At 40.9% G+C, this 57,827-nt stretch overlaps 4 protein-coding genes across 6 annotated transcripts; 2 read left to right on the forward strand and 2 right to left on the reverse strand.

Moving 5' to 3' along the window:
* Nucleotides 1–1,233: 1,233 nt before the first annotated feature.
* On the forward strand, nucleotides 1,234–4,664 carry LOC309715900 (claudin-7-A-like). Its single transcript, XM_082549372.1, has 4 exons — nucleotides 1,234–1,729; nucleotides 3,601–3,765; nucleotides 3,861–3,945; nucleotides 4,040–4,664. Exons 1-4 carry the CDS (start codon nucleotides 1,507–1,509, stop codon nucleotides 4,206–4,208), a joined length of 642 nt encoding a protein of 213 aa, XP_082405498.1. The 5' UTR covers nucleotides 1,234–1,506; the 3' UTR covers nucleotides 4,209–4,664.
* A 2,751-nt stretch (nucleotides 4,665–7,415) lies between these two features.
* npm1a (nucleophosmin 1a) lies at nucleotides 7,416–12,326 on the reverse strand. The gene is made up of 11 exons (XM_082549509.1): nucleotides 12,151–12,326; nucleotides 10,968–11,047; nucleotides 10,635–10,754; nucleotides 10,388–10,481; nucleotides 10,151–10,263; nucleotides 9,969–10,045; nucleotides 8,615–8,681; nucleotides 8,415–8,525; nucleotides 8,183–8,293; nucleotides 8,025–8,099; nucleotides 7,416–7,750 (listed from the first exon to the last, which is right to left on the reverse strand). Exons 1-11 carry the CDS (start codon nucleotides 12,194–12,196, stop codon nucleotides 7,706–7,708), a joined length of 939 nt encoding a protein of 312 aa, XP_082405635.1. The 5' UTR covers nucleotides 12,197–12,326; the 3' UTR covers nucleotides 7,416–7,705.
* A 1,501-nt stretch (nucleotides 12,327–13,827) lies between these two features.
* kcnip1b (Kv channel interacting protein 1 b) lies at nucleotides 13,828–50,893 on the reverse strand. 3 transcript variants are annotated; one of them, XM_082548574.1, is made up of 11 exons: nucleotides 50,727–50,893; nucleotides 50,100–50,325; nucleotides 31,641–31,765; nucleotides 30,427–30,496; nucleotides 30,274–30,344; nucleotides 30,074–30,181; nucleotides 29,880–29,984; nucleotides 29,360–29,422; nucleotides 29,155–29,250; nucleotides 26,891–28,615; nucleotides 13,828–14,376 (listed from the first exon to the last, which is right to left on the reverse strand). In XM_082548574.1, exons 2-9 carry the CDS (start codon nucleotides 50,185–50,187, stop codon nucleotides 29,245–29,247), a joined length of 636 nt encoding a protein of 211 aa, XP_082404700.1. In that variant the 5' UTR covers nucleotides 50,188–50,325; nucleotides 50,727–50,893; the 3' UTR covers nucleotides 13,828–14,376; nucleotides 26,891–28,615; nucleotides 29,155–29,244. The 3 variants fall into 3 exon arrangements, with proteins under 3 accessions (XP_082404700.1, XP_082404698.1, XP_082404699.1); XM_082548572.1 differs by lacking the exon at nucleotides 29,155–29,250; XM_082548573.1 differs by lacking the exons at nucleotides 29,155–29,250; nucleotides 50,100–50,325; nucleotides 50,727–50,893 and adding an exon at nucleotides 38,218–38,596.
* LOC309715859 (paraneoplastic antigen Ma2 homolog) lies at nucleotides 17,811–19,530 on the forward strand (the record flags this gene model as incomplete). Its single annotated transcript, XM_082549296.1, has 2 exons — nucleotides 17,811–18,230; nucleotides 18,391–19,530. The coding sequence occupies 2 exons, from the start codon at nucleotides 17,811–17,813 to the stop codon at nucleotides 19,528–19,530; spliced, it is 1,560 nt and encodes a 519-aa protein (XP_082405422.1).
* Nucleotides 50,894–57,827: the final 6,934 nt, after the last annotated feature.

The following is a 57,827-nucleotide window of genomic DNA, read 5'->3' on the forward strand; positions in this document are numbered from 1 at the left end:
CATAGAAATATTGTGCTCAGATTTGAGGTCTTGCGGGACAACCACAACCTGACAAAATACGACTTTCACAGATACCTACAGCTGAGATCACATATTGATCATGAATGCAAATTGTCCGACTTTAATGATGCTGAGTCGCATTTTTTCCTCATCCTGAAAAATGCCACAACCATGAACCCTACTAAATCCATTTCTAAACTATACAAAGCTCTCTCTAGTGCCAGCGAGGATAACACTTTATACACTAAAGATAAATGGAAAAGGGAATCAGGGATTGCTATTTCTATGGGGGAGTGGGAAAATGTTTGGTGCTGCCAGTGGTCCACATCCAGTTCTATGAGCTGGAAGGAACATGGCTGGAAGAATATTATTAGATACTTCAAGACACCATATCAGGAGAGATATAAAGGGGCTCATATGCAATGCTGGAGACAATGCGGCTCGACTGTTGCTAACCATTTTCATGTTATGTTCCCATGTTATTCATATACTGCTGTGCAGATGGATTTTTCTTGTCCATTCCAAATAAAGATATAATAAAAAAACAACAACAAACAAAACAAAAACCGAATGGCCCCGTTATAGAAGGCCGAAGCTGCAGACTCTTTCTGGTCAGAAAAATCTGTCTCCAACAGATGCTGTCTGTACAGCTCAGTGGATAGCAATATTTTAATACTGGTTCACAAAAGTACAACTGAAAATGCTGCAAAATGTTGTGGTTGTTACTGTTGATTGGTTTCGCTTACTCAGCGTCTTCCTGTGGTAAGAATTGCGGCACTGTGTTGTTTATCACATTCTCACTATGTCAAGGTTTCTTAAAAATATCTTAATATATATATATAGGTGAACATAAAATTAAGTTTTTATTATAATTTTATTATGTGTTAATTTATGATTGTTAATTTATTATAAATAATACAAAACTATTTATCCAGAATCTTCATTTTGACTGTCGAAACAGTTCAATTTAAAAGACCTCACTATTTTACAGCAGTAAAACAATTCCCCGTCTGTCTTTCTGTATTTCTTATCACTGTGTCAAAAGCGGGACAGGAAGTTGTAATATACATATATGTAATGTGTACAGTTTGTTATAAACTATTTATGGGCATATGCGTGGCATCGCAGTGGTCTGGTTCAGGAAACACTTACATCATGAAACTTCAGGTGTCTGCTGCTACGGCAGACGAAACTACGTGCGCGTCCCCGCCCACCTGTGAAACCGCCTAAAAAAGCTCGCTCCCGTTATTCCCTCTCCATTCAAGGTGCGGCAGCCAAGCAGGTGCGTGAGGAATCGTCGAGAAATCATATAGCTGTTGTTTGCTAACTTTATTTTTTAAAGCTAAGGAAAACGTGCCTAGATAGCAAAAGACGAGCCAGTTTTTTTTCTCGCAAGGAAGCAGACTTGTTTTTTTAAAGAAGAGAGAAGTCTGTGTCTTGAGGAGTACCTGAACAGGTGAACCGCGTCCTTTGTTGTTTCAAAGTCAAGTCGGAGAAGAAGTAGAAATGGCTAACTCGGGTCTTCAGATTCTGGGATTCGCCCTGGCTCTTCTGGGCGTGATTGGACTCGTAGTTGGTACAATTATGCCCCAGTGGAAGATGTCTGCCTACGTCGGGGACAACATCATCACTGCGATCTCCATGTACGAAGGACTGTGGATGTCCTGTGCGTTCCAGAGCACAGGTCAAATGCAGTGTAAAGTGTACGACTCCATCCTGCAGCTCAACAGTAAGTAACACGGTTGATGGCTTTTAAATAAGTACGAGCGTCCACATAATTTCTCTCTGTAATGGGCCAAATAGTTTAAAAGTTTAACGGCAGGCTCCGGCTTACTGTGAATACTGCGGCAACTTGTTGTACTGTCATTGTTCCTAAGATAGAAGAGGAAATTTTAATGTCTGGTAGGAAGTGACTTGCAGATTGTGCCTACTTTAAATCTTTCTGTTAACTTTTTGGCGCAGTCTGTAGCTTGGTTCTTGGTTTCCTAGAACTGGTCTAACCGGTTTAATCACTCGTTCTTTAATTTTCCTGTTTAAACCACCGAGGAAGGCTACACCTGCGCAGAGCAGCTCAGGTTCATAAAGGCTTTTAACGGGCCAAATGTTTAAACTTATCTTCTATTTTACACAAGGGAATGTCTGTGCACACCTTGGCAATGATTACCTATAAACCATTGTATGATAGAGAACCCCCCCCCCCCCCCCCCCACCCACATGTGGAGCTTACCTTTCCGTGTGGGAGTTTATTTGACACCATTTACTCATCTATGTCTGAAGGCCATATGCAAAACCTTTCTCTATAGAGCAGAGCCACAAATGTTTCTAACAAACACCGAATGGCAGCTCCTTTTCGACTATATTCCAGGGGAAAAGCAAAAAAAGTGTAGTTGGGTGATGGAGCTGTAAAGTCTAGGTCATTCTTGTTGACCAAAGAGTTCTTCCTGTCGTATTCCAACCATCTTTATGGCTCTTATCTCTTATTATAAATCAGTGGCAAAAGTAGGTTAATAGTAGCAGGGCAGCTTTATTTCCCGTGCTTCAAATTTAGCTGATCGAAGCTGTGCCCTGGGGTCAAACTGCCTGAAAGTCACTGTGGGACAGATCACATAACTTGTAGTTGTGAATAGCTAATTCACTTGATGGTTCATAGACCATTTGTTTCAATGAACAAACACAAACCCATCTGTATCAGGGCTTTTTTTTTTTTTTTTTGGGTTATTTGTCAAAACATTTGATTACAATATCTGCGGCAGTGCCGTATCACCTCTTCAAACATGAACCCAATCCAACTCTGATAAGTACTGTGTGATTAAACCTGGTGGTTAGATATGGAGCAAGTGAGTAAATAATGGCCTGTTGTTCAGAAATGGATGCTTGAAATTTCTTTACCAACAATGGATACCAAAACTGGGGAAGGAAAAACACGAATTCAGAAGTGCGAACAAGTCGTTTCTGAGCTCGTTGTCTGATTTTTAGTGAAACCCAGATTCTGTCAGATGGTGTGGGGTTTGTTTTTTTTTGTTTTTTTTTTGTTTTTTAATAAACAAAGTGTGCACCTGCTTTAAAATGTGATCTGTTAGTGCCTAAGGTTGGGAGCGTCTTCCTGAAATGAAACCTGAAACCTGGTTAGACCTGTTTCAGACTCTCATGCATGTACTGCCAGGCTCCCAACCCCCCAACCCCTCCCCCTCGAGCTTTGTTAGACTTCCGGGTAGAGCCAGTTTCTGTGTGTCGTTGTTATAGGGAGTGGCAGTGAGACACAAGAGACAGGTTTCTCTGTTGTGTGTTTGTGTCTGTATTTCCACCACCTTCTTCCACATAGAAAATCTAAACACATAAGTCTGCAAATATAAGTGACAGCTTAGTATAGTTACCAATAAATTGCTGCAGGAAAATGCTGCTGTTTTGCTTACTGTTTTCTTTTTACCTCCTTTTAGATTCACGGTAGTAAATCCTACAGCCTGTCACCACACCCTTGTAATCCATGTAACATATTACAGAGTGCTTCATGTTTGTCACATTAACTGATGGTTTAACCCTGGCCCTTGTGTTTTTTTTTTTTATTTTTTTATTTTTTTTTTTTTATTTTTTTTAAACCAGGTGCTCTTCAGGCAACCCGCGCCCTCATGATTGTGAGCATTATTGTAACGCTGGCTGGTCTGGGTGTAGCTTGCATGGGGATGAAGTGTACCAACTGTGGCGGAGATGACAAAGTGCGCAAGTCCCGCACTGCAATGGGTGGTGGAATTATTATCTTGATTGGAGGTAAAGAGCAATCTGACTTGGTTGTCTTTAATTTTTATTTATTTATTTTTAAAAGGTTAACAGAGTGAATAATGTTGTTGTGTATTCTGCCACAGCTTTGTGTGCCATTGTTGCCTGCTCTTGGTATGCGAATGACATCATCCGGGCCTTCTACAACCCTTTCACCCCTGTCAACACTAAGTATGTACATTACGATCTCAAACTGACCTTTGTGTACTCTGAATATCGAGTCATCTTGGCATAGTTCATCTGTTTGACTAACTTTTTTTTCTAGGTATGAGTTCGGTGCTGCCATCTTCATTGCCTGGGCTGGTGCGTTCCTGACCGTTGTGGGAGGCGGCATTCTGGCAGCAAGCTGTTCAAAAAGCAAAGGGCGTCAAAGTGGACCAAAGTATCCCATCTCCAACCCCAGATCCAGTGGTAGCAACAAGGATTATGTATGAACAGGAACGTTCCTGGTTTGAGGCTGAAGGAACACTTTAACATTTACACTCGTCCAACTAAGAGATTGAAGCATTGCAAAGATGTATCGCAGGAGGTGGAGACCTCACTTTTTATTTTGTATTTTAGTTTCACCAGTACTAACCTGTGATGTTACTCTATTTTATTAATTTCAGTAAAATATTTTAAATGATGGCTGTTTACCTGAGACCAAGATTATTGGCTTTGTTTTGTCTGGATCTGTACCTACTGCTCGCGTGCTTATCTAATGTACACCACACCACCACCCACGTACTATGTCAGTCCTGCCTCATTCTGCCAAAATGCTGTACTGTGACACTGGCAGTAGACCCTTTAGATCAGTTACAGGTTTGGTTCAATGAACCTCTGCAATGCACTTTGGTGTCTGAAGAGCTTTGGGGCGCGCCAGTTGTAAGCAAATCTCTCTCTCTCTCTCCCCCCCCCCCCCCCCCCCCCCAAAAAAAAAAACAACTAAATTCTGGCATGTGGCTGTGTTATCTTGCTGCTGCCATCAGAGTGCCATAACACATGAGGGAGCATAGTGGGTCATCCAAGATGAGAAGCTCTGTGCTACCAATATTTTGTTTCCCCTGTGTAAACACACAAATCATACAACCACAAACCATTATAGTTTGTTTTGTTTTTTTTTTAATCATTTGCAGGAGTGAATTTGGAACTACAAATACGGATTTTTCTAAATTTCTAGTGTTTTGCTGAGAAATGTTGTGACCTTGTCTTTGACTTTCTGTCTTGATTACTGTTGTTTTTTGTTTTGTCACAATATCTGTTGCATACAATAAATTTTCAGTTTTTAAAAAAGATTTTTTTTGTTTTGTTTTTTATTTGTAAATTTGTGTTGTGCATTTAAAAGTGGAAAGAATTTCTGGCTTTTAGATTTGCGCCATCTCAAAATGAAGACAATGAAAATATGGAGTATTGCAGTGCAGACATATCAGACTCCAATTGCAGATAAATTTCTTATTGAGGAGGCTGAAATCATGAAGGCCACACAGTTCTCCTTCTAAAGGAAAGCCATCTTCCTTCCTTCACACATCATTTAGCTGGCTGCTTTGCTTTGCCTTTAATGCCACCTAGTGGTGTGTATCTCTCTCTATATATCTCTATATCTATATCCTCCTCGCCGTTTATGAGGCTGTAGTGTCTTGCTCATAACCTACTTATACTGGTTTTTCTTAAAAGGGTCAAACCTTTAACGCCTCTCTGCCAGTGTCCCTCACCCTCAAAAAAAGAAACATCTATTGTCTTGTCCTGTAAAATTCAATTCAATTGCTTTTGGTTTATTGTCATATATAACAGTGGCGTTCATGTGGAATCCATTTTGTTTTTAAAGTTGAAAAACATTTGTCTAAATTCTGAACACCATACATCCCCTACTCTAATCAGCCAGATAGCACTGCTAATCAGAAACGTACCTCGCTGAATTGAAGGGACTTTTACTATACACGTAATAGAAAGCCACATTGATACAGAATACTTATTAAATAAACAGGGTCTCTTGCACGAGGCTTCAGGTGTTATAGGAACAGTTCACCTCAGAGCTATTTATCCACCTGCATTGTTTGGGCATAGGCATGTGTACCCTTTCTTTAATACATCAGGATCAACCTTGTGGGACTCAAAATGTAAAAAAAATAAATCTATAAACCTTGTTATAAAACAACATTAACTGTACTTCTACTAAACTACATCCACACACCAGAAGAGAGGGAAGCCATCAGTGTTTAAAGCATGACCACAAGCCCATTGTCACACTTCCCTCTGCAGTGTGAGTTGGCAGGTGTGGTTCAGCAAAGAGGTACTTACTGCATGAAACTGCAGTTTTTCCTTAAAAAAAACAAAACAAAACACCACATCCTGTACCAATTATTTCCATTATAATCAAGGGAAGGCAGATGCTTAACATCTCCCATAACAGGCAGCTTATACGAAGAATCTAAATAACCAGTAAAATATGTACACTTAATGTGGGGGTGAAGGTTCCCTTTCAAGCGGCACAATCATTCACATGGTAAGCCATTTGCAGGTTGCTGCAGCACATCTGAATATTTGAGTAAAATGTGCTGACACCGGAGGGGTTCTTTATAGTGGTTTGATCAAACAAAATCAAAAGGATCTTGCTTAGAAACGTGGCCAGTGTACACTAAAGTGGCCTTGGCATTTAACAGCATTACAAAGAGAACTTTATAGCCCATCTGCATTTCTGTAAAATGGTTCCTTTGTCAGATGACAAAACGCCTATAAAAAGTTATGTGTTCAAAGGTCACATGGAAACACTTGATTTTGTTGTTTGCCAGTCTCATCGCTTCTGTCAATGAAACACCAAGAGGAATGTTGTAATAACTCAGAAACCTAATTTTAAACAAACAACAATAACAAAGATACACATTTATTATTTTATTTTATCAATTGAGGGACAGTCTGTTGAAAAGTCGTAAAAACTTGACAGCATGGAATGGTCTTGTGTTTTAACAGGCCTCATGCACTGAGAACAGAATAACCACAGTTGGTCAAACTGCATCTTCAAACTTGATACCAGTAGAAATTTCTATGAAACATTAAACAATTCATTTGCAAATTAACTCACACATACAGTTACTGAGCATGTAACCTTTGGCCGCTGGGCTGTCAGTAGGCATGGCAACACAGAGCAAACGGTTTCACAGAGCTGAAATGTGTTATTACTCCACTTCTAGGTTCGTTGCCCAAACAGATTGGCTGAATCGTTTTCCCCTTGGACGGTAAAAATACATCTCCAACACATTTTGAAGGGAGAGAAATCGCTGTCACAGGATTATGATGCAACAAATCTAAAATTATAATAAAGAAACGACAATGTTCTAGAAAGAGTGACACGTGTTCCTGTTCTTAATTATACTAAACCAAACAAACTTCAGAGTATTTTCAGTATTAGATCCCTGGTGAAGCGTGTATTTGTTTTTAAATTGTGTAATAGGTGTGTTTTAACTGTTTCTTAATAAGAGTATATCAAACTTACTAAAGTGGGGAGAGAAAAAAAAAAAATAAGAAGAAACAACATAACATTCTCCACTATCTGGTGCCAGAAATTATAAGTTTAAAACAATGCAAGGATTTATTTAAAAAAACAAAAAAACAAAAAAAAAAAAAAAAAAAAACAAAACAAAAAAAAACAAAAACAAAAAAAAAAAAAAAAAAAACACACACACACACACACACCACCAACAACCCCAAAAACAAAAAAACCTAAGCCCTGTGCTCTTACAAAAGGGTGATGGAGGTGGACTATGCACCAGTACTGCACAGCTACCGCCCCTCACTACCTCTCCAATCTCTTCATCCAGGAGGGCAAATTGAAGTGGCCTATACGTAAAGAGCGATTTAAGGACAAGTGTGAGGCACTCAGTTTGGCTTCAGAGGGTTTAAGAGGTGCTAAGGGCATAAACAAGTTATAAAAAAATAGATAAAACTGCAACGTCTGTTATTCCTTCAATGCCTGCCTCCACTTCCACAGCTCTGCAATGACCTGAGGAGAAAAAACCCCATATATAAACAGCTGACTTAAATTGTTGTCAAAAACAGAGCAGGTTCATGCAACATGGTCTCTCATTTACTGCAACACAACTTCCTCCTTACTTATGATTGGAATATTTGGACTATGATGCCCCCTAGTGGCATGACAAATAAATGCCAGTACACCGCCTCCATTTAAATCAAATTACGGCCAGTAGCTACATTTTCACAATAATCTAAGAAAGTAAAAATGTTATAATAGCAGGCAATAGAAATTTGTTGTATACCTTGGGCTCTGTGACCTTGTGACCATGTTTCACAAAGTTCTCAAACTTGGGCTGGGCTTTAGGTAACGTTACTCCCTATTAGGAAAAATATAAACAAATGTAATCAATTTGCAATTTTAATCATGCCAAACAGATTCAAAGGACATCCAAGAACAAACCTTTTTCACTGCCTCCATCATCTTGGCTTTGATCTCTGGCACACTCAAAGGTCCTTTAGGAGTTGGTGGGGTTTTGGGAGACTTGTCACCTTTTCCTTTAGGTGTCTTTTCCTACATTGGGCAAAAAAATAAATACAAATAAATTAAAGTCTAGACATTAGAAGTGTTGAATTTAATTTTTTTAATATATTTGCCTTTGCTCGCCATTCTTGCTCATGTAAACGATTGTTACCTGGTTTTTGGCTGGAGTGTTCGGTTTTGAACTCTTGCCATTCTGTGCAGGTGCTTTGGGTTTGGATGGCGTCTGTTTGGATGGTATAGATTTGGCTGGAGCTGCCTTGGCCTGTAACAAATGGGCAGCTGTCAGTTGCAGAGTGAGCATGTGTAAATTAAGCTTCAATTTAAAACTCCGCGATAAGGATATCTGCTTGCCTTAACGGGAGATTCTTCTTCCATGCTCTCCTCGTTGTCCTCGTCGTCATCAGCCTCATCATCATCCCTGAAGAAATGAGAAAGATTAAAGCAATAGCAGTTCAACTTTTTTTTTTTTTCCTCAAATTGACCTCTTGCCTGCAGCAAGGTCAAAGCTTAATTAAAAGCAACAGTGCTCCAAACTGTTGTCCTCACCATCCCAGTAGAGAAATGCAACTTAAAGATGAACACAAGTCATAAGGCACTGTAGCCATTTACTGGAGGGAGGAGTGAGGGAGTGGGCTGTTCGATATAACGATATCGGATGATGATATGAAAACTTCTATATATTCTCTTACATTAAAATAACCACACTATGGACGGACAAGCGACTGCTTTTATGCGTTGTTGTTAGCAACCACGATTGCTCCAACATCCGCTTGTTTCCCCCCCCACATAAACCTTTCACAATGAAGGTGAATATCCTGTTGAGATTTTTCAAAATAAACAGAATCCCGTGAAATAGTATGCAGTGTTTACGGCCGAGAAGCTAAAAAGCTGTCAGTTGCTAAAAAACAAACAAACCTTAGAACAGGCTTTTCCCTGTAGCACAATGTGTAATAAATACTCAAGAAAATTGTGGCCATTTCAACTTATCTAACACTCAACTCCAGGTATATGACACCCAGCTGAAAACATTTCTTGCAAGTCAAGTTGCCCGAGAATCACAGAATTTACAGAAAAAGTAGAATTTTTGTGATATTGTTGTCAGGACGATAAATGTCTTATATCGGGATATGAGATTTTGGTCAGATCACACAGCCTTACGAAGGGCCTCTGTAGCATGGACCAGAAAACTTTTTCCCTAGTTTCAAAATAACAGTAACTACTATGCACACTGTCATGGCTACAAATATAACCAGTTTTTAGATGGTTTCCTACAAGTTTTGCTTTTATCATGTTAGGAAGCAACCTCCATTAAGCATTATTTCCACGCTATTAGCAAGTAACAAATGAGCTCTTATAAAACATGACAGAACAAGTGTTCAAAAGCCATCTGACCTTTGCTATAAATTTTATTTTCACAATTTGAGTTGGTTGGGGAAAAAAAAAAAAAAAAAAAAAGTGTCATTTTCAACAAAAGCCTGCTACACATGCTGGCAGCAAGATGAGCAGAGGTATGTTCTTTTACCAGCAATGCAGTGACGCAAATATGAAATAACGCTTTGCCCAGAGCTGGCCATCTTTAACAACTGATCGCCTACAGTCATCGGCTCTCCAAGAGGCAGGAGAAGGAAAGATGTAAAGCTACCATCTGTTCGCATGAGGACTGCAACTTAAAGACTTCACAGCATTTGTGTGGTCAGACACTCACTCATCCTCCTCATCTTCATCGTCCTCATCGTCATCTTCCTCATCATCTTCCTCCTCCACCTCCATTTTCATCTTTTTCTGTGTATGAGATTAAAAGTCAGTCATGCGTTTTACAGTGACAAGTTTACACTTTATACTAAAACCAATTTAAAAAAACAAAAAACAAAACAAAAACAAACAAACCTGAGACTTTGCAGCAGGGGAAGTGGCAGGCCTTTTCTTTGATGTTATGACATCCTCCTCCTCTTCATCGTCATCCTCATCGTCTTCATCAAAAGACTGATCTGCATCCATCACTGCGGGGGCAATTTACAAGGAATTTATAATAATAAAAAAAAAAAACTACTCCGTCTGCTGTGCTATGAGGAGTCTTGATTGTGTGAGGGTTTTCGCCACATTCTCCGAATTATGAATACTCACTGACAAGGTGCTGTCCACTGATATGGATCGGACCAGAACCTGCCTTCAGGCGAAAAACTGCTGGGGGCGTGATTGTGTAGCCGCCAAGACATGCCTGCAGCAAAACACACAAATAAGCCAGCTGCTGCAAAACTATACAGTGGTTTTTCCTGAGGCAGCACAGAAGCCCCTCAGTGAGGCTAAGGAAGAATAAAGCATAAAATTATTTGGTCGCCAAGGTGTGTTTTCAAGCAGAACGTTTACTTACACTTGGCAAGGTAGAGGGCTTAAGTGAAACCAGAACTGCCTTGACCTTCTGACCCTCTGCGTCCTGCCCTTCTACCTCCACCATATGAAGTTCATCTTTTGTGCTGGGGTCCACACACACCTAAAGACACAACAGAACATTTGATGTTTTGGTGGTGGAAAATTTCAAACTGAAAATGTTAACCAACGATTTGGTATTCACTGTACCACTTGGCTGCATCCTTCTCACACAACCACAAGCAATGTGCTCAGTGTGTGACAATGACATTTTGTACACTGTGTCGTAACAGCTTCAAGTATACAGGGATGAACAAACTGCATGAAAGACACTCACCATCCTCAGATCCAACTGATGCTCCAAGTCATCGTCGTCAGGATTGAAGACAACTTCCTTTCCAGCTTCCAGCACACACCCTGATGAAGAGATTAAAATAAAATTAATTTTAAAAGAATACAAAAGTAGAAAATGAGTAGAACCAATCACTTAGGTGTAAAGCGCTACATATAAGGTGCACACAAGAGGGAGCCCTACAGAACAAGGGGTGAACATTGCCACATGGCAACAGCAGGAATTCCCCTCAAATGAAGAAGGGGAAGAAGTGAAAATCACGTCATCAAAACTTATGCTAAAGTTCTGAAACACCTAGCAAAAGACACGTGCCATGTTAATATTCCAATATGCATCCTCTACAGGTATGACATGTCAATTAACCTTGGTTAAAAGCCAATTGCAGAGCTTTGGATAAGCATCACCAAACTGGAGACAGTCTATTATCAAATTAGAACGATTTGGCTTAGTTTCTGTGTGTGAAAAAGATATTTAGCTCTTGCTCTTTTAGAACCACCTCAGAATTTGCAACATTAAAACAGTACACTGTGACCGTATCTGCTGTTTAAACGATGTCTGAAGTATCCACCCTAAAAGAAGAGGTTAAATTTTAGTAAGGGGAGCAGAACGACAGATGAAGAATAGAAACACTCTTTAAGATCTGGGGTGGCTTAAAATGCAGTCGCAGGAGGAGCGGTGGGGAGGTCAACGCGGTCCGCGTGTGTTTGAAGCCACGTTGAGACCAATTTCCCCGGCCAGCAGAAAACTGTCAGCTCTAAGAGCTTCAAATGGACAGTTCATCTAAAAAAAAAAAAAAAAAAAAGGAAGCAGGTGCTTCAGTAGAACAGCAGCGCTAACTCTTTGTTTAAAGAAACTGATCAGATATCAACTCCGTTAATAAATCACTGGGGCCGCCATGTTGATAACCAAGCACGTGTGTGGCAGAGTGGTCTGAAGCACAGCAGCTCAGCAAGACTCATTCAACCTCCTGCCACGACTCATAACAACCAACACCACAAGACATTTTAAATGTTTTAAATGCAAACAGGTCCACTGTCTTCGTCTGGAACAAGGCACGTGTAGCTAAGCATGCTACGTGTCATTTTTTCTGTTGCTAATGCCAAAAAACACGAGAACACAGAATATAAAACAACCTCAAGTCACACATAAAACAAAGTTGTGCTCTCACCGTAAAGGAACGTTTGTGGCGCCATTGGTTCATCTAGCCCGTTCATGTTTGAGACGAGGACGCTGACAAACTCCTTATATGCTGTAGAAGAATAACCAAATGGTACCAGCAGCCACTAACTAACGTGCTACAGCGCTCCCGCTCTTCTTCTTTTCTCAATGAGGCACGGAGCGAAAAAATCAGCCCACACCGCCACCTACAGGACCGCTGCACAGAGCGTCTTAAAGCTAGCTCCATTGTTTGTGTTGGAAAAGTGTAAACGCGCATTGACTGTTAGGAATTACGGTCATTTTGAAATACGTCTCAACACTATAGTCCTTCATTTATTTCCCCATGCATACTACAGTCATTTAAGATGTTTTCTTTACATAAACCTTTAATTTTACGATACCATCAAACCTATTATGTTCTTCTGTCACTGAAAATCTGTCTGTAGGTGTCAGCAGTGTGAAAAAGTCTCGAGCTCTTCCTTATTTCTTTACAGTTTACTTCCAAGTAGCCAGCCTTTCTTGTATTGTTGTCAATTTTATTTATGTAATGCCAAATCACAGCAACAACAAGGTGTTTTATACTGTAATGGAAAGACACTACAATAATAAAGTATTAAAAAGTATTTTTTTATTTGTTAAGCCACTCAACACTGATCTATCAGTCATTCAAGAATGATTGAATTAGGACGCATAACTCAAAGGATGAACCTTGAACCAATTTAAAGAACCAATTTTAAATTGTCTCTTTAAGCAGTTTACTAGTAGCCCGTCAAAAAATCACATCACTTGTTTCCCTTTTCTGAGTCAATCTATGAGAAATACCAAAGATAACACAGTTTGAAAGGCATAAAACAATATTTTTGCATCACAAGGTAATCCCTAAAGAGCTTTAGCCAAAAACTTGGCATATTGTGGTATGGTGTGCAGTGTGTCCTTAAAGACATAAAGTGAAGGACAAAATAAGTGGCAGGTCTAGAAAAATAATCTCCTGCACATCGACACTATTTGAAAGTAAAAAGTAGAAAAAGAAATCCAACAAAGGCCTGACACAGGACCTGAGCGATGCATCTAACCGTTCAGTTGATGCTTCATCACTCAGGGAAGTGAAACGGGGATAGCAGTCTCAGGTGTGCCAAGTTACAGAAGAACTGGACTGAAAATCTGTGGCAACAGGTCTTACGGAATGATTGATACAAACCTGAAATTTCACGTGTGGAGACCCAACAGTGACTCTCTACAGCCACATGTAAAACATGATGACGGCTTTGTCATGTTTTGGGCTCGATGCTGGGATCTTGTCAAAATTGATGAAATTAGGAATGCAGAAAAGTACTGTAAGAATCTGATCACCATGAAGAAAGATTAACTCAAATTTTGCGCAGAACTGTACTCATAATATAAATGCCAAGAAGTTGATAGATGGGCAATTTCTTCACCAAAAATCTTTTTTTCTGATTTTCCCCCACAGTTTGAATAGTTGAGCTAAATGAATACAGATGGGTAAGAAGAGAAAAAAAAAGCTAATTAACATGACCCAAAGAGCTTCAACTCTGAGGACTTGCAAATGTCATGGCATATGATTCACACAGTTTTCATACTTGTTACGTCCCCACGATGAAGGTCTAGGGGTGTGTGTGGACTGGTAACAAATGGGTCCAGAACAGAATGAAAGGAGAACAGACAGAGGTGCTTAGTAAATAAAATAGTTTTTATTATAGATAAAATTAACATAAGGAGCCGGCAACGCTGTTTTACCAATAACACTAGAAAAAGAAAAAGGTTGCAACAACAAAGAACACAACAACCAAACAAACTCCACACCACGAGGAGGCACTTCCAGGGGCCCACAAGCTCACCCTGTCACTAGCAGCAGCTAGCTTTACTGCTGCCGAGGCCCACAAGCCCACACTACTCATGTGAAGCAGCTACACTGCAAACTGCTTCCACAACTCCACACTATAGGATCTCTCCCAACACCTTCGACACACAATGTGGGAACACCAGAGAAAAAACACTCTCTCATATCCAGTTCATCCCCAGCTTATATGACCTAGGAGAGGTGATTGCTAACTGGGCCCAGGTGGTAAATGAGGCCAATGAACAGCAGCTGTGTCCTGGGGAGAGAGAAGAGCAAGAGAGAGACAGAGGGGTGGAGCAAGAGAGGAAGAGGCGGAGAGAAAACACCACACCCACACAAGGGCAATTTTAGGAGGCCCAGCTAGGGCCGTAACACCCCCTCCCATAAATACAAACCAGTGGTTTGCCACAGGATGTCCTACACAAATCTTAAATCTATCACCTACCGTGCACCATAATAATGGTTAGGCATACCCTGCCAAATCTGCCAAGACCTTTTTGATGGGTTGAAAACACTGAATTGGGTTGGCTCAAGTCCCTCAACATAGTGTCCCAAGTGACAGCCAGATTTTTTTTTGAGCCATCACATATGGAGAACCCAGCGAATAGCTAGAAGGCCTTTCTGAAACACAAAGACACTTCTTCGCTAGCTCATGGCAACAGGCATGCTGGCTAGCCAGAGGTGCAGGTTGGAATGGTTGTGTCACACACAATCTGTCACACTGTAGGTCATCTGGAAGATGGTCAACAGGTGGCAGCTCAGAATTAGTCGACCTCTGACAGTGACCAAAAGACACCACTGAGCAATTATGCTCCAACTGTCGTCTCGGACTGGCAACTTTGTCCGTTTGTGAACTACGATTGACTCCTTTCAAAGCAGAGCCTTTTTGCTTTGAGTGGGCTTTCAAACAGTTAGCAACCAGGTGGCCAGGTTTGTGGCAGAAGAAACAGAGCTTTGTTTTGGCTCTTGAAATCACGTCTGTATCAGCTTTGCTAGCTGGCACACTCCTAGCTCTCGAGACCAACTGTTTCTGTTTGTAGGCCTCACAATTTGCTATCAAATGGCCAGACCTGAAACAGAAGAAAAACTTTCTTTTCACCTTGGGACGGGACACAGGTACCTCGCTCTTTGGGTACGGCACAGCTGGCACATTGCTAACCTTCACTGAGGCATCGCGTCGGTAATGCTTAATGACACTGGTTTTATGGATGAGGGCAAACTCATCAGCCAGTGTTGCAGCCTGCTGTAATGAGGAAACCCTTTGTCCGCTAAGGTGTACTGCGATGCGCTCGGAGACGCAGTTCTTAAATTCCTCTATCAGCATTAATTCACGCATCGACGCCAGGTCTGTAGCTTTGCTGGTGTGAGTACAAGAAAATAATTAGTGTAATATGTGTTAAATTTGTTTAGATCAGAGGAATAGGGAAGGATTTGTTTGTCTGTGTTTTAGTTTGGCTTAGTTGTAGGCCTGAGAGTGTGTAATTGTTTAGAGAGAAATGAATTTATGGATACTGGGGGTCTGCCTGCCATAAAAGGAGACAGGAAGCTACAGTTGGGGGTTGCTGATGCTTATACCTTTAATAAAACTCTTAAGTGTTATACACTTAGAAGTAGGTTTGCAGGAGATTCTCCACATGATCTGTAAATGTAAGACAGCAAGAGGCCAATGGCCCAGTGGATGCAGAGTGGGGGTCTCAGTGTTTGTAATATGTTAACTCTGTTTTCTATGTTGTGTAGAGGAATTGTGTGTAGCTTGGGTGAGATTACTTTTATGACCCCCAGGAAGTCACGTACACAGAGACACACAGTGCTTTGACTGTTATGACGCACCCACACCTACATGCACAGTCACTCACGTGCACTCACATAGACACACGGGTATGCGCACACACAGGCACTCACATGCTCGTGCAGACACACACAGACAGAGTTTCCAGCACACACTGGGGGGTTTTACGATGGGGTCACTTCTACAAAACTGTTTCACAGACAAAGCAGTGAAGGTCTGCAGAGGGACACCGGCCTTGCACGTCTTCCCTTCTAGAAGATGCATGCTTAGATGAAGATGAATAAAGGTTTTGTGAAATGACTACTGAGTTCCGGTGCCGTCTCTGGATGCCTGAGGGAAAAAAAAAAAAAAAAAAAAAAAAAGAACCGGGGTGAAACTGATTTCTTAACACTGGACACCACCGATCAAAAAGCACACTTTTCTTCCTCGCGAAGTCTCAGTAGGATTGACCTTGTCCCCTTTTTAATCCCCGGAAACGCTGCCTATAAGCTTCTGGGACTAGCTCCTAAGCTAGAAGAATGGCACTTTTTAGCTTGTCATAATTCAGACTGTCCTCAGCGGACAATAAGGAACAAACTTCCTGAGCTTCACCTACCAGCTTACATTGTAACAAAATGCCCCACGAATCCCGTGGCCAGTGCAAGGCTGTGGCTATACGCTCAAATGACTCGAAGTAACTGTCGCGGAACACCGGAACCAGACGACTGCTTTTCCCTACATCTGCCTACCGAATGGAGGCAGTTGGAGGAAGGGAAGCCGGCTGGAGTTCCAACTGTTGCAACTTGACAGCTGTCTCCACCTCCACCTCCTTCAATTCAACCTCCCTGGCCCTTGCAAGCTCTGCCTCTAAACGCCTAAGTTACAACTCCTTTAACTGGAACTCCCTTTCACGATCCTCCTTTTCCAACTTAAGACGAGCCAGGCGTACACAGAGCCTAGTGTAACCCTGGTAAGATTTACAGCAATCAGAAGTACAGGGTTCTTTGAATGCATCGTAGTCCTTGTCTGATAGTTTAATTTCCGGGCTTGCCCTGAAGGCACCATCTGCGGCTCCGTGCACGTGAAGGTGTGGTGTAGAGGAAAAAGGACGGCAAGGAAAAACTCCATGCTGCCGCGGAGCACGGTTTTTTCCAGTTGAAAGAGAGGAAAGAGGTTTAATTAACATTTGTGAGAGAGCTGTCGTTAGCGGTGAACCACAGACGGGTACCTACCTGAAAGGAGTCGGAGTATTTCTTTGAACTTTTTGAACTATTCTGACTGGTTTTTTTTTTTTTTGAGGTACAGTTCCATGGGTGCCAAGTGAGGAGCTGGTATCGTGGGTCTAAGACACTGTTGCTGCTGTGGAGGCCTTCTCTGTGTCAGGACGCCGACACGTTGATGCCTGCCGTACCAGGAGGGCGGTAGGGAAAAAAACAAAAGGAAGCCCACCTGAGAGATACCTTATCATTTTCTTTTGCTACTTTTTCTCCGCCTGAGATTCAGGTCGTTTTCAGTTCTTAACCCAGGACAGTGGGTAACTGAATAAACTGACACCATAAGGAACTGGACACTCACGTGCTATTTTCTTTTCTTTTTCCTTTTCTTTGGGGTGTTGAAATATTGTGTTTCTTGTCTTACATCTATTTTGATTGTTTCAATTATTTTTGTGATGCATTTGAGATGGTTACTGCATTTGAAGGTATCCCTACATTGAGGATGAGCAAAGGGAACTGATCCAAAAGGAAATATATAAAGCAAACTTTGTTTCATAAACCTGTGGTCGTGCGTGTTATGTGGGTTGGAAGTCTCATTGCTCTTACAGAGTTGCTACCGCCAATCTCCTTCCCAAACCTAGATTCGGATATTGTAGACATTGCACTTGGGCGAGCAGTATAGATCATCTCTTTATAGATAGAGGGACACACGTCCAGGTTACATAAAAAGTGGCGAGCCAGCCAGGAGATTGGTTAATAGTAGCTTTCTGATCTTCCACCCCACACTACGCACGTTTGAGATTTTTGACATTTGTTCCACCGAGTCAGGTATGGATATTTGCAACCGTTTTGAGGTTAATGGTCAAAACTCCCTGTATGTAACAGGTATAGGACCAGAATACACAGATGAGGAAATAACTGCTGTGTTCAAAGTTAATGGAGATATTTCTAAATTAGTGAGGATCCCTGACGAATCAGGACAACCAGAGGGTAGAGCCCTGGTCCAGTATGCATCTGACAGGTCTATCTCTAGAATCGACCCCATTACTTTGGGTACCGTACCAAGTCCAAAGGACCCAGCTGTGATGTGGTTTGCGAGGACCATTAGAGATGTTTGTCAGGAAGTGGTGGGGAGGGAGATAGCTTGCAGATACCTGGACGAACTAAAGTCTGTCGCAGGCAGTGGCAGGAAAGGTTTCTTGAATGTGCTTCAGGAGGAACTGCATGGGAACCAGGGCACATCACATGACGTACACAGTAATGCTACACAGCCCTATGCAGCTCAAAATGCTAACACACCTAATAATGATCAAAATGAGCCTGCAGAGCCCACACATGTTTATAGTGCATCTGCTAGTTTACCAACGAGCCCAGTCCACATCAGTGAGGATGTTTTTAACCCCCCCCCAGATCCAGAGAGTGATTGTGGAGCATGTCATCCGAAGTGAGTCCACCACTTCACCATCCCCACAAATAAGGTTGCGCACCTTCTCTGGGCGGATGCCAAGGCCAAACGGTGAGGTGGACTACGAAACATGGCACACCCAAGTTGATCTTCTCCTTAACGATCCTTCCTTGAATGATGCTCACAAGGTGAGAAGGATTCTTGAGAGCTTGCTGAGTCCAGCAGCTGATGTTGTGAAGCCTCTTGGCATCTCTTCACCACCAAGTGTCTACATCACTCAACTTGACTCTGCTTTTGGTGTTGTGGAGGATGGAGAGGAGTTGTTTGCGGCATTTCTCGGCTCTAACCAAGATAGTGGAGAGAAGCCATCAACATACTTGAACAGGCTCCATAGCCTCCTCACAAGAGCAATTTCTAGAGGGGGAGCCTCAGCTGGAAATTCCAATGATCATTTGCTCAGACAGTTTTGTAGGGGCTGTTGGGATCAGAGCATCATCATCGGCTTACAGTTAGAGTGCAAAAAGGGAAATCCACCAACATTTCCTGAATTCCTCCTCATGCTGAGGACTGAGGAAGACCGCCGTTCCACAAAGCTAGATAGGATGAAAAAGCATTTAGGTGCTTCGAAAGCTAACATGTATGCCCACCATGTTTTTGATATGCCCTCTTATGACTGTGAGCCTGTCCCACTGCCTAACTCAAAGCCGAATGAGACATCAAAGCTTGAAAAGAAAGTAAATGAGCTAACTAAACAGTTGGAAAAGCTAAACAAAAAGCCACCGAGCCTCACTCATGATAGTAATCCTCCCCTAGTGGTAAAAGCAAAGCGAGATGAAACCTCTGATATTGAGAACAAGATAGCTGAACTGACAAAGCAAGTTGAAAAACTAGCACAAAATCAGAGAGAGAGTACTGAAAAGACCGACTGCTTTGCAATCAGTAGTAGTAACATGAAGAGGGGCCTTAAGGTGCCTGGAATGCCGAGGCCGTGGTTTTGTTTTAAGTGTGGGGAAGACAACCACATTGCTGCTCATTGCTCGAATGAACCCAACCCCGCACTGGTTCGCAAGAAAAATGCAGAACTCCGGGAGAGGCAGGATAAGTTTTTAGCTCAGCAGGCTGCTTCCCCATTCACTTTAAACTAGTAGCAGCTCCTGTAGTGGGACGTCCAGGAGCTGCAGTTGATGATAACCCCTGTCCCAACAGATCAGTTGATGGTGCTGGAACACAGAAGAAAGTCATAACCCACACAATGACTGAAACCTACCGTTGCACAGAGCGATCTATACCTGCAGGGCTTGTAGGTCCTCGTTGTGCGGCTTCTGTCTTTCTTGAGGGTGTGCAGTGTGAGTCCATAATGGACACCGGCTCACAAGTTACAACAGTGTCCGAGTGTTTCCATAAGAACCATCTGTCTCACTTACCTATACATCCAATTCATGCCCTTCTTGAAATCGAAGTAGCAGGTGGACAGCAGGTCCCCTATCTTGGTTACATAGAAGCGCGTGTCACTTTCCCGCTGTCTGTTCCTGGCAGGAAAGAGGAGCTAGTCGTGTTAGCACTTGTGGTGCCAGAGTGTCAGTTCAACAGCAGGACCCCCCTGTTGATTGGTACCAATGTGTTATTACGACTTTATGAACAAGTACTTGAACAGGATGGTCCAGAGGTTGTTTGCAAACTCTTCTCTAGAGATTTTGCAGTGATCTTCCAGCATATTGCCCAGATCCATGACCTCAACAACCATGCTCATCCTGTCAGGTTACATGGTGGAAACCCCATCACCATCCCTGCAAAACAAAAGTGCTGCATCACAGGTGATGTCAGGTTGAAAAGGAACAGTCAGACCACATTTGTGCTTGAACCCAATGAACATCACAGGTTGCCAGGTGGCGTGTTCCTTGAAGCTGCTCTGATGGACATTCCATTTAAGTCTAGCTGCAAGGTCCCGGTCGTCCTGCGCAATCTTAGTGACCATGATGTTACGCTGCAGCCAAAATGCATCATTGCTCAAATATGTGCAGCTCAGCAGGTCACATCACTTGGACCAGTGAAAGGTGACTCTCATCACAATAAGCCTGACAGTGACAACCTCGAGTTCAATCTTGATGATTCACCAATATCTGAACAATGGAAAGATCGTATCATCACCAAGCTTAGATCTATTCCAGAAGTCTTTGCTGTGGATGACCTGTCATATGGTCACACCACTGCAGTGAAACATCACATCAGGCTACATGACGAGACTCCTTTTAAGGAGAGGCCAAGGCCTATTCATCCCAGTGACAGGGAGGCAGTCAAGGAGCATCTTAAAGAACTGCTTGATGCAGGAATCATTAAAGAGTCACAGAGCCCTTTTGCATCCCCAGTGGTCTTGGTCCGGAAAAAGAATGGTTCTATCAGGTTATGCATCGACTACAGGAAGCTAAATGCTCGAACCATCAGAGATGCATACGCTCTTCCGAACATTGAGGAGACCTTTGCTGCCCTTAGCGGTGCTAAATGGTTCTCCGTCATGGACCTTAAATCTGGTTATTACCAGGTTGAGATGGCCGAAGAAGACAAGCCTAAAACCGCTTTCACGTGTCCCCTCGGCTTCTTTGAATTCAATCGCATGCCTCAGGGTGTCACGAACGCACCAAGCACTTTTCAGCGCCTTATGGAAAGGTGTGTCGGTGACTTGCATCTCAATGAGGTATTGGTGTTTCTGGACGACTTGATTGTCTTTTCAGACACATTGGAAGAACATGAAGCACGACTCATGAAGGTGCTGAACCGTCTTAAAGATTTCGGTCTAAAGCTTTCTCCGGAGAAATGTCACTTCTTTAAGACGTCAGTAAAGTATCTTGGTCATGTCGTGGATGCACGAGGAGTTCATACTGACCCTGACAAGATATCCGCCTTGAGAGACTGGCCTCGTCCTTCAAATAGGAAAGAGCTTAAATGTTTCTTAGGCTTCGCTGGGTATTATCGGCGGTTTGTCGAAGGATATTCCCAGATAGCCAAACCTCTTAATAGCCTGACAGCAGGCTACTATCCACCAAAGAAAAGGGGCAAAGTGTACAAGAGGGAACGCTTCACGACTCTTGTGAGCCCTAATGCACCGCTCGGTGAGGAGTGGACTTCGGAGTGTGAGAGTGCATTCAGAACCCTGATCAAGAAACTGACGTCTGCGCCCATCCTTGCTTTTGCGAATCCACAACTACCATATGTTGTACATACTGACGCTTGTCGCGATGGATTGGGGGCAGCGCTCTATCAAGAGCAGGAGGGGAAGCTCAGAGTTGTCGCGTATGCCAGTCGAGGTCTTTCCAAGAGCGAGAGAAACTACCCTACGCACAAACTCGAATTCTTGGCCTTAAAGTGGGCCGTTTGTGAAAAGTTCAGTGATTTCCTTTATGGGTCAAGTTTCACTGTGCTTACCGACAACAACCCCCTCACATACGTCTTGACATCTGCGAAGTTAGATGCTGCTGGTCATCGCTGGTTAGCCGCTCTTTCTACTTACCAGTTTACCATCAAGTACAGAGCAGGGCAGGCCAACCGCGATGCAGATGGGTTATCCCGGCGGCCTCAAGGTCCGCCTCTTGAGGATGAAGCTTTCACTAAAGAAAGAGAGAGAATAGAGGACATGAAAAAACGGTTCATGGAAGCAGGAGATGACATGGATCATGAGGTGTTCTCTGCATTATGTCAACGTCATCTTGTGATGGTTAAAGATGAACGTCACCCTCATTCAGAGCAGCCTGTCATTGCGGAGTCTCTTGTTGTCGACCCTTCTGTAGTGCCTGATGTTTTCGATGAGGACACTTTACCATCCATGGCTAACTCTGACTGGTGTAATGCTCAAAATAATGATCCGTCTCTCTCACGTGTCATCACCTTTGTGAGGAGAGCTGTAAAACCCAGTTTCAGAGAGACAAACCTTGAACATCCCGATGTCAAACTTCTTTTTAGGGAGTGGAAAAAACTTGAACTCAGGGATGGTGTCCTGTACAGGAAGTGGTCTGAGCGAGGCGAACTGGTGTATCAGTTGGTCTTACCCGAACAGTTCAGAGAGAGGGCACTGCAAGGAGTGCATGATGATGTTGGCCATCTCGGTTCTGAGCGTGCACTTCAGCTTGCTCGTGCCAGGTTCTACTGGCCGAGAATGGCCAGAGACATCGAGGAGAAGTGCAAAAAGTGCGAACGCTGTTTCAGGCGGAAGGCTGTGCCTCAGAGGGCTGCGCCTTTGGAAAACATTTCTGCTACTTATCCACTTGAACTTCTTTGTATGGATTATCTATCCCTTGAGCCGGATGATAGAGACACGAGAAACATTTTAGTCATCACCGACCACTTTACAAAATTTGCTGTGGCGGTGCCGACTAGGGATCAGAAAGCCAGAACTGTTGCGAAGGCTTTATGGGAGAACTTTATTGTTCACTACGGGTTCCCCAGTCGTCTGCTCAGCGACCAGGGCAGGGACTTTGAGTCTAAGACGATCAGAGAACTCTGCACACTGATTGGAGCAGACAAAGTTCGTACCACCCCGTACCATCCCCGGGGAAACCCAGTGGAACGATTTAACCGGACCCTCCTTGGTATGCTAGGGACCCTGGAAGAAAGAGACAAATATCATTGGAGAGATTTTGTCAAACCTCTGGTCCACGCATACAATTGCACGAGAAACAGTACAACAGGCTATTCGCCTTACGAACTAATGTTTGGTAGGCAGCCCAGACTGCCGATTGATCTTGTCCTGGGAATCCAACCTGATATGGCAAGTCACAAGACCCACTCAGAGTATGTCAAGGGCCTTCGTCAACGCCTACAGGAGAGCTACTCATTAGCTGCTAAAAATGCCAAGAAGATGGGAGAGAAGAACAAGGCTAGGTTTGACAGGGAGGTCAGGGCAGCTGAACTCTTAGAAGGGGATAGGGTCTTAGTGAGAAATGTGAATATCAGGGGGAAACACAAACTGGCAGATTGGTGGGAACAGAAAATCCATGTTGTTGTCAGACGGATTAGCGACAGTCCTGTTTATGTAGTCAAACCTGAGACAGGGGAGGGGCCACACCATACGTTGCATAGAGACCTTCTTTTGCCGTGCGGGTTCCTACCTGTAACTGAGATCAGAGAGCAAAGTTCTTCCACTGACGCATCGAGAAAAATGAGACTGAGGGGCAAAACAACAAAAGGCGTGCAAGGGGACACTGATTGTCAGGAGGACGAGTCGTACAGTGATGAAGATGAACTGTATCCTAATACATGGATGCCAGAAATCATCACGAAGGGTCCTTTCCTGCAGAGGGAAGGAGGCTTCAATGAGCCTCAGCCAGTTTCCAGGGTATTAAACCCAGACACCCCTTCTTTTGTGCCCCAAAGTTCCGCACACTTACCTGAAAGACCTACTCATGAGCTTCAACCAGGAACTCCTTATGTTAGCTCTGAGAATAGTGGTTCAGTTACACATCCTACTTCACACTGTAGGACTCCGGACCATATTGTCATTGATATTCCTGAACCTGATGTGACACAAATCTCACCTGATGAAGAGAACACAGATCTCATCACCACAGACCCTGTAGTTGCAGACACTGACAATGTAGTATCTGAGAGTCAAGAGTCCGAGAACGCAAGTGTCCGGCGTTCTACTAGGGAGAGACGTCCGCCTCGGAAACTCACCTACGATGAGCTGGGGGAGCCTTTAACCTTGGCCATTAGTTCATTCTTTCAGGCTTTAGGGGCTGCTATTTCACATGTGTCTGTACCGGTAGGGGCAGGTATGCATGCTGGGACTCATGCAGTCTAGAGGGGGAGAATGTAACCCTGGTAAGATTTACAGCAATCAGAAGTACAGGGTTCTTTGAATGCATCGTAGTCCTTGTCTGATAGTTTAATTTCTGGGCTTGCCCTGAAGGCACCATCTGCGGCTCCGTGCACGTGAAGGTGTGGTGTAGAGGAAAAAGGACGGGTACCTACCTGAAAGGAGTCGGAGTATTTCTTTGAACTTTTTGAACTATTCTGACTGTTTTTTTTTTTTTTTGAGGTACAGTTCCATGGGTGCCAAGTGAGGAGCTGGTATCGTGGGTCTAAGACACTGTTGCTGCTGTGGAGGCCTTCTCTGTGTCAGGACGCCGACACGTTGATGCCTGCCGTACCAGGAAGGCGGTAGGGAAAAAAACAAAAGGAAGCCCACCTGAGAGATACCTTATCATTTTCTTTTGCTACTTTTTCTCCGCCTGAGATTCAGGTCGTTTTCAGTTCTTAACCCAGGACAGTGGGTAACTGAATAAACTGACACCATAAGGAACTGGACACTCACGTGCTATTTTCTTTTCTTTTTCCTTTTCTTTGGGGTGTTGAAATATTGTGTTTCTTGTCTTACATCTATTTTGATTGTTTCAATTATTTTTGTGATGCATTTGAGATGGTTACTGCATTTGAAGGTATCCCTACATTGAGGATGAGCAAAGGGAACTGATCCAAAAGGAAATATATAAAGCAAACTTTGTTTCATAAACCTGTGGTCGTGCGTGTTATGTGGGTTGGAAGTCTCATTGCTCTTACAGAGTTGCTACCGCCAATCTCCTTCCCAAACCTAGATTCGGATATTGTAGACATTGCACTTGGGCGAGCAGTATAGATCATCTCTTTATAGATAGAGGGACACACGTCCAGGTTACACTAGCATCCTGCTTAGAGCCTACTGATGATTCAATGGAGAGAGGTTCGAAGTGAGGCAGTGTCATCTACTTGTCCTCAGGCAACCCCTGAGCAACAGGCGTAAACACTGATGGAGCTACAGCTTGAGCTGGCACCTGCGGAACAGGCTGAGATGCTACACCATGCTCAGGTGGACTGGCAGACACCGGCAAGGCCACCATCCCTTTCTCCACCAATCCAGACATAAGAGCAGCTTTCAGCTCAGCCTTACGCAGAGCTATGGAGACACAAATGCCATAAATTGCTGCCACCTCATGCAAATCCCTCTTCCTACAGGCGTCCAGCTGGACAAGCGAAGGGTTTGCCTTAAACATGGCAACATCAAAGGTAGCCATTCAAAACTACCTGAGGCTAACAATAACAACAAAGAAGCACCACCTCCAACACACAAATCAAAAACAGGTGGGAAATATGTGTGACCACAGGTTAACCAATAAATAAAAATACCACCGACCCTGGCAGCACGGTGGCACGGTGGTTAGCACTGTTGCCGCACAGCAAGAAGGTCCTGAGTTCAATTCCAACATCAGGCCAGGGTCTTTCTGTGTGGAGTTTGCATGTTCTCCCCGTGTTTGCGTGGGTTCCCTCCGGGTACTCCGGCTTCCTCCCACCGTCCAAAGACATGCAGCTTGTGGGGATAGGTTAATTGGATAATACAAATTGTCACTAAGTGTGAATGTGAGTGTGAATGGTTGTCTGTTCCTGTGTGTTGGCCCTGCGACAGACTGGCGACCTGTCCAGGGTGTACCCCGCCTTTCGCCCTATGACAGCTGGGATAGGCTCCAGCGCCCCCCGCGACCCTGAAAAGGATAAGCGGAAGCGAATGGATGGATGGACCATCGACCCTCTCCCCAGACCTACCTACTAAAATCTTAGCCTAGTTAGCTTCTGGAGCTTCTGAACTTTAAAGGTTAAGCATCAAGTGCACAAAGCACCGACAAGCCTACCCCCGACAGGGAACTAATCCCCACTTGGGATTACTCCGAAAATAAAAAAGGCAAAATAAAAAAATGAGTGCCTGAAGGAGGAGCTTACGCTCAGCTAGACACCCCCCTGTGCTAACTGGAGAGAGTATAGCAGATACAACACAACTACACAAGCCACCGGCAAACAACACACTACAACCTAACCGCTGTTCCTTCCAGTCATATCCCGGACGAGCCCCCACATTGTTACGTCCCCACGATGAAGGTCTAGGGGTGTGTGTGGACTGGTAACAAATGGGTCCAGAACAGAATGAAAGGAGAACAGACAGAGGTGCTTAGTAAATAAAATAGTTTTTATTATAGATAAAATTAACATAAGGAGCCGGCAATGCTGTTTTACCAATAACACTAGAAAAAGAAAAAGGTTGCAACAACAAAGAACACAACAACCAAACAAACTCCACACCACGAGGAGGCACTTCCAGGGGCCCACTAGCTCACCCTGTCACTAGCAGCAGCTAGCTTTACTGCTGCCGAGGCCCACAAGCCCACACTACTCATGTGAAGCAGCTACACTGCAAACTGCTTCCACAACTCCACACTATAGGATCTCTCCCAACACCTTCGACACACAATGTGGGAACACCAGAGAAAAAACACTCTCTCATACCCAGTTCATCCCCAGCTTATATGACCTAGGAGAGGTGATTGCTAACTGGGCCCAGGTGGTAAATGAGGCCAATGAACAGCAGCTGTGTCCTGGGGAGAGAGAAGAGCAAGAGAGAGACAGAGGGGTGGAGCAAGAGAGGAAGAGGCGGAGAGAAAACACACACAAGGGCAGTTTCAGGAGGCCCAGCTAGGGCCGTAACAATACTCATTAAATTTTTCAGTGACTCCTTAGAGCCTGCCCTGTGTTTTTGTGCTCTTCACTCATCTGTTTAGGTTTCTGCTCTAATAATTATTACATTTTTTAATAGCATACAAAAATATAGGCACACCAGTATAAAGTAGCACACCACTCAAATTTAAGAATGGACACATTTATTCATATGGCTTAGAATGAACCTGTTGGTGAGATTTAATAATCTAATTCCAAAATAAGATCTCCAAGACCTGAGGCTGCGATGTCACACGGTCGCACGGTGCAGAAAAAAGAGCCTCTCTAATGACTGCGAAAAAGAACAGCAATTAATATTTTAGTGCCTAAACTACGATAGTCTTGTGAGTTTTCTATTATGGTGGCGCATTTAAATACACCACGAGTCACAGGAAACCTTCAGTGGGCTACTGCTATAGAAAAAAACCCTATTTTCGGTGTACCATGTACGTCAGTGTGACATCACTGTCCTCGTTTAAATGGAGGACACAGTGCCAAATGTTCATTATTACAAATGGAGCTGTCCTCAGTGTCATATCACATTCCAAAGCTGACATTCAGCGGTTTTCCCTGCAAGATTATCAGAAGCTTTCTCAGTTCTTTGCTGGAATGGACCAGCAGCAAAATCTTGCTTTTTCTGACACAGTGATGTCTTTTGGACAAAACTTCTTCTGTGGCATCGCTGTCTCCATTTGAGAGTAACATCCCGATTACTTGTCATCTGTGCAAATGAACATCTAATAAGCCTCTTCGTCAACATCTTTGATTTGCGGGCATTTCATAATTCTGTTTAAAATTTATTCCTGTTCGTTTTTCAATCTTTTTAAAAAAAACATTTTTGACAATACACCAATTTGACCACAAGCCGAAAAGCAGCAGATGAAAACATGAAAAAAAGAATGAATTGGTTTCTTTTTCACTAAAAAAAGAAAAGAAAAGATAAGCACACACACACCATGTAAGACCCAGGAAATGTGCTGCTTTAAAATTATTTGACTTGTACTGTAAGTTTTGGACAGACGAGCATAACACAGACTCAGCACACAAGCGACATCCAGGCCAGCACAAATTTACAAGGGTCACCGCATCAGTGAAACCAACGTACAACATTTGCGGTATCTCATATCTGTCAACCGCAAGATGGATGGGACACAAGTATAGATTTACTTATGGTCAAATCTGTCAAAAAAATTGGAAATAAAACAAGCATGCAATCATACTTTGGCAAAAAAACAATAAAAAAAAAAAAGCAAAAAAATAAACAAACCCCAACTGCTTCTTGGCAAAAAAGAAAATAAAACGATCAGCTTCTTGAGCACATTGCCCTTCGCTGGTCAGGAGCAGCCTCATAATGGATGAGCAGCTTTATCTTTAACAGGCCAATCTTCATGTCTTCATGACAGAACAGAGACGAATGTGTTAAAATCCATGTCTGTCACATCAGTCACTTTGTGTTGTGTGTCGAAACTCGTCAGGAGCACTAAAGAGCATCCCAGTCCAGTCCCTTCATACAAGTCATTGTGGGGGATTCAGCCTATATCCTGACCACAGCTGGATAAAACAGGAGGAGGAGGAGGAGAGACTGGATGTACTGCACATATGCATCCACACACACGCACTCACATTCAGCCCTCTCATTTTTCCATGTGGTTGTCTCCACCCTCTCCGCTTGTTCTACATCACGTTTTCAAACAGCTGCATGGATCTCATCATAGTTTCATCCTGTTGAGAAATAAGACAAATGGTGTATGGAATTATTTTGAATACCTGTGTCTGTGAAATGAAATCATCTGATGGATTGTGGTTTTTCTTATGCTTGACTTTTGACATAAAAAAATTTAAGTAATGGTGAAATTATGTAGGCCTATTTACACTATTAACACTGCATGTATTCAGGCTAATATACACCACTGAGTCCTTCTCTAAAAAAGGGCCAGATTTAACAATGTCTGTGAATCTGGATTAAAAAAAAGTGTTTAAAGTTTTTATAACATGTATAGTGCCATCTTGCACCAGTACATAACATGATGTCAGTGCGTTAGTTGGTTGCTGCTGATCGCTAATATAATTTAATGTAAGTCTAACTACTAAAAGAACCAATAACTCAATAGAAAACAAAGAAACAAAATCTAAAAAGCAATCTAAAAGAGTCACTTTAGTTTTATGTTTAAATAACAGAGGATATACTGTTCACATTCACTCTTTCAAACAGTAAGTGGCTTTTAATTGTTAGCTAGCTGCAATGAAATGGGAAAATCCACCTGTTAGCCGTAATGTTAGCGTTCGTAGACCACTTTATGAATGAGGACTGTGTGGAGGAGAGGCTGTTTGAGTCAGGTGTAGTGGTGGTTTCACGACTAGAATAACAAGCTTAAGTAAGAAACTAGTTGCTTTTTTATGCATATTATATTTTAATTCTTTAAAATATAATTCATTTGACAAAAACACATGAAGAAGAATACTGACCTCTTGGCAGGCTACAATGAACTCCTCCAAAGTCACCACGCCATCTTTGTTCTTATCCATTTTCTGTAGAGAAAAAGTTATTTTTATTTTGTTGATTCTGTTCTGGTGGCATTGCCTTGCATCCTAACCCTAATGAAACAATCTAATAATGACTACAAAGCTGCTATAAACCAACAAAGGTTTCTTGGGAAGTTACGGGGTTATGACAAGAGACATTAAAAGTCTGCTTTCCTTTCATAATGTGTAAACACTAGGGTTTATAAACCTTACGAGACTGAAAAATGTAGTTAAGTTGAAAGTGTGAAAAAAACTCCATAAAGGGAATTGATCCAATTTAAACAAATAGTATGGCTTGTTGTCTGTAATTTTGTAGTAATCTGTAAATCTGTAAATTTTATTGTCAATTCTTACTGTCATTTAATGGTCGGGCATTGCACAGCAATAAGCATTTCACCAAACATCATACTGTGTATGGTTGTGTGTGTGACAAATAAAATTTGAATTTGAATTTGAAATGAACCTGAAAAAAGGCATCCACATGCTGCTGTGGAACGTCTCCCTTCAGTGCAGGGTAGGTGTACTTGCCCATCATGTCATATATGGCCCTCACAATCTCAGTCATTTCCTGCAAGAACAGGAGATTCATGTCATGCTTAGACAAAGATTTGAGATAACAAATAATATCCAGTTAAAACTGTAACAACACAGTCTCACCTCTCTGTTTATGTATCCATCTCTGTTGATGTCATACAGGTGAAACGTCCACTCCAGCTTTTCCCTTAGTGTTCCCCTCAGCAGAATAGATAGTCCCATTACAAAATCCTGTCCAAAATAGATCAGGGAAGTGGGAAAGCATAAATTAAAAAAAGAGCAGAAAATTAAAGAAATAACTAACATTTTGTCCATTTTTGTACCTTAAACTTTATGGAACCATTGTTTGCAGTGTCAAAAGCGTTGAACAGATAATGCGCATACATGCTTGCATCTGTAACACACATGGAAGAAAAGTGTAAAAAAAAGAAAAGCTTCATAGTGCAATAAAAAAGATTAAAAACTGTGTACTTTACCTCCATGAGGAAAGAACTGTGCATAAATGTGTTTAAAAGTCTCCTCATTCACAACTCCACTTGGACATTCCTGTGGAAGAAATGAGACTCTACAGTTATTCTACTCAATGAAAATTTGGTTGTCTGATGATGTGATGCACACATATACTATATTGCCAAAAGTATTCACTTGTCTGCCTTCACATGCATATGTACATAACTGACATCTCATTTTTAATCCATGGCATTTAATATTATGTAGCAATAGCAACTTAAACTCTTCTGGAAGGGTTTTCAACAAGACTTAGGAGTGTGTTTATGGGAAGGTTTGACCATTCTTTCCAGAAGTGCAATTGTGAGGTCAGACACTGATGTTGGATGAGGAGGCCTGGCTTGAATTCTTTGCTCTAATTCATCCCAAAGGTGTTCTGGCAGGTTGAGATTAGGCTGAGATACAGACCAGTCAAGTTCTTCTACAACAAACTTGCTCAGTCTTGTCTTTATGGACTTTGCTTTGCGCACTGGTGCGCAGTCATGTTGAAACAGAAAAGGTCATCCCCAAACTGTTCCCACAACACTGAGTTTCTTTCACTGAAACAAAAAGGATGAGCCCCACTCCTGAAACCCCCTCCCCCGCAAACTTTACACCTGGCACAATGCAGTCAGACAAGTACTGCTCTCCTGGCAACCGCCAAACCCAGTATTATCCATTGGATTGGAGAAGCACGATTTCTCAGTCCAAAGAACATGAAGCGCTTTGTGTGCTTTACTTGAGCAAAGGCCACATGAAGCACATGTGCAGTTGATTCCACAGAAAATTAGCGACCTCTGCTCAATATGCACCTCAGTCTTGCTGACCCCACTCTCTAATTTTATGCGGCTTACCACTTAATGAGTTGCTGTCATTCCCAATCTCTTCCATTTTGTCATAGTACCACTAGCAGTTAACTGTGAAATATTTAGTAGTGAGGAAATTTCACAACTGGACATTTTGCACAGTACCAGAGCTCCTGAGAGCAACTCATTCTTTCACAAATATTTTTAGAAGCCGTCTGCATGCCTATGTGCTTGATGCTATACACCTGTGGCCATGGAAGTGATTGAAACACTTCAATGCCTCAGTGATTTAGAGAGGTGTAACAATACTTAGAATGGAATAGAACAGAGTTTTGGCAATATAGTGCATTTTAGTATGACTGCATTTTTTAAAATAACAATATCTGGTGTGTGCTTACATTTTTAAAACCACGATAGAGGATCTGCAGTTCCTGCTTGGTGAAGTTTGTTTGGGCTTCGAGTTGCTCAAGTCCTTCTGGTCTGTGGCACACCATCGTCATCTCAAGCTCATCATCTGTTTTATCTACAGGGAAGGGTAAGAGAGAGGCAGTTTAAAAAAAGAAGATGTATGTGAGCCTCAACATTTACACGCTGTCTGTTTAACAGTATGTCCCACTCAGGATTTAGAAATATGATGGCTTTTAAATACAGGAAAGAGATGACTCAGCGAAGCTTGAAAATGTTAAGTCTGCAACGAATGTTGTGGGATCAAAGAGAATAAAAAAGTGCTTCTCGGAGTGAAGCAGAAGAAAAATAAGGGAGGATGAGGGAAAAAGAGAACAAAGGAAGGATTTGTGGAGAACTTCATCTACTTGACAAATTAGGTTTCCCCTTAGGAGCTGAAGCATTTTATTAATGGCAACATGGTGCTCAGTGCCCAGTCCTGTGGAGATGGATGGTGGTTAATGATCTGAAGAGATGCTGCTGTGGGCAAGTGTTTGTCACTGTGACTATCTCATGCTACAGGGCAGCGGCTTTACAAACATGGACAAATATCCAGAAGAAAACTCCCAGTGGCTGTTGTGGGCCCCGGTGAAGAAAAATCTGAAGTCCGACGCTTTGTGTGAGGTATAGAGATGGCCTATTTACAAAGGGTGGTCTGTGGCTTGAAATGCATTGTTGAGACTGCAGGTATTATTAGATGATATGTCCTTGAATGAATTGTTTTGACACAAAAGTGTGGACAAAGCACACTATCAATTCCCAGAATTTCTCAATCACCTATGTTATTAACTTGAAAAACACACACGTGAGAACAAATAAGCTTCCTAATGGATTCAGACTCAGTTCAGATGATTAGACACGAAGAAAAGGAGATTAACATGACTACATTGTTCTTCTTCTTTTTTTTGGATGGTAGTGATGACTCATTCATTTCAGCCCATTCATGAGTGGTGTCAGGATTAATCCTCAACAATGAAACTGTATCAAGTAGCATACATCATTATGCCAGAGGCCATTGTGATTTAAATTTTAAACAGGAAACAGGAGAAGAGGCACAGCTATAGAACTGCCTGCAGCCACATTCTCGGTCGTAACAGGTGCAATCTTCATTTAAGTCTCACCTACACCAGGGGGGAAAGCAATTACCGGCTCTTCATTGACTTTTGAGTGGGAGAGACGATCCTTGTCAATTCTGTCTGCTAGTGAAAAATAGAAAACTTACTTAAACGTTCTGTGTGAAATGGACTGCAGACTGATTACAGAACCCAGAATAGGTTTTTATGAATTTCTAAACTGAAAAACTGTGACTTTAAGGAGAAATAAACTTCTAGGAAAATCCCGTGACTAGGAAATGTAGTGAAACTGTGGGATCCTAACAGTCATATACGGAATATGTCAAATAAGTCGATAATGCCAAAATTCCAGCTTATGTCCATACCATAAGCTAAGCAGGGTCAGGCCTGGTTAGTAGTTGGATATGCAATGTGTTAGTTAGTGCTGTTGCCTCATAGGAAAAAGGTTCTGGTTCAAATCCACCATTTAGCCAGGGCCTTTCTGTGTGCTGATTGCATTTTATCCCTTTGTTTGTCTGGGTTCTCTCTGGCTTCTCCCACAATCCAAAGACATCCAGTTAGTGGGGTCAGGTTAATTGGTGCTTCTAAATTTCCCATAGGTGTTAGTGAGAATATTGTCTTTCTGTCTGTGTTAGTTCGGTGACAGACTGAGAACCTGACCATGGTGCACCCTGCCTTTTGCCCTTGGATGGCTAGGATAGGCTCCAAGCTCCCTCACAACCCTGAATTAAATAAATGAAAAGATGGATGGATGTCAGTTTTAGTCCACTACATTTCTGCAAAATGAGGTAACAAACTTTCAGAACGCTGTAACATTACTATGCATGTAAGTGCTTTAGCTAACAACAGTGGCTTGCTACTGTTGTTAGCTAAAAGTTTTTATTTAGTTTTTATCTTTTTTATTCTCTAGTGTCAGAAAGGAGAATTATTCATGGTATGTTCATTGGTAGAGGAAGATTGAAAAGCTGTTGGCCAATCAGTGTGCACTTTCACAGTGAGATCCCACCCTTGCTTGTCACTTCCAGTTTCAAACAACATGATGGTGAGACCAAAAATGCTCATCTCAAGGCTTAAAAATGGATGTCTCCGAAGGTACACCCATCTGCTACGCTGTTTAGTATTTCTAATAGATAGCTAACATTAATTTTATAATAGCTATGTAGATACAAGGTGCTAAAAAAGTCCTAGATTAAGAAGCTAAATCTAACATTTTAGTCAGCTAGTTGCACTTGTATGGGCAAGCCAGAGGGCGATGGCACGATATGGCAGCCTGGCTTCTGTCAGTCTTCCCCAGGGCAGCTGTGGCTACAACTGTAGCTGCCTCCACCAGTGTATGAATGTGAGAGTGAATGAATAGTGGTATTGTAAAGCGCTTTGGGTGCCTTGAAAAGCGCTATATAAATCCAATCCATTATTATTATTATTATTGTATAAGCATGCCAGCTTTCTTTTTATTATTGTGATGCTAACTTTATTCTCCTGTATTTTCTCCTTTGTTTCATTTAGTAAAAACATGCACTAAAGGTTTAAATACTGCTTACATCTGGACAGGATGGTTGACACAGCTATAAAAACCGTTAGGGAGTAGTCATTTCAATGAGATTTTCCACATGCTTGGGAAACTATAGCAATAAAATGTTCACTAGAGACACACATGTTGCCTCTTACCCCAATCTGCCACTTTTACATGGCCTATTTGTCAGTGGTGAGATAGCATGGTGTCCATTACCATGCAAACATATAATGCGTTACTTTCTCTCAATCTCCCTTCCATCTTCCCCTGAGCTCCAGTTCCAACCCACTGACTCATGTTGTCATGGAGATAGATAGCCATAATAAATGTGAGCAGTGGTGGTTTCTGATGACTCTGCGGTGGTTGGATGCATCAGCAGGGATGATGAGACAGAGTACCGGGCTGTGGTCGACTCCTTTGTCACGTGGTGTGAGCAGAATCATCTGCAGCTCAACGTGGCAAAGACCAAGGAACTGATCGTGGACTTCAGGAAGACCAGGAAACACTTGACCCCTGTTTCAATCCAGGGGGTCAGTGTTGACATTGTGGAGGACTATAAATACCTTGGAGTACACATTGACAATAAACTGGACTGGGCTAAAAACACCACAGCACTTTACAGGAAGGGCCAGAGTCGTCTCTATTTTTTGAGGCGACTGAGGTCCTTCAACATCTGCCAGAAAATGCTGAGGATTTTCTATGAGTCTGTGGTGGCCAGTGCGATCCTCTATGCTGTTGCATGCTGGGGGAGCAGGCTGAGGGTCGCAGATGCCAACAGACTTAATAAACTGATCCGTAAGGCCAGCAATGTTGTGGGGATGGAGCTGGACTCCCTCAAGGTGGTGTCGGAGAGGCGGATGCTGTCCAAGATAAAGACAATGTTGGATAACACCTCCCACCCACTCCATGACATGTTGGTCAGTCACAGGAGCTCGTTCAGTGAGAGACTGAGATTACCGAAAAGCACCACTGAACGACACAGGAAATCATTCCTGCCTGTGGCCATCTCCCTGTACAACGCATCCACTTAACACACTGTTTGCTGCTACAACTACACATGTTTCTTTTCCAAATATTTATTTATAAGTGACTTATGTATGTATGTATGTATATATATATGTATATATTGTACTATTCTTAGTTAGCGTATTGTCTGTCTTGTCTTAATGTTGGTTTAAAATGGAGCACTGTAACAAAAAATAATTTCCCCCAGGGATCAATAAAGTATTCTGATTCTGATTCTGATTCTGATATACTGGATCAACCATTTTTTAAAGGTGTCAAACACAATTTGTACATATATTTTCCCTGTGACTAAAAGTCTCTCGGTTACATGAAAACAGAAAGACAAAGGTGCTGTTAAGACTCCACCTATGTGGACTAATCTTTCCTGTGGGCTGATTTCTCTTTCCTGTTAATGTGACAGTGTGATTAGAAACAGATGAAATGGAATGAGGGTGATGAAAAGGCAGAGGTGTTGATTAGAGAAAGCTGAGACAGGACTGGGAGGAGAGGAAGGAAGAGGTGGCAGAGCGTGAAGAAAAACAAGAGACAAGAAGGAGAACAGCAAAGGGCAAAATGGGAAAACACAGAATAACACCGAGAAGAAACGAGAGCTGAACTGGGCTCAGAAGCACAGTCAGCAAAAGAATATGTTGCCTGAGGGTTTCAAAAACCTGTTGAATATATCATATCATATAACAGAATTATTTGATCGCAGAGTAAGACTCAGACAAAGAAATGCTGCAGACTTTTGCAGTGAGTCTTGTTATAAATGGTGCAACAACTGCTCTGCATGTGATCACTTATTAGCATGTAATGGAAGAAGGTGGGAGACGCTGAAATGGTGCTGATAATTGAAAGTGCGTGTACATGCTTTCTTACGCAGTCAGTGGCAAACACTGCAGCACTAATGAAAATGAAGGTCATGTAGAAGTCTATGGGAAAATTACTCTTGGTTTTCCTTATAAATTTATGGTCTTAATCACTAGTTTCAAGTCATAGTTGAATCTAACATTATCTATCACATCATCTTGTAAAGTATGTCCTATAGGCTGATGTTATATTTTGATTAGGAAGTTACTACCATATGAGTGTGCAGTGTCCCTCAGATCTGCCTCCTTCTCATCACATCTGGTTTTGGAAACACCAAGATCAAGGCAGACACTTTTTACAGTTCTGCATGCTTTGACTTTGGCATGATCTTGCTTTCTTCTTCCCTTTTTTCTTCTTTCGTCCTCTTAACTTCACGGAAGCAGCCGACTGCCCAAACAGCTAGCCTTGTTCCAAATATAATCATCCTACCAGTTTATCTAAAGCCTGCTACTTATGAGATTATATCTGGTTTCTTTAATCCAGCAGCCTTCTGGTATCTGTAGCCATGAGGACAAAAGTTGAAGAAGTCACTGAGCCGGGTCAAAATCATAGTCCCCTACGTGATTCCTCACAAAACCCACAGCAGGCTGTTTGGTTTTGCTTTGTACAAAAGCTGACTGGGCTTTGGAAGTGCTGAATGCTGCAGGAAGAGTGAGGAGAACTGTTTCCCCTACCGTATTGTGTGGACAAGCCCCCCCAATCCTAAGAACACATTTTGACCTGAATGTTTTTCTTGATTTGCGACCGCAATCTCTCTGCGTGTTTCAAAGTTTTGTTGAAAGTTTATACAGGACCTTTTTCAAGACAAACCAGGTATAGCACAGATTGGCTATACTGGTCAAATATATACCAGTTATATTAGGGCATTAGAGAGATAAAAACAACAAGCCCTCTTCCTCTTAAAATAAGTTATATGATTTTGTGTATATATATATATATATATATATATATATAGCATTTATGCATACTCAGTGATGAGCAGTATTGCTAGAACAAGCTATATTTTGTATCCTACTTGTAGCTTACCTCTGAGTCTCATTTCTTGTGTGGCTGTGGTCCCTGTTTATCCCCTACAGGATCAGACTTTATCTGTCCTATCTTACATACCTCCTCACAGCTGGCACCACAACGCATTTTTTAACAGACCACTTACTTAGAGCTAAAAACAATCCCTAGATGACCTGCTTTGCTGAAAGGTCATTTAAAGGCTCTTATCAAAACACAGACAAGCGGTTTCATCCTATCTGCATTTAAAGCATTACCCTCATACCGTGGGGCATTTCATCAATGTCTTTTTAAAAAGTCATTATTTTGCTGCCTTTTCATGGTTCTAATCTCGATCTCCCGCTGCCATAAATTCATCATTCAACCTGGTGGAGTATGCGCTCACACTCTCCCTTTATGCCCCTACAACCCAGTCTCCATGACAACAGGCTTTTCAAGCATAAGGCCAGGGAGAGGTATGATATGTGAGCTGCGTGTTAATTCAAGTGCCCAAAACCTCGCTCCCTCCGTGTTTCTGTTTCGCTCACTCACTGGCGCGTTCGATGGGCATGCACCAAACACACACAGGCATAATTACAGAGACAGAGCAGTGATTTTGCTCTGTTATTTTCAAGGACATCTTTCTTCCATCCTGTTGTCTCTAAATCATTATCTCCGCACAAGTGCTGTACCTCGTCACTGAACGTGAGTAAGAGATGCTTCACCCTCCACAATACTGCTGCCACTTCTAGAAGTAAACATTGTAGATTTCTGTTTGAGAAAACAGAATCAGCACTACTGGCTTTTCATTAAACCTATGTAACATTTCCACGATTCATTATCCACTTTTTTTTCCCCTTTAACTTCATAGTTCAATTAATTAAATCACTTGGCAAAAACAGGGTGAAAGCATAAAGTCTCTTTGCATTGGATAAGCAAAGAAAATAACTAAAACAAAGACATATCATGATTGGCAGCTGGTGTACAAACACTACGATCTTAGTGTTACTGTCAGTTTGGTCTAGCTTTCTGTTGCTCTTTTTGTCTCATCTCCATCTCTTCTCTTTGTGACTAACATCGACGTACCTCTAGATGGTCTCCGCTGTTTGGTTTGCATGGTCAAAGTGCCCACCACTGCACCCATGTTGTCACTGTGGAAGCCAGGCCGGCCAAAACAACCCAGAGAGTAATAGTCCCTCTATTTACTTCACGATTTTGTCAGCCTGTCGTCCCGTCGCTGCCTCCCTCCACGGCTCTGTACCTTACAGGATTTTTTTTTTGCCCCTGTCAAGTCCTTTCACTGGGTCCAGATCTGTCACGGGGGGACGCTTCTCCTCTTTGAGCTGACTCTCTTGAATTTCTGATCCCTGTCTCCAAAGACACACACACACACTCACACGCACAAGCTGCTCCTGCCTCTTTGCGCCACTCCCTCTGTTCTGTGCCTCACTCTACTCATCTGTCAGCCTTTACCCCCCCACTCTTTCGAGCTCCCTGCCTCCTCATGCCCTTGTGGTATTGTAGAGTGGTGTAGTCACTAATAACGCTTACTGACATGTGAAGTGTGTGCATTTAAAGCACACACGTGTATTTTCTCAACCCAGTGGTTACTACTCCAAATGAGCAATTTGCTCCCTGAAGTGTGTACCATAATGAGGATGTAGCTATATGTAAGACTGCCCACTTGGGATGGCATTTGTGCATGCCTATGTTAACTCACCACAGGATAAAGGAGCACATCTTTTTCTCTATCTAGAAAGAATTAAAGTTAATTGTGAGATTTTGAAGAAATATTTTTAGAAAAAAAAACAAATCAAATGTGCTACAAACAAGAACATTTGTATTAAACGGTGCCAACGAATCTTCACAGAGTGGACTGCGTGTAACGTGGGATGGAAAGCTGTGGGGGTGAGTGATGCTTGTTTTCCTTCAAACTCAGAAAATAAAGCAGGGTTGCTGGATTGCAGCACAAACAACACAAGCAACAAAAAATAGCTAATCAGTAAAGCGTAAAATTTAGATTTCACTGTGGATTTCTGCAGGAGAATTCAAATGGTCTAAGTTTATGGAAGCTACTTGAAGGGCAGTTAGCTCAGTCTTTGTAAGCTGCTTGTAAAAACATTGAGATACACACAGAAAAAATGTGAATGATATTGCATCCAATCAAATATTCTACTGGCGGCCGACCAAAAAATGTATTGCCTTTGTCTCGCTCCTTGTTTGTGTATGTGTGTGTCTGTGTTTGTGCACGCGAGGTTCAGAAAACCCTCTCACACTTTAAAAAATTCATTGAGGGCCATTTTTTCAGTGCTGTTTCAGCTTTCTTGTTTCTTGAAAGTTGACGTCTATATGTTCTGTTCTGAGTATTTAAAAACAAGATCCATGAGCAAAAATGATAATAATGATGATCAAATCCACACTGTATGGGAGTACAGATTATTTTTTACAACCTAACTCTGGAGCCTGACCCTAGATCAGCTGTGCAGTTCAGTTTCTTTGTGTGGGTAGTGCTGAGAAAAAGAACTTAACATGGACTAAATAATTAAACATGAAGTCATGCATAATTCTAAAATAATTTAAACTTCTCTCAACTTAGATATTATCTGATGTAGCCGCTGGATCTGAAAAGTGAAGCAAATTTAAGGATTTTTTCTTAAGGTTAGAAAAGGTCAACTATTTTGGCTCCAAAAATAAGTCTGATTGCATGCCGGTCAATGAGAAAACGACCCTACTGCTTACTTTACAACCCCAGTAACCAGATTAGTAGCCCCAGCTTTTAGAGAATCCACAGTGATGTATGTTTTGTAAACTGTGATCTAATTTTGAGTAAAATAGATGATCATCATTGTATAGTCAATAAGATAAGTGACTGTATAGTGAATGGGGGTTATCAAGATCTACTGCTTACTTGGTGTCTGAAATCAAAAAAGCCAAGATGGTGAGAGCTGAGCGAGGGGCATTCTGCAAAACATTAAGGACCATCATGTTTTATATCAAGTGTCTGTCCTAAATTTTTCTTGTATCCCAGTTTCATCCATTCAAATATAGTCCCTCTGTATAGTGACTTTCATGTAATGATTTCTCTGCCTTCTTCAATGCAGTAGTATTTATTTTTCCTTCTTGGATAATTCAGGAAGCATAAAGAATTCGTAAACTGTGTCACAGATGTTTCTAACTCGTTTATAATCTTCACCAAAAATAACCTGCTTGACATACAGACAGTCACACTCACACACTTGCGATGGGAAATTAAGTATTCCGATTACTAAATAACCCGGTGTAATCCCTGTGACAGATGTTTGCCATCTGGAACAGTCTTAGTGCACCATATCACCCTGCACTATGACAGACATTCAAGGACGCTGCATTGCAGTCTGGCTTCATAATCTCTTCAAAATCTTTTCTCTAATTCACATACAACCCCTTCTACAAACAGTGGGAAGGACACACTTGGACCTTGTACACTAATCAGCCATTATTTATGATTTTATCAGTCATGTTGTTTTCCATTGCTACTTTGGTTAGTGTTTTTTTTTAAATAAAAATATGAGATGAGAGAGGTGTTATCTTTGGTTCTGAAACACAGCTGACACAACTGTTTGCTCTTTCTTGCATAGTCAGTATGCCCTGAGCAAAGCAAGAGGCACATTTGTGCACTGCCTATACTGTGTGTTTAGATTTAGTTGCTCCTGGTTCCAGTAAAAAAATCCCTTTATGCTTTTGGAAAATTACACGATTCCCTTATGAAAAACCCAACATACAGGCAGCAAAACCAAGAGATAAGTATACACACCCCTGCATCTGGTCTCTAAGATTGGAATAGAGTCCAGCCTGACATCCAGAACTAACCTGGGCATTGAGTTGCATCCCACTATATCTAGCCAGTACTTCTCAACTGCAAGAGCTCAAGCTCCTAACTCTACGGTGAGGTAATATTCCATGCCCCAACAACCACTTTCAACAGCTGGGGTTTGACCTGCCAGGGGCTCTGCCCTTGACCGCCACACAGCATACACACATTGCAGCCCAACATGGGCCAGTCCTCTTGTGGATTCATCAGATATCAGACATGCTGTAGGGATTTGGTGCATTGTGTGCTCGGTGGCTGGTTAAAATAACACATTCACAAGAAATCCTGTAATTTGAATGCAAATAATGATAGTGCACATGAAAGACTGTTCTTTTCACTGCCACATGTCCTTTTATTTCCCAAAGTGTTTCATTGCTCCATCTGCTTTTGGTATTCTGTATGAATGCATGCTCATGCACGCATTAAAGGCAGCTCATCGTTATCATTAAACTCCTCTTACTACTTCCTCTAACAGTTATTTCAACCTGCAATTGCCATGTAAATCAAGTGAACCAAATGATGATTGGACAGGAATCACTTTCCCTCCAGTGGGCTGAGACAGCAGTTTCAGACCTCATGTGGCTTTCTAGTCTGACTATGCAAGAACTTGCATCTTTAAATTATGTCGTCTCGTCTTCTTTCTTTAACCTGACATTCAGTTGTGTCCTTTTTAGAGCTACTACTGAGATGGGAATTATTACACAACAGCTTTTGAAGCTAGTATAGCAGCTTTCTGGAAAAAATGGGGACATTCCTGGAGTTTGTGGTGCTTTTCACTGTCAAGTAAATTTGTGTATATTAATTACTTTTGTTTCTTATGAAATACAAAATCAAATAAACTAAACATAAATGGGTAATATATATTTTACTGTTAATACAACTACATACTACTTATTATTAATGCCATTATTAATATAATAAGCTGAATTACAATGATTCTTTAGGATTCCATAAGGAACGTTTTAATAGAATAATCTCAGGAAGCCATCTCATATGATTTCAAAGTAAGTATGTTTATTTTTTTATATATGATAATACAAATGTTTAAAAGGAGATACTTTTAAAATTAAATCCTATCTTCAAAATGTACGACTCTTATGAAAATTAAGAATTAGAAATGCATTTGTTGTAAAGTAAAATTAAATGGATGGATGGACCTGTACACCTGCAGTACCTTCATGGCCCACCAGATGCCATCAGCTTACACCTTGGGAATCACTGATTTAATGCGTCATATAAAGATTAATTGGATGGTATCATTTTCAAGGTTTGACTGATGATTAAAGCTTGTTTTTATTGTAATAACTATTTATTAATATAAGAATACAAATTTAAGCTTTAACTTTTAAAGATTTAAGAAAAACTAAGCCTGAAGACTGTGTCTTATTAGAAAGCTGTGGCTCAACCTTTGTGTGTATCTGTGACAATATGATGCTAATTGTAATCCAAACACTGAGACTGGAGTCACTTATCTGTAATGAATGCTATATAACAAATCTCAGTAACATTTGAAAATTGTTAACAAATTCACAGTATGGTGAATAAAATGTTAAGCATCTAGATTTAAGTGTCATTGTTTGTTGTCAGATGTGATAACAAAGATCAGATTGGAAATAATAAACTAAAATACATGATACAATTATTATTGATGAAGACTATTTATCATATGTACTAAATTTGAAAGCGTTTTTATTAATTGTGGTTATTATTATGCATTCACCATTAATGAAGCTGCTTTGGCTTTCATCACATCTTTTTGATTTACCTGTATTTGATGACTTTTGAATCTTTAGGCAAATACCCACAGCTCCCCTTTTTGCCACTTTGAAATGTGTATTAAGTTATCTGTGAGTGCAAAATGATGCTTTATTTCAGGAGGCTAGATAATAATAATAATAATACTAAAAAAAACCCCCGAAAATGCATCAAGCATCTTGAAAACAGACTGTCACAAATTTAGTGTGAATGTTCTTACAAAGTGTTTTTAACCCTGCAAGACAAAACCCATCAAAAATAGCCAGAAAATTCAGATTTTTTGGAACTGAGATGTTTAATAACCCCATAACAAAATCCACAAAAATCATTTTGCTATATCATGTTGTGTGAAATTATTATATATTTATTATATATTTTTTATATCACATTTGATACATTGGAGATTTTTGGCACCTTTTTGTTACCAACAATGTTAATTTTAGACAAAAAAAGAATTTTGTCCATAACGTTTTGAATTTATGGCAAGTATTGATCATGATACAAAGTGCATTAGAGGGTTAGGTTTTCTCAGCAGAGAACTCTAACACATGAGCTCAAGTTTCTAATGCTGTGGAGTTACTTGTTAAACGACAGATGGCAGCAGAGCGTAACAGTTCCTGATGCAAGCAGCAGCTCATGTCACCATTCAAAACAAGTTTTGCTCCCGATTTAATGCATCACATGCAAAAATCCTCAGGGAACTACTAAATATGAACATGAAAGAGGAATTCCACAGAAATGTGGCTGAGCAAACATAACCATACTGTTCGCTGGATCGAATAGCCATCTAACCATAGGAGATTCTGCATATAAATACCAAGTAGTAAAACAACGTGGCTGGACAGGAGTAATGGTGGGGCGAAACACGTACACACCCACGGAGGAGGAAAGAGCAAGAGATAAAAATAAATCTAGAAGAAGACGGTTACATAAAAGTATGTAGTGAGGTGATGTAAAAAATTAAAAGCAGAGACACACACTGTCAGCTCCAATCCACTGATTCTACAGTCACAAAAAAAGGGAAAGAATCAGAGGAGAAAGATTTTTTTTTTTAAGGAAGATGGTTGTAAAACCGGAGCTTAATGCCAGATAACTCTTATGCGGGTTTTGAACAAAATAGATGCTACGTTAGAAGAGCTTGAGCCATAGATTTGAATCTAACTCTGCAGTGTGTGGTGACAGAACCACTGCTGCAAGGTTATGCTCTTAGAGGACACATGTGACTTGTAATAGTGAGAGACAGGTGCAGCATGAGGTCGGGTAGGAAAGGTTTCTGTCTTTACCTGCACTCTTCGTGTTTTCAGGACCTGGGTCTACACAAAAGACAGTATAAATCTATTGTGTTTGTTGAACCATGCATTTTTTTATGTGCTTCCCCAGATGTGTCTCGTTTCCCATATCTAAACAAAGATGATTGTCAGTTTGCATGATTGCATGATGTGAACTAAATTTTAAAAGTAGATGTTGAAGTTGTGATAAAGATAATCTTTACCTCATGAGTTTGAATATAATGGCAAATTTAATTTTATGGGTATAGTTTTCTAGGTCCATAGTAAGCTGTGGCTATAGTAAACTATAAACTCTGTAGTTTATTGTGTGAGTGTTGGCAAACAATTACAACAACAGACCTCATTGAAAACATGCTTACAGGGAAGAAGCTGCTTGCAAATGATCCATCCATCCTTCCATCTATCCATCCATTTCAGCTCCTACCTAGGGCCGTGGAATGGGTGGAGTCTATTCCATCTTTAAAAAAAAGACATGCAACCACAAACCCACCTACAGCCTACATCTACACGCTAACTGAATTTCAGGAAACGTGATAGAGATGGATCATGAGCAAAGGATGGAAGTTTTAATTCTTCCAAGCAATCTAAAGGTGATTGTTTCGTAGGTACAAAACTTTGCTTGTTTACAAAAACAGCAGGGACATTTCAGACGCCTGCTTTAAGCAACAATGCCACAATTTTTATCTCGAAATAGAGGATATATATTTTCATGCAAATTGATGGGGTAGTGTTGAATCTATTTTTTTTTACCATTCAGATCTGGGAGTGGTCTTGTGGTATTTAAGAAATGATATTGTTTTAATTGTGAAATTCTTTTAAATACATTCAACGTTAAAAACACAGACATTTTTTTCCTAAAGCTAAACTGTATGTCTGCTGTTGTGGTTAAACAACACATCAAAAAAAAGTTTGAAATAGTATTTGTTAAAAGTTGTCCTTAATAAAATTAAATCTGTGTGCTGTTCCAGTTTCCTTGTCAGTCATTCTGTCAAAGTCCCGTCAGTTCAAAAAGAGGTTTTTCTTTACTTTGTCAGGTAATGCACAGCATCAGATTTCCCATTAGGTTTGACATTCAGATTCCCTGGATGTTGCACTACAACATCAGTACGTCACAGCAAAATATATATAACTCACTCAAAATATACCTCACAAGTCCCTCCCTTTGTCTGAGGCCTTTTAGCTGGTTTCTCACGTGCTGTAAAATTCGAAAAAGTTGCCTCTAGCTGAATGTTTGAGGCTGCACTCTGCCATCTTGCTTTTAAAATGTGCTGTGAGAGGTCACTGTCTCTTTTTATAACAACAGGGAGGACAGCCATTTTTAAATGTGCACTAACATGAATGCAAGGTCAGAGCAACTGTCAAAACACTGAAGCTACTAGTGCTACTCCTTTGTATCTTTACATGGAAACTATTTTTTTTTATTTTACAAGGAAAGCACTATGTAAAGAGCATAAAGTACAATGTAATGTTAGAAACAGGAATAACAGTAAGTCAGCTGCAGCCCCGAGGCATATCATAACTACTGTATCCTCACTTGGTTTGCAATGTTTAAAGGTCTGAGGATGAATATGCATGCTGCTGAACTTAATAAGACTTAAGGCATAAGACTAAAGATAAGACAGTTCATTTTTGTCTATAGTGTATGCAAGGAAAAATGCAAAAAACAACATAGAATATAGCTGTTAAAATAGCTCTAAATAGCTTGCTTGTGTGTTAATGTTTATGAGAACATATGTGCATGTTTTCATGTCTTCATCCGTGCATACTTTAGCATGCGGTCTTCCTCTGCCGCAATCTGGAAGCAAGTGCTTGTGAAATCTGATTATAATTAAACTGTGCAGAGGAAGGGCTCAAAGCTAAACAAGACATTGTTACTTCATGCTGTAACTGCACATTACAAGATCAACCCCCTCCATGTAAGCACCAAAATCAAATTAATACCTATGATGTTTAAAACTTTGAATAATGTTTGTTATCATTCCTCCTGTGACCCTGAATTGGATACGTGGAAGAAATATTATGTTTGCCTGTGTTTTTGCATGGATGGATAGTTGTGCCTGTTCATCTTGAGCTATGGCAATGAGAAACTAACATTGTATAAATGTAAAAATTCCAAAGGTTTAAAACCCCCACTGTGGCATAAAATCATAGATTTATTAAATCCCCGTTTAGACCACTTAAATGTATTTTGACCAGTGGCTCTTAATTAACTCTGTGACATTTAATTATGAAGCTAAATGAAGACTCGGCCCTTATGCTGCCCAATGCGCACGCATCTTAACTTTAAGTCAGTAAAGGTCAGCGAAGCACAATAGAACATTTTGGACAGAAGCAACAAATGTCCAGATGCACAGTATCAAGCAAGTGGATGCTCAACATAATTTACATTACATTTGATCAGTTATGCATCCTTTAAGAATGCAAAGAAAAATATAACTAACGTCTACAAATAATGAGAGAACCAGATATCATCTTGATAACCAAGTCTGCTATAAACTGTAATCCTTCGTTCCTTTGGTAAAGGATTAGCTCCTAACCATAAAAAAGTAGGTTTGGGATTGTTTCAGTCAAATAGCTACGTTATGCGATTGTGTTGCATGACCTAGATAGTCAGCCTACTCACTGCCATGAGTTGGTTGGATAATTTTTAGAATAGCTCAGCGGCTGACTAAAACACCAGTTTATATCACATAGGTTCATGCTACAAAGGATTTACATACTATTTTTTCTTCTTTTTTTTTTAACATTGCAGATGAAAAAACACTGGACAAACACTGCACATGTAACAGAGTAAGTAAGATTTTGGTTAGTTCATTATTATAAACCTAAGCCTGGCTGGATTCCTGCTTAATTCAATGAAAAACATTGAGCTTGTTGCTCCTGTAAATGCATATTTGCATTTGTAACACAAACTGTGGGAAATGTGTCAACAGATTCATCCTTCATTATGCATGATAGTAGCTGTTTATGTGTAAAAACGTACAATTCAGGCATCATGCTGTCATTGTCAGTTTGTTGACAGTATCTGATGTGTTTCTCAGTTTGCAAGTTTCTTTCTTTGCCCTGTGAAAAATCAATTTCTCAGAGTGCTTATGGCTGCAAATAATTTAGAGGTAGATAGTAAGAGTATCCAAATGCTTCTAGATGGAAAAGTAAAGAAGTGGTAAAAATACATAAATTTGGAATTTGTGGCCCACAGCGAGTGTTAAAATGAAGCGCTGCCTGCACCTGCACAAATATTTTATGCTCCATACATGTGCGTAGGGTGAATTTTAAATTTATATCAGACCACAGGTTCTTCTGAAAGTGAGAGCAGTACTGTGTTTGTGTGTGTTTTTTTAGTCGTGACATACTCGCAGCTGCACTCTGACATCGTGACTCAGCGTTTCATTTTTGCAGCTTAGGTGAAAAGTAACTTTTTAACTATAACTGAGAAAGGGGCAGAAAAAGCAAACAAGCACTAAAGCATGATGAATAGAAGAAGTTTAGAGTACACCACAGCCTCAGCCTGTGAGCTATGTGCAGATGAGAGTTAAATGACCTCATCATTTAACTCAAAGCCACTCAAAGCATGCATGTCATACAAGAAGGAGAATTTCCTGGCGTTTGTTTTACTTGTGTTTTTCTGCACATGTGAGTCTCTATAGCAAAGCTTACTAGATGTAGATGAAAATTAAAAGTATACAGATATGTCCAAATGAAATATTGACATATCTGAAATATCTTATTAGCTAAAGATAAGTCACATAATTTATGGAAGGTCAATTTTTTTTTGTAGGTGGTCCTCAATAATAACCAAAAATGTAATCATTTTTGGTTATTATCTCAAAATTTTGGGTTTGCAATCTCAAAATTTCAACTTTTTCCCTCAAATTCAAAAGGTTGATATACCTAACCCAACACCAACTGTTAACACATGTAGTACTGTAGTGACGTTTATGCTTCAGCACAGTAAGCTAACACAGTAAAAAACAGCATTTTTATGCAACCTATAAGAAACGCTAAATTAGTATCATTCAGGTTTTTTTGCAAGACACTTTACAAAAATGTAATTTAGCAACACATCATACATAGATCAAAGATTGAAGAATGATTTAAAAACAATGAAGAAATATATGACATGTAGGGCTTGAATGTGTAAGTTACATTTCTAGTGTATCAGTTCCCATGTTCCAGACAGTTACATAAAGCTGTGTGAATAAATAGCAACATTCAAAATGTTTGCATTATTTCCTTAACTTGGTTTGGTTTATCTGCTTTTACAGCTTTTATGCTTAGGTCATATTAATGCAGAAATTTAAACACAAAAAAAGTACAAGGGATTCATAAACTCTTTCCTGCAACTGTAGCAAAGCAAATGCTCTGTAATTTTTAAAGACACGATGACAGAACATGTGCCTCTTGCTTAATAGACCACACAATGGCTCAATCGTGGAATTCAAATTAAATCTATGTCAGAAAAACAATCCTATTACAGTCTTAATATGAACTTTCAGCGGAATGAATGATGGGATCATAATTTGACAGATTTCTGCTGCTAGGCTTGGACTAACAGGCACCCCTTTCTTTTCCTGTTTTTCACTCGGTGTGGATTTATGCCATCATTGCATTTCAATTCTGTGTTTTCTCTCCACCGCATTTTCTCTTTGTACCTTTCTACAAGTATCTCTGGCTTCTTGGCTGTAAGTTTTGGATCTGCAGCTACTAGCCTCACCGACCTGTCCAGTATTGATTGCTTGTTGTTTCTCACTGCTCTTCTTTTCTCCTATAGGCCTTCTTATTCCAACACTTGAGCCTACAACCACTTTCACATACGCACTGCAGGCCTGAACCTTGTTAGGACTATGGCACCACATTTGGGTAGGTATTTGGCTATGCAGTGTGAAAGATTTAGGAAACCTGTGGTTGTATGCAACAAAACAAAACAAAACAAACCCCCCCACCAGGCTTAGCCAAATGGCTCAAACATCGCTTTTGCAGATTCTACGGGAAAGAATTGCAGACTTTCAGCTACATGCTGTAGCTGTTTTCTGTCACCAGGGGACAGTGTCACAAATAACTGATCTGTGGGCTACACACAGCGTCATCCGAGTTGTGCTGTCTCCTGAGCAGTCTATTCGGGCGGCTTCTTCACAACCCACACAAAGTATTTCCAGTAGTACGAAGCGAGCTATTTCCTGTTGTGTTTTGCATGTGGCTACTGAATTATGTTTCGTAGGTACGCTATAACCATAATCCTTTCTGAAACCCTGCACTATAACCTACAGCGTAACCTACTCTGTAAGCTGATGTGTCCCTCCTCAGGAATGTTGCGACATATTGCATCGACTACACCTGCAATGTGATCTGTACTGTCACTTTGTCCCGCTCATTTCTGGATAATTCTTCTTCTGCCACCATTTTTGAAATAGACTGGAGCGAATGGATCAACACCATCGTCAGCTGATGTTTTGGTGGTGAAATTGCAGTGCAAATGGGGCTCACCGCGGCAACAGTATCTGTCGCTTTCATAAGCTATGTTAAAGGCTCTACGTTAAGTTTAACACAGACGTATAAATTATGCTTGAGAAAGGTAGAGGCAGTGGCAGATGGGTAGGCTTTCTTCAATATATCTTTAGGAATCTTTGAGCTTCTTTAATTAAAGCAAAACTGAGTGCTATTAGAAGGCAGCTGAAATCTGTCACTGATATAAAGTACAACAAACAGGATATCAGAAAACAGGGACACTTACTAGCAAATTATTTTAGATCAACTGCAGGAAGACAACATTAAGCTGATCAAAGCATTGCTTTGTAGGGGGCGAGAGAGAGAGTGGTGGTGGAAAATGTCCAACATCCATCCACTTTTTGCCAAGTGCTTGGTGACAGGGAATACTCATTTTTCTATATCAAGTAAAGTTTGGCCTAACTGTTCAAAGGCAATAATAAACTATCTTGTGATGTGTTGCCACATAAAGAAAAAGGAACTGAACTGAATTCACATGCATACACAGGAGTACCCATAAGACCTCACTGTATCTAAGTTAGCTAACACTCAAGAGGCTCAGAATACGTGAGTGCATCAGTACAAAGTACCTTTTGTGAGGGTTCCTGAGACCAATCTCTGCAGGGACTGGATTAATTTGAGCACCCCCTGTCTGCAGCGGCTGGTACAGCCAGCCATCCTGAGGTAGATGCAGTGGCAGATGGGTAGACTTTCTTCAATGTATCTCAAGGAATGTTTGAACTTAATGTTTCCCGTGATTGTTATCACAAAAACGAATCTGCTTCATGTGACATCATGAGGTCCTTCAAGCAGCTCCTTGTGAAGAAAAGGGATACGATTAAGCCTTTGCTCCACAGCTTATGTGCAAGACAATTTTACTTACAATATGCTTCCAAGCTGTCACACATTAGTACCTAAAGCACTCAGGCGTGTTCCACTCTCTCATTCAGAAAGGCATGCAGAAACACTCAAAAGAAAAATATACAAATATACACAAGCAGTACCCAAACAACTAGAAAATGTTCAACATTTCCTGTTCTCTGGCTTCAGACCTTTACGTTAAACTTTTTAAAAAGCAAAGTTGCTTTTCACAGACCAAAATAAGTGAGAAGATAAATAATTAAAAGGACTCTAAAAGTAGAACACAAAGCGCTTCGCCCCCCTGGAAGTTCTGTCGGTCCAAGAAAGAGCAGAAAACCTCATGCAGTGCTTCTTACCTCCTCTGTCAGTTTGTCTCATCACTTCTTTTCTTGTCCTCCACTTTCCTTTACCTTCTGTCCTGTTAGTTGTTCTGACTGTTGTCCCCTTGTATAATATTTTGGTGTAAGGTTTCCCTCTAAACTGCAGTGGGAACCCTGCGGCTGTGATCTGTCGAGGAGCTCTGCTCTGGTGCTCTCAGCAGATCTGTACTGCAGAGAGCGCCAGCAGCCACCACTATACCCACCCTGCCTCCTCGATGCTCCCTCCTCCTGTCTCACATTCTGCTCTTAGTCTGGTTGATGTGCTTTATCTTACCTTTTTCTTGATCCTGTATATTTGCACGATACACCAACTGGGCTGAATCAATCAAAAGAAACAAATAAAGGTTAAGCATGGTGGATTATAACTGGAGCACTAATTCAATGTATAAAAGGTTCCATACGGAGTTTCCAGATCCTCTCCATGTTGCAATAACAGAGCGCTTTATATTAAAGTGGGCACTCTTGGTCCTCTGCAGTTACACTCAGTGTATTAAAATGTAACCTTTTCCTAATAAAACATCAGGAATGTGTTTTAAAGCACACGTGTGCTTCATGAAGCCAAGACTTAAGCCTGGAATTTTAATTGTATGTGAAATACTATTATTTTGACCTTGCAAACAGCTGATTTATTTAATTCAGTTATTTGCATTGAGATTTTTGAATTATTAAAAAAGTGATGTTTTTTATTTAGCATAATAAAGTGTTTAAATATTATTATTATCATAAACCTTGTCGTACCCATTAAAGATTATTTTTTGGTGTAAACAGGTAGGAAGATGAGAAGATGATACTGTGCATTCGTGTGTTATAAGGTTTCCCAGAATGTATTCAATTAAATACCATGCAACCACATGAAACAAATGGAATAAAACTAAATTAGGAAATGACATTAAAATGTATAATGAAACAGCAGCTATACCAGAACACTATTACCTGATCACCTTCATCGTGTTCATCATTAACCAATATGGAGAGTAACATGCACAGACTGCATGCACATTTTTGTCACTTTCTTAATCAAACTTCTATCAGAAATGAGACTAAATCCTTGCTGAGACAGAACCACGCTCTGTGCCAAATTCACTTTCAAGCAAGCAACACACAGTAGTCTACTCTATCTCCAAATGACTCCAAAACAGGTTATGTAAGCCTGGGAGTTTGCTTTTGGAGACAGAGCTTTATGTTTCTCACTCCAGTGACCTGGGGAAATGCTCAGGGAGAGCATGACGCAGTACTTCCTCTGTCTGTGTTTCTCCCCCCCCATCCTGTCTCGTCTTTATTTAATGTTTACAGATTCTATTTATCTTCCAAGGTCAGTGGAATATTGTTGTGAGTCTCTGTCTGATACTATCTTCATCCTAAATGTCATCATCAATAGATTCGTACAATAAAGAAAATAAATAAATAAATAAAATAAAGGAAGCTTAAGTAAGACCATAGCTTTCGTGACTTGAGGTGGTTGTTCGCACAATTCTGCTTTGATCCCATGGGAGGTGCACTTTACTCAAAGAGTGGCATGGTAAAAATAGAAGCACAGAGCTGGCCACATTGCCAAAAAGAATATGTGGAGGATATCGGCAATCAAAATTCAATTAGAAAATATGAAAAGGCACTTTTTGCAGTATCATAATGCGTTATTATAACAAGAACACACATAACAGGAAAACAACAAAATGCTTGGACACTGCTAGCACTGGGCGCCCACAGAAACGCAAAGCAGGAGATGAAGCATAGCTGAATATGTTTCCAAACCAACTTCATTCTAAGCCAAAGACTAGAAAATATGGTGAAGCATATCTTCCCTTTGGTTTCACCTGCACAAGTGCAAAGGTAGGTCTCCCCTGCAGAATTGGTTTTCCCTTCGTCAGGAGCACCGCTGGGCTCTTCAAATCATGGACAAACAGTATCCCACATTCTTGATTTTTAGTTCACAAACACTTGTTGTAATGACTAACTACTCCTGGAGATGTTAGCTCTTTATACAGTAAAGTTACAGTGGGATACAAATAACATCAGGCTGATCCTGCCACGATTTGTTCCCTCGGTTCAAATCACGGACAAACAGTATCTCACAGCTGTTTATGTTTTTAAACCCATTTTGCACAGAGAGGCATTTTTAAAAAAAATGTATTGACAGCAATGTTGAATATTATTACACAGGAAAAAAACAACTACACGTAAAATAATCACACTGTGAGGCCTCTGCCTTTGTAAATGGAGGGACAGTAACTGCATGTAAAACCTGAAGACAGTCAGATTAACAGTATTTCGTCTCTATCTGCCATTCTGCAATCTATCTCATGTAAACAATAACAAAAGGCACACACCTTTGACGTTGCGTGACGAACTCTGTATTCCTCGTCCACACATAAAAGCAAAAAAGGAGTTTTAAAAAATCTCCGTTTTCGGTGACGAAACAGCTGCGTTTTCAAAAACACCCCTGTAGGTGTGGACGTAGCGTAAAAGAGTTAGTAGTTTATTTTATTACTACCTGCAGATTACTTGTATTTGCTTAATTGTTTACTAAATGTTTGAGGTGTGAAATAAACCGCAATGGAGCAGAATATGGGTGTGTGTGGTTGGAGGATGTGTAAGTGCGTGTGTGTGTGCACGCGGGGGGGCCCAGCAAAAAAAGTTTGGGAACCACTGGATTAAGGTGACCCAAAAATGTCACATTTATTAAAAAATGTCAGATTTATTAATTCTTGGTTATACTATCTTTCACAATGGAGGATTATCCATGGCCATTGGCTAGCAACTTGAGGTTGACAAGTCTTCAGGAATGAGAAAAAGTTTCACACACTGCTGGTCCAAGATGGAAGTGGTGAAAATGCTAATCCAGCATCTAAGATTTGATGTATCCTCCCCATTATTTCTGTGTACGCTTTTCTTGCTTTAGTTCTAAAGGAGTTATTAAAAGCTGCTTATGGTACACTTCAGCTCTTCTTCAGTGTCTTCAGATTTATGATTAGCAAGAGACAACTCATCAGTTAAATCACAGGGTGACTTGCAACTTTCCTTTCTACCATGTTTTGTGCCGTCTGGAGATTGTAACTGTTTCAGAAACCTGCTTCTTTCCCTTCAGTCATTCAGACTGCAGCCTTATCTGTATGTGCAAACAACAACTGCTCCTCCACAAGTTCCAGCCTTTGTTTCATGGACACTTCTGTGAAAATTACAGAAAGGATATGGAGTATTTAATGGATGGCACTCAAGCTAGCTGTCAGACAGAGTAGCAACAAAATTGCAGTAATTTACAAGCTGAAAAGAGAAGTCAGCGTAAAAGTGCTTTAAACCTGCCATTCTTTTTAATGGGTAGACAGGGACAACTCAGCTGGTTGCAGAAACACTTCTGATTGTATGGGAGTCTATAGGGAAACAGCCCTCATCTTCATTAATCATCAGAGTTCAGTCAACACAGTGGCTTATGTCATGGTGGCTATTTCCATGTCTTATATACAGTCTATGAAGCCAGCAAGAAATAAAAGATATGTTAAGTTCACGAATTTCTGTTATGAGATTTCTTTACAGGTTGCTTTATCATTAGATGTGCTTTCCAACAAAGCTGCAAAGCACCTTGCGAATCCAGAAAGTCACCCATTGGCATTCTCGTCTGCTGCTTCATCCACATACTCATTGTAATCATGTCTGCCCCGCAGAGACCATTAGTAGCCATGGCAATGTCAACACACATAGAACTTGGATAATTCACTGGTCTAATTTCTGCACCACTTCTAGAGAGTGTGCTCTGTGGCATAGTTATTAGTACAGCCCTTCATCAACGTCATAACCCAAACCAATTATTTGATCTATCATTGTGTACCAGGCAAAAGTGACATTAGTCATAAAAAAATGTTGGCAGCAATATTCTACAAAGATCACTAAAAAGAAGCCAAAGGAAGTTGAAGAGAGAAGAACTGGTTTGGTCATAGTATCCATGGTGATGAATCTGAATAAATGAACTGATGAAATACTTTGTCACATATTGGCAGAAAATATTGTTGCCATAGTGAAGCACATTCCTCAAGCACAAAGAAGGCTTTTTCAAATAGTGCATATTTTGAATCAAATTGCTTGAAAGTCGAACCCCCGGTGCTCTTTCCTGCACTCATTCTGATGATCCTGGCGAGGGAAGCTACAGATTTTTTGCCATTTCCTCGGGGTTATCTGTTCAGTGCTGTCAGTATGAAAACAACTGCTGTTGGGTGCAGGCATCCGCACAGCTGACCCCTGCAGCAGCAGTGTGCTGCCTCCCACACTCAGATGTTAAGTCTTCCAAGCCCCCGCACTGAGCATGCTCAGACAAACCAGCTCCTGGATCTCTACAGGAGTTTAGCTTAGCAGTCATCTGCGCATGGAACGATGCGAAGTGACAAGAACAGTGGGAAGCCATGGAGCTGAGATAAGAAGCAGAGCCAAAAGCTAGACCGGCATACAAAAATACACACAGACCCACGATGGCAAATGGAGTATACATAGAAAAATTTATTTATTTATTTATTTTTTGCTCTGTCAACGCACAAGTCCGTCAGAAACCAGACAGAAACATAAAGAAAGACGATCTTGTGTAAGCTGAGTAAGAAAAGAATGTTGATATAGCGTAAGAAAACACAACTTTATTAATAACATGCCTTTATCCCATTTTCAGTACTTCTAAACCTAAAAGCAAAACCTGTAAAGTTGTACAGTTATTCCGGCTCTCCCACAGAGCTGCAAATCTGTGCACTTCCTCTGCTGCAGCTGACACTAATGTAGGTAGAACAGAAGTGCTGACTCCACAAAGAAAGCCTGTACTGCATCAGAGAGGAAGGCACAGCACAAACACGTGTTACAACCTTTTCAGTGCAAACGCAAAATAGCTCCAGATTAGGCTCCAGACGCAGAGTGCGGTTGTTATCGGAAGCGTATAGCGTAGAGTAGTTCTTTCACTTTTATGTGTTAATTCTAAAACAATTGTAAAACCTCCGTCAACTCCCAGTGCAGCCTGCGGAAGAAATTTGTTTAATTATCCATGGCAGCTGCTGTCCTGTTTGGGTCTACTGGGGACAATTAGGACGTGCGACTTAACAAACACCAGCCAACAGCCTCCAATCACATGCAAAGGCAGTATTAGCAAGCGTATGCAGACTTTCATGATGGCACTGAAACCAGAAAAGGAATCTTATTTTAAGTTATTTTTTTCTTCACCTCACCACCCACCTTCTCCTCCTACTCCGTTGCATAATGCATGAGGATATTTAAATGCTCTTATCACAATCCCAAGACAATAAACAGATAGATACCAAATAAATGAACAAATGGCAGCGACTGGGCACAGACTATGTGAAAATTAGAGAACGCTTTTGAATTTTTAGACTCACATAAAAACAAAACAAAACAAAAAACTGTATTTATGAGCTGATATCATTTCTATTAGTTCTCTTTTCTTATCTTTGACCTAAGGAGAGTCAATTCGGATCTTAATTAAATAATAATAATCATAATAATAAAAAAACTCACTTTGTCTCTTTCTAATCCCAAAGCTGCACATTGGGTACATTCCAGAAGGGTTCTGATCTTAATGACTCGAGTGGTCTCTAATGAATCCTAAAGACCTGCTAAACTCTGCCTCTGACTGCTGTTCCTCGTCCAATGCATTATGCTGTCAGAGCGCTCTTTTTAATATGTTGATATTAGTTATTGCAGAGATATAACCACAATCAGCAGACTGTACCTTGATTTACTGTTATTTTAATAATCCATAATTGTTGATTTCTGCATGTTTGCTTTGTGCCACATGGAGAAAGACTAAGGCCTTGAAAAGCAAATACGCTTCAGATGTTAAACAAGTCATCAGAGAGAAAGCTGGCTAACACTGCCACCTGCTGGAAATATATGGTTTGTTCACTGACATTTTCACTGATATATGGGCATCTAGAAGAAAACACAAACAAACAAACAAAAAAAAAAAAACAGTTGATCTTGGTGAATCATCTCTGAAAACTATTCCCATGCCTGCTCAGCCACTCAGGGTGAAGCTATGAAATATACTCCTATGAAAAGAATTAATCCACTATATAGGATTATTTTGGCCCAACTAATCCTATAGTGGATTAATTAGAGACTGATCCTTTGGCAATGTAATGTAATATCAGGTCATTCAGAAGCTTGTGTTGTGTCATTTTTGACACATGGTTCCACCTCTGTAAATGATGGGTTCAAAAAACTACATCTTGCTTTGTTTTTTTTTTGAATTTGGCTAAATTCAAGTTTGTGTAGCTCCAAATCACAATAGCAGTCACCTCAAGGCGCTTTATTCTGTAAGGTAAATGCCCTACAGTATTACAGAGAATAAATTCCCAACAATAAGATCATCCCCTGTGAGCAAGCAGTAGGGAAAAACTCACTTTCAACAGGAAGAAATCTAAAACTAACAGTTAACTCAAGTTTCCACTTCAAGCCAGAATCACAGCATATTAAATTGTTTACTTTAGTTATAGACTTTTGTTTTGAAAGATCATTACCAAAAAAATAACTGCAATTAACAACAACTCAATCTTATTAAAGAATTTCATAGTTTCATATGATGGTTTTTGCATAGTTTCAGACAAATGAGATTTAACATTTTGTGCCAAAGTGAAACTGACATGACACACATTTTTTTCTTTCTTTTCTTTTCTTTTCTTTCTTTTTTTTTTTTTTACTGTGTGCCCTTAACCCAGCAGTTCATCTTAAACACTGGTAAAAGAGAATTTTATTTACAAAGATAACTGATGCTGAAATGGCAATCCTCAACAGCAGACCTGCTGTTACGCGTATGTGATGTGACATGTATGTGCGGTGTTACATAAACGTGGACAAATAACCGTTCGCACAGAGACACACTCCAAAGCTATAATAATCCAGCTATTGACAGTTAGATAAAAGTGCTGCTCTTTGGACATTTAATTTTATTTATCCTCGGCCCTAGAGGTGTAATGCTGGAACTGACGATACACAGGTAAACAGAGATAAAGGACTGCACATCTGAGACTATAAAAGGTTTCAAATGTATCAGGCCTTAAATAAATAGTGAGGCAAGTAAAAATTTTGGATTAG

The sequence above is a fragment of the Aulonocara stuartgranti genome, assembly GCF_965226115.1.
Source record: "Aulonocara stuartgranti genome assembly, chromosome: 10".
Taxonomy (NCBI): domain Eukaryota; kingdom Metazoa; phylum Chordata; class Actinopteri; order Cichliformes; family Cichlidae; genus Aulonocara; species Aulonocara stuartgranti.

Bases quoted from the DNA above. Each gene is read 5' to 3' on its own strand.
- LOC309715900 (XM_082549372.1), top strand. From the start codon at position 1,507: ATGGCTAACTCGGGTCTTCAGATTCTGGGATTCGCCCTGGCTCTTCTG. The intron at 1,730-3,600 runs GTAAGTAACACG...TTTTTAAACCAG, and splicing joins CTCCATCCTGCAGCTCAACA to GTGCTCTTCAGGCAACCCGC. The intron at 3,766-3,860 runs GTAAAGAGCAAT...ATTCTGCCACAG, and splicing joins AATTATTATCTTGATTGGAG to CTTTGTGTGCCATTGTTGCC.
- npm1a (XM_082549509.1), bottom strand. From the start codon at position 12,196: ATGAACGGGCTAGATGAACCAATGGCGCCACAAACGTTCCTTTACG. The intron at 11,048-12,150 runs GTGAGAGCACAA...TCTCTTCATCAG, and splicing joins GCCACAAACGTTCCTTTACG to GGTGTGTGCTGGAAGCTGGA. The intron at 8,100-8,182 runs GTTTGTTCTTGG...TTTTCCTAATAG, and splicing joins TGATGGAGGCAGTGAAAAAG to GGAGTAACGTTACCTAAAGC.
- kcnip1b (XM_082548572.1), bottom strand. From the start codon at position 50,187: ATGGCTGGCTGTACCAGCCGCTGCAGACAGGGGGTGCTCAAATTAATC. The intron at 31,766-50,099 runs GTACTTTGTACT...CCTTCCCTGTAG, and splicing joins CTCAGGAACCCTCACAAAAG to ATAAAACAGATGATGAGCTT. The intron at 30,497-31,640 runs GTAAGCACACAC...TTTCTTCCACAG, and splicing joins TCTATCGTGGTTTTAAAAAT to GAATGTCCAAGTGGAGTTGT.